The 71,743-nt window shown below is 39.5% G+C and overlaps 1 protein-coding gene across 1 annotated transcript; it reads left to right on the top strand.

Moving 5' to 3' along the window:
* Window positions 1–32,238: 32,238 nt before the first annotated feature.
* On the top strand, window positions 32,239–61,882 carry LOC104608286 (enhancer of mRNA-decapping protein 4-like). Its single transcript, XM_010274227.3, has 12 exons — window positions 32,239–33,283; window positions 53,468–53,517; window positions 53,592–53,748; window positions 54,872–55,090; window positions 55,524–55,652; window positions 55,778–57,385; window positions 57,599–57,946; window positions 58,501–58,620; window positions 58,810–58,980; window positions 59,840–60,004; window positions 60,123–60,248; window positions 61,363–61,882. Exons 1-12 carry the CDS (start codon window positions 32,504–32,506, stop codon window positions 61,669–61,671), a joined length of 4,182 nt encoding a protein of 1,393 aa, XP_010272529.1. The 5' UTR covers window positions 32,239–32,503; the 3' UTR covers window positions 61,672–61,882.
* The last annotated feature ends 9,861 nt before the right edge of the window (window positions 61,883–71,743 follow it).

Genomic DNA, 71,743 nt, shown 5'->3' with positions numbered 1-71,743 from the left:
ACTGAGGACACAGTGTTGCCAGCCTATTGAAAATCTCATCTAGGTGCCACTCTCTGAAGAAGACCCCGAGAAGATAGTCTAGGCCGGATCTCTCCTGGATGATCATCTTTGGGAAGACCTCGTGTAACTACTAAGGGACCAACCAAATGTGTTTTCTTGGTCGGCGACGGACATGCCGGTGATTAACCCCAAGGTCATCAACCAGCGCTTGAACATCGACCCGCACTACTGACCAATTAGGAAGAAGAAGAGGAGCTTCATTGCAGAACAAAGGCAAGCAATCAACAAGGAGGTCCAAAAGCTGCTCGATGTCGGCTTCATCTAGGAAGTAAAGTACTCGAATTGGCTGGCTAACATGGTAACGGTGAAGAAGGAAAACGGGAAGTGGAAAACCTGCATCGACTTCATTGACCTCAACAAGGCTTGTCCCAAAGACAGCTTCCCCCTGCCAAGGATAGACTAGCTCATCGATGCAACGGCGGGGCATGAACTCCTAAGTTTTATGGATGTGTTCTCAGGTTATAATCAGATCCAAATGCATCCCGATGACCAAGAGAACACTGCCTTCATCACAAACTGTGGGATTTACTACTACAAGGCAACGCCATTCGGCCTCAAGAACGTCGGTGCTACTTATCAGCGACTAGTGAACGAGGTATTTAGGGATCAGCTCGGCTGCAACATTGAAGCGCACGTCGATGACATGCTGGTGAAAGCAAGAAGGCCAAGCACCACCTGCCCGACCTCAAAAAAGTCTTTGGCACCCTCAGGAAGTATAGAATGAAGTTGAACTCAACTAAATGTGCCTTCAGGGACGGCTCCGGTAAATTCCTGAGGTTCATGGTCACACAGCGAAGAATTGAACCCAATCCCGAGAAGATCCAGGCTCTCCTCAACATGCAATCGCCCCAGACCTATAAAGAAGTGCAACGCCTCATAAGACGAGTGGCCGACCTCAACAGGTTCATGTCCAAGTCTATAGACTGATGCCTGCCTTTCTTCAAGGCCTTAAAAAAGGTAAAAGACTTCTAGTGGACCAAGGAGTGCGAACGGTCCTTCCAAGAGCTGAAAAAGTACCTAAGTTCACCACCTCTCCTCACAAAGCTGAGCCCTGGGGAGGAGTTGTTGCTTTACCTCTCGGTCGGAGGCAAGGTGGTCAGCTTGGTACTGGTCAAGGAGGAAGACCGGGTGCAAAGGCCATCTACTACACCAGCCCTGGCCCTAATCACCGTGGCAAGGAAACTCAGGTTGTACTTCCAAGCCCACAGCGTTCGGGTGCTTACTGACCAACCCCTCAAGCAAGTGCTATAGAGGCCAGAAGCATCTGGCCGCCTAGTCAAGTGGAGTGTGGAACTGAGCGAATTCGACATCAAATATGCACCTCGGCCCGCCATCAAGGCCTAAGCCTTGGCCGACTTCTTGGCAAAATGCACCTTCACAACCCAAGGTCCAGCCCCAGCACCAAGATATGGACTCTCCACATGGACGGTTCATCCAACAAATAGGGCAGTGGGGCCGGTCTCATCGTCCTCGGCCCAAACAACACGATTATAAAGCATGCCCTCAGGTTTGAGTTCAAGGCCTCCAACAACAAAGCTAAGCTCGAAGCTCTGATCGCTAGACTCCGACTTTCCCTAGACTTTCATGCTCGGCACGTCGAAGCCTTCAGCGATTCCCAAATAGTGGTCAATTAGATCCACGGCTAGTTCGAGACACGAACCCCAACCATGGCATGCTACCTAGAAAAGGTGCAAGAGCTCATCCAACGACTCAATCACTTTGTTATTTAGCAAATTCCCCAAGCCGAAAACACCCAAGCTGATGCATATCGAAGTCAGCTAGCTCATCGTAGACCGATCTTGACCCAACGGTATGGATGGACACATTGGCCCAGCCCAACATAGCATTGACGGCTCTTCTCATCCTCCCCGTTCAACAAGGCCCGTCCTGGATGGACCCCATAGTGTAGTACTTACAAGATGGTACACTACCAGAAAACCGAGTAGAAGACAAGAAACTTGCACACAGGTCGGCCCAATACTGCCTTATCTAGGGACAGCTCTACCACCAGTCACATACTCTCCCCTACCTGAGCACCCCGACACCCAAACTCTGGCTCACAAGGTACTTTGGCAAGGTTACTACTGGCCAACCATGAATCCGGATGCAGCCTAGCTTGTCAAAAAGTGCAACCGCTGTCAGAGGCACTTCAATCTTCATCACCAGCCAGCAGTCCCTGATAACCCTGCATTTTGATGCCTTAAGGGTATCAATTCAAGGGTATTTTCAACCTTAAAAAAGTCAAAATGTGTCATTTTCCCAGTTAAAATCAATTATGTGGTCTTTGAGGGTCTCTATGCAAATTAGGTAGAAAACTTGGAAGTTTTCACGGATGAAATACAATTTTTGGGAAGCTGGTGTGAAGTCCAACTGAAAGATGGGGTGTTTTTGTAAAGAACTGAGAACAGGAGGACGCCTCCTATCTGCTAAACCCAGTTGGCACCCATCCTATTGTATTACCATGCTCCCCTCCTTAGCAAACCCTATGGAGCCTTTTTAACCTAATCTTTTCACTCTTAGCAAACCCTAGCCACCCCAAGGTGTTTAATCTCCACCCTCCACCTCTTTTAATCTCAACCAATCATTTTAGGGCTCTCCTTTATAGCTTTTAAACCCTGGGACGCCACCTATTCTGCTAATCCTCACCATTCAACTCCCCACTATTAAATCTCAGCCACTCCCTCCACCTTATATCCCAACCATTCAATTTAGGGCACCAACTATTCTTTTAATCTTAACCCTTCAACCCTAGATGTTTTAATCTATACCCCCCATTTCTAAGCGCCCAAATCTCAGTCCTACATAATATTGGGCACCCTCTCCTTTTAGTTTTAGTCATAGAATCACCTCAAAACCATCTTAGCCATCCATTAGAAACCCTAAGAAGTCCCTAACTTTGCTAAATCCCAGCTGCCGCCCCCCTCTTTCTCTCTAATTCCAGTTATATCCACCCTTCTCTATAAAAAGGACCCCAGGGGCCCTAGAGAAGGGGTTGGTCAATTCACTTGGTTTAAGACTAAGGTTTCTTGAGGAGTTCAATGGTTGTAGAAGGGGAGGACGCCCAGTTCTTGTCAGGAGGGGTTCCTGCAAACTGCTCAACCAATCTACAACTACTGCCACTAGATCTAATCAACCACTCTTTTATTTTTTTCATTTTCTTTTCTGTTATTTTTATTTCTGCAATCTTTTAGATTTAATTCTTATTTGTTTCTCTCTTTTGCAGATCTGAATTCGTTCCGTTCAAGGCTAAGGTGTTTCGAGGGGTTCGAGGGTTGTAGAAAGGACGGACACTTGGTTCTTGTCAGGAGGGGTTTCTGCAAGCTGTCTAGCCGATCTGCAGCTACCGCCACCGGATCCGGATTCTGGATCGTTTATTTTATTTATTTCTTTTACTTCCTTTGTTGATTCTCATACTTTATTAAATTCTAATTTTTATTTATTGTCTTGTTTAAATTCGAAACATTTAATTTCAGTAATAACAGATTTTATTTTTGTATTTTCTGCCATTCCTGATTGCATTCTCTTGTCCGGATCTAAGTGTATATTAATTTTTCACTTGCTTCCCTGTGAATATGACCCGTTCTCACCCATTTACTATATTAGTAGTTGTTTGAGAAATGATAGAAATTATAAATGTTTAAACTAGTATTCCGGAGTGTTTAACAACACACTTCCGGACACACCATGTTTTTGCCACCGTTGTCAAGGAAGCACGAAGAAAATTTTTTATTTACTTTTTCTGGATCTGTTTCATTTTTTTCTTTTTCGTTTTATCACTTGATCCATTATCTCAGTTTAATTCTTGTTTCTCTTTGATTCTATAGGACAGAATAGCGAAAGGTGGGGTATTGGAGCGTTGCGGGACTACGGGACGGAAGAGAAGAGAAGAGAAATTGGATTGCATTTCAGGTGTAGTCGTTCCATTTTACTTTTGATTTTTTTATTTTTTATTTTCAAACTTTTTTTTAGTTGAATAGTGATTTTTGAATTTTTTATTTTTCTTTTCCTAGATCTGATTTATTTTTTTTAGTATTATTATCTTTTTTTCTCTTCAGTTTTGTTTCTAGATCCATTATTCTTTCTTTATTTTAATTTCTTGTTTGATTTTTTTTTCTTTATTAGGTTTGTGTTTTTCTTTCATTTCAGATTTAAAAACAAAAACAAAAAAAATTATTTAGTTTATTTTATTTTATTTCTTGTAGCATAATTTTCTTTTGTTTATTATATTCTATTTTATTTTCTGATTAATTTTTTAGATTTGTTTTTTATCTTTTATTTCAGACAAAAAAACAATAAAAAACAAATAAAAAGAAATAAAAAATTTATTTTATTTTATTTTTGCAACGTATTTTTCTTTTCGTTTTAATTTTCAGATTTGTGTTTTTCTTTTAATAAGAAAAACGAAAAAAATATTAAAAAAAATTCAGCATTTTGTTTTTTTGTTTATTTTATTTTCGGTTTAATTTTTTTTAGATTTGTATTTTTTTCTTTTATTTTATCTATTTCTTGCATAATTTTCTTTTTAATCATTTTATTTTTAGTTTAATTTTAGATTAGCAATTAATTTGTTAAAATTTATTTTTGGTAGTTGTTAATTCTGTTTAGCACAATTAATTATTGATTTATTTTCTGTTTACAATTATTATTTGTTTCTTTATTTAATTTCCTTTCTTTTAGTTGTTTAATTGAATAATTAACTGCTAACAAGGAAATTGTTGAACTTTTCGAATTTGAGTTTAAATTTCAAATCTGAATTTAAATTTAAATTTAAATTCGAATTTGAATTTGAATTTGAATTTGAATTTCAAATGTTGAAATTTATATTTTAAATTTTCGAATTTAAAAAAAATAAAAAAAAAAGTTAAAATAAAAAATATATATATTCAAATTTAAATTTCAAAATCTAAATTTGAATTTAAACTCCCAAATTTTTAAATTTTGAATTAAAAAAAATATAAAAAAAATTGAGAAAGAAAAAAAAATTGAATATTTCTCTTGAATTCTCGTTCCATTATTTAGTGTATGATATTCTAGAGCATGCATCATATAGGGTTATTTATTTGCTGAAATTATTATTGTTAGTTGTGAATGTGTTAGGTGTTCTCTTTATTATTTTAATTGTTCCTTTTGCTTAGTTGTTTGTTTTATTCTTTTATGTTTAATTGTTGAATTACATCTTAGAAATAATTGTTCATGCATTGTAGTTAGTTGCATTTTGTTGTGTTTATTTTGTTCTTTCCATTAATCCATTTAAGGGTAATCCAACTTAAATAAGATAAGGTGGGGATTTCATCACCCTTCCTTGGCCCAAAAATCACTACTATTCACGTGCGGTTCAACCTAACCCTAATTTAAAATTTGGATAGAAAGATCATTTAGGGAAGCCTCACATTTGGTTCAAAGGTGTGTTGAATTTTAGGAGAACTTGAAATTATTTTCCATAACCGGCGATTGGTGTCTAAGGAAAGAGGTTAAACGACTAAGCCTAAGCGGGTTTTGTGTTTACTTAATTAGGTCCTTGCGAGAGCAAGGAGAGCCTCCAACATCCCCACCTCTTACTTGGCTAACCAAAGGAAGTGGTGTAATTCCAAGTGAACCTAAAATGATTCACATTGGTCAAACCACTAGTTTAGGAAACCCTAGGTCAGCCCCTAGGTCATGTGGTTGATTTGTTTGCCTTTTAAAAAAAAAAGAGAAAAAAATTAAAAATTCAAATTTAAATTTTAGGAATTTAAATTTCAAAATCTGAATTTGAATTTAAATTTAAAAAAAATTAAAATAAAAATCAAATTTGAGTTTAAATTTCAAGATCTAAATTTGAAATTAAAATTCAAAATTTAAATTTCAAATTAAAAAAAATAAGAAGAAAAATGGGGTTAAAATAAAATGAATTCAATGGCTGGAATTTGTGGAATGAGAAACTACTTTCAACCTGAGCCACAAATTGATTGGAACCATGTGTCTCGACAACTGGACAAAATTAATGGTATGGCCCAAAGACTTGACGAAGTCCTTACACGTCATCAACAAAGTGGCCCATACCTAACCTTGTCATCCTATGCATCATGTTCCATCTATGCGAGCCTGGCTCATCATGTCAACCAAGAACATGCGGCCTATAGATTTTTCCAACCCAATGCTAACCCATTCTCTAGCCCATATAACCCTGGGTGGGAAAATCAGCCCAACTTCAACTATAGGGCCCAAGTCCTAGAAAACAATCCTGCCAGATATGCACTCTCAATTGTCTAAAGCCCAGACTCGTTGGGAGTACAATAATTACCCTGGTACTCAAACGGCTCAACCATGTCAAACCTATACACAGTCCCAACAACAATACCAGCCATCTAACTCAATGGCCCAAAATTTTTAGAGGACACAAATACAGAGTTCATTCCAACAGGTGCACCCTAGGAACCAACCAGTTCGACTGTATCAGGCTTACCCACAACCACCTCAAACTTGTACCGTCGATGACAAATTCATGAAGTTTCAGCAGCTGATCCTAAATCAGCAGCAGTCCATCGATAGAATAGAGAGCCGTATAGGACAGCTAGTCGAAGACAAGAAGAGGAGAGGAGTAGGGCAATTACCGAGTCAACCGATTGTGAGTCCTAGAAATCAGCCACCGGATTTTCCTCCACAACAAATTCGACCATTTCCTAAGAACCCTCAGCCTGAAAATACCAAGGCTATTACAACCTTAAGAAGTGAAATGACTTTAGAAGGACCCATGTGAGAAAAAGAAAATTGAAGAAGAAGAAAATGAGCAGCAAGACCCTAAGTTGGGGGGAGAAGAAGAAGGAAAGGAAACTTTAGAAGAAGAGGCTATAGTGAACCAACATGTAGTTCCATTTCCAATTGCTCTCATAGTCGGGCCGGTGCTAAAGAACAAAGAAACACTCAATGAGGAGAGTCGAGAAGTCCATATTAACATCTCTCTCCTCAATGCGATCCAACATGTCCCGGCCTATGCCAAGTTTTTGAAAGAATTGTGTACTCAAATGATGGAACCACAATCGGCCTCATAAAAAATGATGCTCAAGCAGATGTTAGTGCAGCTCTCCTAAATCAACTCCCCCGGAATGTGAAAGGCCTTAGTGTTCCTCTCATAAGTTGTGGCATCATTGGAATCACCTTTGATCGAGTACTAGTGGATCTTAGGGCCAATATAACTCCGGTTTCATCAATTTATGATAAGTTCAGAATTAGCGAGTTAAAATCAACCCCGATAATTCTACAGCTCGTTGATCGGTCAGTCAACACTCCTCGAAATGTTATTAAGGTCAGGGTAGAGGGTTGTCACTTCCCATTGAATTTTATACTAGACATGACCCCAATCGAGGAATTGAACCATATCCTGATAATCTTAAGATGTTCATTCCTAGCAATGACCGTCAACTGTAAATCGGGAGAAATGAACACTTCATTAGGGGAGAAGAAAGTCTGGTTAAACGTTTGCAGTGTCTCTAAGTATCCAAACCTAGGGGAAGATGAGTTCAAGGTAGATATAGTGGATAACTTTTTAAATGACCTGTTTACCCCTTGGTTAGCTCAATTTGAGCCCTGTCTGTCGGAAGAAGAAAGTGAATCAGAGAGTGTAGATGGACAAAGTGCTTAAATGTGTCTGGCTGAAGACGTTAAACTTAGCGCTGGTTGGGAGGCAAACCAACGTAGTTTTCACTTGATTTTTGTCTGTTAGAATTGTTTTTTCTTTTCTTGATTCAAGACCAAGTGACATACCTTGAACTCCTTAGGAAAGCCCTACTTGTTGTTCCCTTTAGCCCAAATCTTCTTTGCATCATTCTAGTCATGCCATTAGGGACAATGGCATTTAAGTTGAGGGTGAGGAAAGAGAAAAAAAAAATTGAAAAAAAAATTGTGAAACTAAGCCTTTAAAGATGGAGAAATTAAAATTTTACTGAAATTTTTAAAATTTTCCATTAAAAGAAATTCCCAAATAGAAAAAGTTAAGGAAACTGATAAAATAGTATTAAATTCTGTAAAAATTAATAGCAAGTGATAGGAGTCAAAATTTGGTCTTGTTTGAATATTTGTCGAAACCGTTTAGAAATTACAAAATACTCCCAAGTTTGTCTCTATCAAGATAGGAAGAGAAAGATTGAGGAATTAAACAAAATTCTTCAAATTGTTAAGAGAAAGTGGACTACCCTGAACAGTGTTGCAAAAGAGAGAGAGAGAGAGAATAAAAGGTCAACGAACACCCTAGACTTCGTAACCGGGTCTCTTCACCTAAGTCAAGTGGTGAGATTCGCGTCAAACAGAAAAGGGAATGCCAAAGGCACTTACCTAACACTTAGTAATCGGGTCTCTTCACCTAAGTCAAGTGTCGAGATTCGCATAAAACGGTGAAAGGTCTAAAAATAAGTTCAGGGGTAGAAATCCACTATCAGAAATAATAAGAAAAATACTTGTTTGATTTTAAAATCAATCTCATCTTATCAAGACAGTTTGCAAATGCAAGGGTAAATAAGAGTTTTAAACCATGTTTCGGTAATATTCAAAATAAGATAGTTTTACCCCTAAAGCCCAATACCGATCTATACAAAGTTTGAGAATGATGAAATTAGGATGCTTGATTAATTCTGTTAGGGATGACCTTGTAATGGGAAAGATCTATATACTCAATGTAATTTTAAGACTGCATTGCTAAGGGACTAACAATATTTAAGTTGGGGGGTGTGATAACCTTGCATTTTGATGCCTTAAGGGCATCAATTCAGGGGTATCTTCAACCTTACAAAAAGTCAAAACGTGTCATTTTCCCAATTAAAATCAATTATGTAATCTCTGAGGGTCTCTGTGCAAAATATGAAGAAAATTGGGAAGTTTTAATGGTTGAAAGGTAGTTTTTGGGAAACTGGTGTAAAGTCCAGCTAAGAGAGGGGGTGTTTTTGTAAAGAACTGAGAACAGGAAGGCACCTCCTATCTGCTAAACCCAGTTGGCACCCAACTTATTGTATTATCATGCTTCCCGCCTTAGCAAACCCTATGGAGCCTTTTTAACCTAATCTTTTCACTCTTAGCAAACCCTAGCCGTCCCTAGGTGTTTAATCTCCATCATTCACCTCTTTTAATCTCAACCACTCATTTTAGGGCTCTCATTTATAGCTTTTAAACCCTAGGGTGCCACATATTCTACTAATCCTCACCATTCAGCTCCCTACCATTAAATCTCAGCCACTCCCTCCATCTTATATCCCAACCATTCAATTTAGGGCACCACCTATTCTTTTAATCTTAACCCTTCAACCCTAGATGTTCTAATCTACACCCTCCATTTCTGGGCACCCAAATCTCAGCCCTACATAATATTGGGCGCCCTCTCCTTTTATTTTCAGCCATAGGATCACCCCAAAACCATCTTAGCCATTCATTAGAAACCTTAGAATGTCCCTAACTTTGCTAAATCACAGCTACCCCCCCCCCCCCTTTCTCTCTAATTCCAGTTATATCCATCATTCTCTATAAAAAGGACCCCGCGGGCCCTAGAGAAGGGGTTGGTCAATTCACCCAGTTTAAGGCTAAGGTTTCTTGAGGAGTTCAAGGGTTGTAGAAGGGGATGACGCATAGTTTTTGTCAGGAGGGGTTCCTACAAGCTGTTCAACCAATCTACAACTACCGACACTGGATCTGATCAACCACTCTTTTATTTTCTTCATTTTCTTTTCTGTTATTTTTATTTCTGCAATCTTTTAGATTTAATTCTTGTTCGTTTCTCTATTTTACAAATCTGAATTTGTTCCGTTCAAGGCTAAGGTATCTCGAGGGGTTCGAGGGTTATAAAAATGACAGACGCTCGGTTCTTGTCAGGAGGGGTTTCTACAAGCTGCCTAGCCGATCTGCAACTACCGCCACCAGATCTAGATTTTGGATCATTTTTTTTATTTATTTCTTTTATTTCCTTTGTTGATTCTCATACTTTATTAAATTTTAATTTTTATTTATTGTCTTGTTTAAAGTCAAAACATTTAATTTCAGCAATAATAGATTTTATTTTCGTATCTTCTGTCATTCCCGATTGCATTCTCTTGTCTGGATCTAAGTATATATTAATTTTTCACTTGCTTCCCTGTGGATATGACCCGTTCTCACCCATTTACTACGTTATAGTTGTTTGAGAAACGATAAAAATTATAAATGTTTGAACTAGTGTTCCGGAGTGTTTAGCGACACGCTTCCGAACACACCAGTCCCCCTGAAGCCGATCACCAGCCTGTGGCCCTTCACGCAATGGGGAATGAACATCCTCAGACCCTTCCCTACCACAGTCGAGAAAAAGAGGTTCCTCCTAATCACTGTGGACTACTTCACCAAGTGGGTAGAAGTCGAGGCCCTAGCACGCATTACCGCACATAATGCCTAGAATTTCTTCTGGCAAGGTATTGTCTATCGCTTTGGTATTCCTCGGGTTCTCATCATCGTCGACAGTACGCAATTCACTGACCAGAAGTTCGAAGCCCTCTGAACTGACCTGAAGATCAACCACCGGACTACCGTCGTACACCAACCTCAGAGTAATGGGCAAACCGAAGTGACCAACTAAACCTTACTGCACGACTTGAAAAACAAACTTGACCAAGCCAAGGAAGGTGGGCCGAGGAGTTGCCCAGTATTCTCTGGGCATACAGGACCACTCCGCGGACAGCTACCGAAGAAACGCCCTTCAGCCTAACCTACAAAGCCGAACCTATGATCCCCGTGGAAATAGGCTTGCCAACTCTTCGGACCAAATTCTACAACGAGGAGCAAAACGACAAAGACCTCCGTGCAGAGTTCAACCTGGTAGAAGAAGCACATGGCCGAGCACATCTCAAGATGGCCACGCAGCAGCAAAGGATGGCCAAGTACTATGACTCCAAAGTCCGAAGAAGAGAGTTCAAAACCGGTGATCTCGTTTTTCGGAAGGTCATAATACCCGCGCCAGGAGAGGGAAAGTTAGAAGCAAACTGGGAAGGACCCTACAGAGTCACCAAAGTGATCGGACCTGGTACCTACAAACTAAAAGACCTCGATGGCAAACCCATATAGAAGAGTTGGAAGACCGGGAACCTCAGAATTGCACAACACACACCGCACAACATGCATTGCACGACACACACCGCTCATCCTATCGCACAGCGCATGCCGCGCAGCACACATCATCCAGCCGAACTCTCAACGGCTAGAATGCCTGCACACCAACTCGGCTGACCCTAAATGGCCAGACCCCGCAATGCATAGCCATAGGCTAGCCCGACAGCACATAGCCGACCAATCCAATTGACTCGGTTGTTAACGGCCAAAGCCCAAAGCGGGGAAGAACGCAACCGCCTCCAAAGGCCAAAGGTCAGCCGCCGAACTAGCTGAAGAACGGCTAGCCCACAAAGAGCAGAAGGCTCTTCGAGACCAAGTGCAACTGAGCATCCCCCAAAGAGATGAAAGCTCGGAAAGCACTTCGGCCAACGAAAGCCAACAAATGAAGACTCTGGCTACCCTTGACCTCAGCGAGGATAAAACCTAGGCTTATAACTCGCTCAACAAAATAAAACAGAAAGAACGAGATTCAACAAGCTCGGATCCAAAACGTACCTTTCCATTAATTATCAAGAGTATGTACAAAGATAAAGGCTCGACATACCGATTGTGAGCATCGGAAAAACTGGCTCACTTCCCACTTGGGCTAGAAATGGAATCGCCACCCATCAGATTGGAAAATGGAGGTGATGGGACCTCCGAAAATGATTTCGAAACTATTTTGGTTCAATAGTGACTCTAGGACCCAAGGCACTAGTTACACTAATCTGGATAAGACTCGGATGGGAGAGGAAAGGGATTATGCACCTCTCTCCCGAATCCAATAGGTGGGGCCTGCATGAAATAACTAACAAATCTGAAGTAATGAAGAGCCTAAATCATGTTACAAAAATAAATGGAAAGAAAGAAAAACACAGCCGATCACTACTTTAGAGAAACCGCATATTAACTACCACTCCTCCTGCTCAACTAATTGGAAGCATATCCTTTAATCGAATCCAACACATCCATAGTAAAAATAATTACAAGAGGAAGTAATTTCAAAAACAAAGTAAAAAGAGATTTAAACAAAGAGAACAAACAAACTGTATTAAGATGAAAAGGGATAGACAATCATGCTAATTTAGAAAAATAAAGGTACTAGACTTACAACTATAGCAGTTATTTCTTTATCAATCTAAGCGGCTAAACTCACTTGAACAAGAAAGAAATTGCATGAACTAAAAGCTATCTCATACGCATTCATCATCAATGAAAAAAACTCGACATTAGGCAGATAACAGACGAGACATTTAAAAAACAAAAAAAAAAAGAAACAACCTATGGCAGGATTAGGGAGGGTACGCAAGTTTTACAGGGACTGATGAAATCAATCCTATCGACTCTTCCCCTACTTCATCCCTTAATCACAAACAGATAAAAAAGACAGAGAAGTAAAAGAGCTAGCTGAGTGGAGTTACCTGATCACACTTATTCCCAAAATGTTGCCTAAAAGTGAAAAAAGAAAATAGCCTGGCTGAGCTCCGGTGAGAGTGGGACTGGCTTACCGGGCGTTCTGTCTCAACACCGACGTTGCATAGGTGTTCTGCCTGAACAGGAGCTTGCTCTGCAATCCCTCAGCCGCTGATTCGCGTGGAGAAGAGAATGAACAGTACTTCCTCTCGTAACCTCCTCCGGATCAAATCTGAAGTATATCGGCCTGAAAAATCGATGCTGTAACTGGGAAGGATTTCCTTGTCTCGGCTTGTTTGTCTTGGACGACGATGACGACTGAGTAATACAGGTCGCAGATTGGTTTTATAGTCGGTGTTCGTGGATAGGAGCTTGATGGAATTACTCAGAAACAGTCGCCTATGGTGGAGGCTTCACTTGATACTGAAAGGGAGCGAATCTGAGTGGCGTCCACTATAGTCAGTTAGACCGATTGTGATTAGAAGTGAGGAATGCAGCAACGGTGGCGAACATTACAGCGGCGAACAAAGGGATTCGATCGATGAGATAACGAGGGAAAATGACGAGAGAATAGAAAATGGGAGAAGATGAGGGAGAAGAGATATCAAATGATGAATACCGTCGCTGCTAGAAGTTGCAGCGACGGTTTGGTTGGAGCGACAGTGGCAGAGGGGAAAGAGAGATTGAGTGGGAAGAGAGATCAGAGGAGGTTGCCGCTATTACCAGCGTTGGAAGTTCCGTTTGCCGCTGGTTCGCTGCCTCAATTCGATGTCGAGAGAAAGGAGGCGATGAACAGTGTTTTGGGCAGACTTCGAAGGGGAGAAGATAAGAAGAGAGAGAGAGAGAGGCCAAAGGGAAAGGAACTACCACTGCCGCTGGTTCGGTTCTGTCGCGGGGAAGACGAAGGTGAACAGTCGATTCTCGGTGGATTAGAGTGGATTGGCCGCAGTCACTCCTGTTCGAACGAAAGAGAAGGTGAACAGTCGATTCCGGGGGTTCCAAGAAGAGGAAGAAGAAGCAGTAGAATAAGAGAAAAAAAAAGAATATATAGAGAGAGCGAGAGATTGGCGGAAGAGGCGGAGACGGGTTCAGATCTACCGCCGCTGTGTGGAGGGTTGAGATGGGTCTAACCGCTGAGAAGGATTCTGTGTGAGTGGGCCAGCGAGATTGGCCGAAACGGAATCTTTTCAGATGGAAGGGTAGATGAGTGTATTTTTCGTTCAGATTTCATAAGGTGTTGGTGGGGGCAGATTGGCCCAGATTGGGAAGATCTAGAGAGGGTTCGATTCGGTTAATATATATGTTCAAAATGGAATCTTTGTGTGATCGATGGGCAAACAAGGTCTGTTTTGGATGAAATTTTACAGGATAGGATTTTTGGGTAGTCTTAGGTGATTAGTAAGGTTAAATGGAGGTTTTAAGGGTAAATGGAAATCTTGGTATGATTAAGGGTAAATGGAGGTTTTAAGGGGTGGAATTTTATAGATGGGTATTTGGAGGTGTATGAGATATGACGAAGGGGTCTGATCAGTCTTAGAGGGTCAAGATCATAGGAATTTGGGTCAATGGGATGTTTCTAAATGGAATCTTAGTTTGATGGAGGGACAAATGAGGGAATCTAGGGTTAAAACTTCATGGGAAAGGGTTTTGGTATGTCTGGAGTTTAAAAGTGTGATCTGACCAATTCGGGTGTGTCAAGATCAGGGTAATCTGGGTTCTGAGTGTTTGGGCTAATGAGGGAGGTCAAAATGGAATCTTTGTTTGATGAGGGGGTAAACAAGAGAATCTTTAGTTGAAATTCTATGGGTCGGTGTTTTGGGATGTCTTGGGTCTGATGGTTGTGTCTGATCTAATGGTTGATGTGTAAGTGAGGGTTGATCGGGGTTATCGAATACGTATCAAGTAGGTTTAACGGTGAATCTAAGGACCCTTGGGGTGAAATTTTGGTTTTCTAGGTTTTTGAGTGTTTCGGAGAGGTCGGAGGGGTCTGATCGAGTGTTTGGGGTGAATTGGAGGCTCAGGTGGTGGACCAAGCAAAAATCGGGTGTTGACATCGATCCACTTACATTATTAACAAAAAAAGAGACAAACATCAACAAAAGTAGAACAAAACCAGATTGACAGCAGCAGCAGACAAACGCCTCAATCTTCGGTAGGGTGGTCCTTTGCCTCTTCGGTCTCCTCGAGCACATCGACAGCGGCCATGTTGTGCTCAACGTGAGGGGTGTCGGGATCATAAGGGTCCAAGCCCTACGTAGCCTCAATAATGTCAAGGAATTGGCGCAAAATCCTGTTCTGGAAGAGACTAAACCCCGTCTCAAAGGAGCGTACAGCGAAGTTGTCCATCTCATGGATGGTATTAGATGGCTCATCGATGTCGTGCTTTAGCTCGGCAACTTCAACTTCTAAAGCAATCGTCCACGCACCCACAACCTCAAGTTTGGGCACTCAAGCTTTCATGCATCTGAGCTTGGTGTGACTAGACTCGTAGAGATGGACAGACAACTGCCCTCTAGCTGAAGGGATGAGAGATCCATCATATGGATGGCCGAACCCTGCAGGTAGGTTGGGTGAAATTTCAAAAATTTCTCTCTCCCATGTGGGAATCACATTCCCTATTTTAGAAAACTGCATTTTCAAAGATCAATCTTGAACCCAAAACATACCAGATTTGAAACCAAAAGGGAGTGGAGGGATATACCTGATACGAAGTAATAATAACCTCCAATGAAGGTGTTCACGCCCAAGGAAAAATCCAAAGACTACTTCCACCGAAGATGACACAGTGCAGGATGAAGCAGAATCAGTAGTATGGTTCTTCAATAAGAACCGAATTCTTTAGCAAGAATCTAATGGAGAGCTAGTGAGCAAGACTTCAGATTACCTTTTCTGCCAAAAGGTAATATCAAGAACTCTTCTTGATCACTCACACAGGTGGAGATCGAACTGGTATGGCGGCAAGAGCAGGAGAGAAGGAGATAGTGCAGTCAAACTGTGTTGTCTCTCTCTGGAATTCAGCAGTCAGTCAGATGATTTCTGATGTGTTTTGAGGGTTCGCTCTGCTCTCCTATTTATAGCCTTAAAGAGAGGTTCTCCTAATCTCATTAGGAGTTTCCTAATCCAAATTTTGTATTTTGATCTAGACTCTCTTTAAGATATAAGGATAATCCCTTATCTTATCTACAAATAAATATCAACCCTCCTAATCTAATTAGGAGTTTCCTGATCCAAATGTTTATTTGGATCTGGACTCTCTGAGTGGATAGGGATAATCTCTTATCCTATCTGCTGATTTAAATCCCAGAACTGCCCCCTTTTAATTAATCTCATTAAGCCAGTTCGAATTGGGCTTTTAGGCCTCACTTACCCTCCAAATTGCTGCCTAGTTGGATATCATTGTATGGCGTGGGACCCAAACATTGATCTACACATCAGCCACATGGGTTCAGCCCAGCCTCTGTTACAAGGCCTGGCCGAATTCACTATAAGAGACAGTGAACCCCTGAGTCCATCACCATGGGCTCTTAATGGGCCCAACATTTACACTAAATGGTCCCTGGATCAAGCCACCTTATAAAAACCCAAGGAATGTGGGCAGATGCAAGATTAGCCCATCAGGTATTACCCTCAATGGTCTTACACTTAACCTCTCAACTCACATGGATCCTACGAATTAAAACCTATTGCAAATATTTTGAAACCATAACTCCTGAATGCTCTTGAACGCTCTCTACATGGCCAATATGACCACATTTTGGAAACCTTTGTAGAAAAGTACGTTCAGCCCAAGCTCCTTAAGCTTCAGTAGAAAAGTAAAACCACATCCTTGATGCCTAGTCATCTCCCACTCACCGAATGACAATTTTGGTCTATTTTTTTCTAGCAAATTACCTAGTTAGGATCATTTTGGAACAAAGAAAATCTAGATTTCCTTTCCAAGAACTAAAAGTTCACCTTTCATTTGCATTCTACATTCTTATTTCTTCTACTATTTCTTTCCTTCTACCTATTTCAGTTTCAGGGTTGTTGTTGAGGGCTGCATTTTAGTGATGTTCTCATGCTTTCTTGAAACAATGGCATGGAGCACCCTTGTAACTACTCATCAACAGCCTAGTACAAAAGGCAGCCACGATGTAGTACTCATGGGGCATAGGATGATAGTTTTAGGGGTACCAATGGCTCCAAGAAGGTAAATGACCTTCATATATTGGATCTTAGAACAGAAGAATGGACCCAACCCAAATGTGAAGGGACCCCACCTTCCCCTCGTGAGAGTCATATGATGACAGACTTGTGATATTTGGAGGTAGTGAAGAAGGGGAAACTAAGTTCGTTCTTCCTAGGTTCGTTCCTCTTTAGTTCTCTTCAAATAGAAAAAGGTGAAACTGGGATAAGAAGAGAGGGTACAAAGTATATAATATATAGACATGGGTATTTTAGTAAAAAAAGGTGTACAATAATTCATAAAAGGGTAAAAAAAGATGATCGGTTAAACATTTTCTATCATGCTCATTAACGGAAGGGAGGTATTTGTTGATTTTTTCGAAAATAGAGGGGAGATTTTTGCTAAAGTGAAACTATAGGGGAGGCTTTTATGATTATCAAAAACTTCAAGGGAGGTTTTTGTATTTTATAATCCGAACTTTCTTTAGATAAATATAGATAAAAAGTAGGGGAGAGGATAAATAGGAATTAGAGATAATTTAGGAGAGAAACTCTTTACTAAATTAGAGGTAATTTTGGAGATAAATAGGAATTAGAGATAATTTAGAAGATAAATAGGAATTAGAGATAATTTTGGAGAAAGTGAGAGATAGTGGGGGAGGTAGTTTAGGAGAAATTTTAGGTGAATAGATTATTTAGGTTATTGGGAAAGTGCATCTCATTGGTTGTTTCAAAAATGCATGAAATTAAAAAAAAAATAAAAAATGAGAAAATTTCTAGACTTACTTGTTTTAATATATACTAGTGGGGACCCATGCACGGGATTTATTAAGTTAAAGATAAACAATAGAAGCATGTAAGAGTATACAATTGCTTTATATAATAATTAATAATCATTTATATTTTATATATTACTTTTAATAAATTTTCACAATACAAAAATAACCATAATTAAATTTAGATAGGATTGTTTATCAAACTTAGGGATGGAAATGGGTTGGATTAGTTTCGCTTTGGTTCAACAATTTCCTAACCCGAATGGGTTGGATTAGTTTCACTTTGGCCATTTGTAAACTTACTAAAATCAAATGACCCGACCATAAATATATATTAATATTTTTATACTTTAAATATATTTTTTTAATACAGGAAAGTGGGAAAATTCCAATATTTCCTAGGCTAAAATATTGTAATTTTTTTAATTTAAATTTAATTTTTTAAGTTTAAATCTTTTGAACCGATCGACCAAACTGACAATTGACCCAAACCGATATAACTTGAGTGACGAACTCCCTAACTTGACCAAGTCGATTTGGTTGGCCAAACAACTTACAAATAAACCAAACCAACCCGTGAACAATAGTTTAATCTCCAATAATTGTTTAAAATTTATAGCAAAAATACACAATAACATAAATTTGAAAAGCTAAATATCAATAGTTTAAACTCCAACAATTATTGAAAATCTTCTATTAAATAAAAAACAAAAATATATTTATACATAATTATTGAAAATATATTTATCACAAAAAAACAATAAATAATTACTGAAATACAATAAATATTTAGTATATATAAATATATAAAAAATATACATTAAGTTTTAAAATTATTTTTAACAAACATTACTTTTTTGAAAGTTATTTTCTATAATTATTAGTTGGTATAAATGAAATTAGTTATTTACAATATTATTTATTTATTAAAATAATATCATAATTTAAATTTTAAAATATTAATTACTTGTTGAATTTAATAACCCATAAAATTATAGTACTATTAATACATAATTTTGTTATTTTTAAATATTTAAAATCTAGTAATGTTAAATATTTAATTGTTTAAAATATTTAGTTATTTAACTAAATATTTAAAATCTTAATCTATGTATTATAATTGAAAGTTATACAATAAATATTTAAAATATATTGTTAATTGATTTAATAATTATTGAAAACTTTCAATTAAATAATAAAACAAAAATAGATTTTTACATAATTATTGAAAATATATTTATCACAGAAAATAATAACTAATTAATGATATACAAAAAATATTAATTTTAGTATATATAAATATATAATAAATATAGATTAAGTTTTTAAAATTATTATCAATAAACATTATTTTTTTTAAGTTAATTTCTAAAATTATTAATTGTTATAAATGAAATTAGTTATTTACAATATTATTTATTTATTGAAATAATATCATTATTTAAATTTTAAAATATTAATTACTTGTTGAATTTAATAATCCATAAAATTATATTACTATTAATACAAAATTTTGTTATTTTAACTATTCAAGATCTTGTTATGTTAAATATTTTGTTATTTAAAATATTTAGTTATTTAACTAAATATTTAAAATCTTAATTTATGTATTATAATTGAAAGTTATTCAGTAAATATTTAAAATATATTATTAATTGATTTAAAATATTAATTTTTATATTTTGTTATTTAAGATATTTAGTTTTTGAAATGTTTAAATAATATTTAATTTTTAATGTTAGATTTTTATTATTTGAATAACATTTAGACTTAATAATCCAAAAAAGCATAATTTATATTGTTTGTACATAATTTCTAATGAATTTTTTTAAAATATATAATTATTAATAATATGAATATTATTAAATCAACTTATTTTTGTCTTTTAATAAATAATTTAAAGTTATTATATAATTTTTTTATAATATTTAAATAATTCTTAATTTTTTTAATTCAAACTTTCTTTAGATAGATGTAGATAAAAAGTGGGGGAGAAGATAAATAAGAATTAGAGATAATTTTTAGGAGAGAAACTGTTTACTAAAATAGAGATAATTTAGGAGAAAGTTGAGGATAGTGGGGGAGGTTGCTTTTGAAGAAATTTTAGGATATTATATTATTTATGACATTGGAACGTGTAGATTTACTAAAATCTACCCTATAATTAGCATTTTATTAAAATACCACTTATAATTTGCAATGGATTTAATCAATCTTCCATTAGATGGCAGTGTTTACACAAATGTTCATTTAAATAAATTTAATTAAAAGAAAATAAAAATAAAAATACAATTTTTGCCCTTAATAAGACACGAGCAACCACTCTATTGGGTATATTTGGTCAATTTTGTTTTTTATACAAAAAAGTGTTAAGGGTATTTTTGGAATAAAAAATCATGGGCCTAATGGCAAAACAAACATTCCTTAATTAAAGATTAATTAAGTAAATAAGTCATAACATATATGGGATGTTTTAATAAAATGAAAATTATAAGGTAGGTTTAAGTAAATATGTAAAACTATAAGGTGTGTAAGAATGGCAATGGGGCGAGGATCATATTCCCCGTCCCCGACCCCGATTCTGAAATTAGCCCCCATCTCCAATCCTCAATGGGGATGGTTTCCCCGTGGGGACTTGAATCCCCAAAATGTTTTCAGATAATAGTATTTTTTTTAAATAAATAAAATTTTTAAATTATAAATAATGTTTTATATATATAATATAATAGTATATTTAATATAAATAACATTTAATATATATATATATAATCGGGGTCGAGGCGGTGCGGGGACCTCAATCCCCATCCCCAACCTCGACCGGGGATTCTTATTAATCCCCATCCCCGCCCTCGCCCTATCAAAACAATCCCATCATCAGCCCCATCGGGTCAGGGAAGTCGGGTCCCCGTCGAGGATGGGGAAAATTAACATCCCTAAAAGTGTGTTATAATAAATGACCCTAATAGAAACACATAAGAATATACAATTGTTTTATATTTTCAACTTTTTAAATAATTAATAATTATTCATATTTGATATACTACTTTTAATAAAATTTTTGCAATACAAAAATAACAATAATTAATTTCAGTTAGGTTTATTTATCAAACTAATGAAACCGACCAACCTGGTTAACTCAACCCAAGTTGGTCGGTTTTCTAGTATTTTAAGTTGGCTTTCATTCAAAAACTTCCCAATTCGACTAAGTTGGATCAGTTTCACTTTGGTCATTGGTAAATCGACCAAAATCGAACTACCTAATCATGGATATATATTAATATTTTATATTTTAAATATAATTTTTAATATGAAAAAGTGGGAAATTTCCCATATTTCTTAGTCTACAATGTTTCATATCATAAATATTAAATATATTTATTAATAATTGCACTATAATTTTTAAAATTAAATTAAATTTTTAAGTTTAAATCTTTTGAATAGACTGACCAAACCAAAAAATCGACCCTAACCAATACAACTTGAGTGGGTCGATTTTCACAAAAGGTTAGTTGGTTTCAGCTGACCAGCTCCCTAACCTACCCAGGTCAATTTGCTTGGCCAAATAGCCTACGACCAAACCAAACCAACTCATGAATACTCATTATTTCAGCTAAATTAATAGTCTTATCTTTGATAATTAACAATAGTTTAATCTCTGATAATTATAGCAAAAATACACAATTATCGAAAACATATTGATAATGAAAAATGCAATAATTACAAAAATTACAAAAATACAATAAGTTCTAAAAATATTTTAACTAAGTCAACAAACAGTATAATCTCAAATAATAGTTTAATCTCTGATAAATATTAATCAATAACTTATAACAAAAATACAATATATACAATAAGTACAATAAAATACATTTAAAAATTTCAATAATAGTAATCTAATCTCTAATAATTTTGAAAGTTTTCTATTAAATAACAAAACAAAATAAATTTTATACATAACCATTGAAAATACATTTATCACAAAAGACAATAAATATTAATTTTAGTATATATAATTATATAATAAATACAGATTAAGAGTTTAAAATTATTATTAATAAATATTAATTTTTTTGAAAGTTATTTTCTCGAATTATTACTTGGTATAAGTGAAATTAATGATTTACAATATTATGTAAAAATATTAAATTGTTATTAATTTCAATATTATGTTATAATTATTTTCTACTTTTTAGAATTTTTTTCAATTTATTACATATTAATTTCAATATTATGTTATAACTATTTTTCTACTTTGAATAAACTTTTTAAATTTATTACATAATTTTGTTATTTTAACTATTTAAAATCAAGTTATGATAAATATTTAGTTATTTAAATATTTAAATAATCTATAAAATATTTAAAATTTTTTGTTATTTAAATTTCATTTATTTAAAGCTATTACATCTTATAAAATATTTAAAAAACATTTAAATTGATAATTTGGAAAAGCATAATTTAAATTGTTAGTACATAATTTTGTGATATATTTTGTATAAATAAAAATTTTTTTTGTGCTTTTAATAAATATTTTAAAGTTATTATATAATTTTATTAGAATATTTAAATAATTCTTAATTTTTTTTTAATCCAAACTTTCTTTATATAGATATAGATAAAAAGAGGGGAGATGATAAATAGAAATTAAAGATAATTTTGGAGATAAATAGGAATTAGAAATAATTTAGAAGATAAATAGGAATTAGAGATAATTTTGGAGAAAGTGGGGAGGTAGTTTAGGATAAATTTTAGGAGAAAAGATTATTTAGGTTATTGGGAAGTGCATCTCATTGGTTGTTTAAAAAGTGACATGTAATAAAAAAAATGAGAAAAGTTCTTGACCGCTTTATATATATGTATATATATATATATAGATAGATAGATAGATAGATAGATAGATAGATAGATAGATAGAGAGAGAGAGAGAGAGAGAGAGAGAGAGAGTGAGTGAGAGAGACTATAACATAATAGTCTAGTAATTTCCTCCTTTTTTAAAATTTTAATTTTTTAATCCACATTATTTTGTTTCCAACAAATCAACTTCCAAAATCCCTTTTGATAATTTTACAAATTTTTATTTTTTTCATTTTTAATTCCACATAATACCATCTAAGTAAGCATGTAGCTCACATTTTGTGAGGTTTTCCTAGCCTAACGAACTCTCTCCACTCTATTTGAATGAAGAACGATAGGTCATGTTATACTTGGATTCCTTATGGGTTATATTTTTTCTGCAACCTGATAAACTATTTCCTTCTTGATGATCCTTATTATTCACCTTTGGAGGAGCTTGAAGTTTGAGAATCCCACGTAAACAGTGACTAGGCATCAACTTGAGAAGCAGATTGAAAATCCCAGCCCAGCGGTTTTGCTTTGTTTTTTTCTGTTCTAGTAGAAATTTTTGGAACAATTCGAGAGCTAGATAAAGTAGGTATTATCGTTCTTTCATTACTTTCCTTCTGTTAATGCTCCATCCTCTATTTTGTTAACCAAAGATTCATACTTGACCACACCAAAACATGGGCGAGATTGTTGTGGTTCTTTTTTGTGGTTCATTCTATTCCAGCGGTAGTTTTGCTTTGTTTATGGTACCGTGAGCATTGGATCGAGCAAATTTTTTAAAAGTGTAGGTACATGTTGATCAGTACAACTACAATAGCGTAGAAGGTGCTAAACTGATGCCATCGAGACCCCCATGATGAGTTCATGACTTGGAACACATCTACGATGAGCTCAAAGCCTACACAGATTTGCAATGAGCTCATAGCCTGAAACGAGCTTGCAATGAGCCTGGGGTCACCATGGACCTACAAAAGACCCAAAGCTAGGGCATTAAAAAAGAATCTGGAGTCGCCAGATATCTGTGATGAGCACAAGGTGATCATGAACCTGCGATGAGCTCATAACCATCGCGTCTGTGATGAGCTCAAAGCCATCACAAACCTGCGATGAGCTCATGGCCATCATAGGTCAGAGATGAACAAAGAAATGCATGATTTAGCAATGTCACTTGTGACAGAATGCCCAATAAGATTAGTATTGACACCATTCGTGCCTTGTCAGTTTAAGAGACTTGCAAAAGAAAGTAGCATACGTGTATTATGAGAATCCTTAGATGAAAGGAAACCTCATCGTATAGAGATCTCATAAGACACATAGCGAAACCCTAGTGGTGTCCCTTGACAACTGACACTGAAACAAATATTCCCTTTCCTAGTGGGAATAAAACACTTTTGGTTCATTCCTTTCAGGACCTCGGGATTTCTCCCTATAAAAGGAGGCCTAACTCATAATGAGAACATAATTCTGTCAATCACAACCTTTAGCTTACCCTTTGCCCTTAGCCTTCTTTCGTCTTTCAAAGAGACCCTCGTATATAGCTTTACCACACCACTCACAAAAGGTATGCTATTAGTTCTCTGACATTCGTTTACTTCTATTAATGCTCCCCTATTTTGTTAACGATACTCATACTTGGACATGCCAAACCAAGGGGGAGAGTGTTGCAATTGTTTTCTCTTTTCATTTTTATTGTTTTCTTTAGAGAGGAAAATGAAACTAATTTGGAAGTTGTTGGGACATCAAGAGTTTAGTCTTAGTCATCTTTGGGTGATCAAACTCTTGGCATTCGTAAGGAGGCATAAGAACGACAAAACTCTCAGTCACTAGTCCTTTTTTCAATCTCAAACATAGGTATGTATTTCACACCATTTCAAATATCTACGAGTTATTTTTGGTGTTCATTATTGTCGACGACTTTGTTAGACACCATTTAGGAGTGAACGGAATCGAAACAAGGGTGAATATCTCACCCCCCAAGTTTTTGTATTTCCCCACTATGTTGAACGACACTGTTGGCTTCATTTAGGTTATGAAGACAATTATTTTGGGTTAGATTCTAGATAGTCCGACCCGAATTCAACCCATAACCACATAAATAAACCATTTTAATAACAAACCAGTCTAGTTTCATCCTTTTGAACCGATCCAAACCAGCATAACTATTAATAACCAGTAAGGTTTTGTCTTTTAACTAATAACTATAAATAACCAATTATTACTATTAATTTCTCAAAATAATTAATGATATTTAATTTAAAACCAGTCTAAACCAATTGCATTAATAAATTATCATAATTACATTAATTAATAAATAATCATTACTTATCAATTCAAGCTATTAATAGCCAATTATTACTATTAATTTCTAAGGACAGTTAATGATATTTAATTTATTAGTAAATTACATGACACATCAGTTTCATTCATTTTTATATAAATTAATCATTAATAGTGATTTATAATTATTGAGTAACTGTAATTCATGAAAGTCACAAACACTGTTCAAAAATGATTTATTACAATTTCAAATAATTATTGAACATTGAATATTATTTTTTAGTTATTTGATAAAATTAATTTTCACTAATTAAATAATTATAATATTTTTAATTATTATTTATATTTTTACTTATTTGATTTTTTTTTTTTAGTAATTGTTGTTGTTGTTGTTGTTGTTGTTGTTATTATTATTATTATTATTATTATTATTATTATTATTGTTATTATTATTATTATTATTATTATTTTTACTACTACTACTACTATTATTATTGTACTTTTATTTTTTAGTTTTAGTTATTTTTAATATTTTTAGTTATGCAGTAATTATAACTTTTAGTAATTAATATTTTTAATTATTTCATATTAATATTACTTAAAATATTAAAACAAATTGATTATTTGAAGTTTGAAAAGTTTAGTATAAATTAGTTTAATTTCAGAAAATTACTAAATTTTAAACATTTTTGTATAATTAATGAATAATTACTAATAAATTACTTATTTTGATATTTATGAAAATTACAAACATTTTCAAGAAATAGTTTATTGATATTTGAATAAATTAATCATTATTTTTATTTTAAATTATAATTTTCAATAATTTTAATATTTCAGTGATTAATATTTTCACTTATTTTATATTAATATTTTTATTGTTACTGAAAATATTAAGATAAGATTGTTATTGGAATTTTGAAAATTTTAGTATTGTATTTTGAAAAATGTTTGTATAATTAATGAATAATAACTGATATGTTACTGAATTATCCACTAAAAATGAATTTTGCATGAACCCCACTGTAAGTACATGTAGATTAATATTGTAGAGATTGTGATAAGGATCACAAATTGTAAGTACACAAATCAAAATTGTGACAAGGATTGCAATGACATAAAGGAAACAGCCATAACACCTATTGTAAGTACATGCGGTTCTCTTTTGCCATAATCACGATAAAGATACTGAAATAGAACCACGATGAACATAAAACAATGTCATCAAGCCTGAGACAAACCCAATATATCACTAAATACCTCGCGATGAACATGAGGTGATAGCCACGCTATAACGAACAGTGGATAGACCCTGATACCAGTAACACTTACCTGTGGGAGGGAGGTTAGCATCCTCCTTGGTCATAGTAGGATGTAACAAGGTGCCCCGGAGACGACCGGGTGAACACTCAAACATGACAATTAGATCCAAAACCTTGTCCTTGACATGTGTCCACGAGGAAACCCATGATGGGATGTAGACAACACATGTCAGGCGAGAATATTCAAGGAAAAGGGAAATTTGTCCTTAGAGGATCCTATCAGACACGCGATGAAACCCTAATGATGCTCCTATGATAATTGACATAAAGTCGATGATTCCCTTTCCTAATGGGAATCAAACCCTTTTTGGAATCCTTCCCCTTAAGGTCTTGGGATCTCCCCTATAAAAGGGGATTGCAAAGTACGATTGGAACACTCCCTTCAATCTCGACTCTCATTGCCACTTAGCCTTGTTGAAATGCCCTCGTACACACCCTTGCCTTGCACAACAACCCTAGTTTTTACCCCTCTCTGTCCTTCAAGGAGACCACCCTTTTTAGCCTCACCACCATACTTACATTAGAATCTCTGTTACATCATTGATCACGGAGAATGGCCGCTCAAAGAATCAACCTTTCCCCTATTCCCAAAGAACAATATGGTGATCCTGAGAACATTAGTACAGGAATTGAGGACCAGGGTATTCAAGAAACAACCAAACAAGTAGACATCAAAATCCTTTCTCACAAGGTCTATAGTTTCGAGGCTCGTTTTGATTGATTAGAACAGTTGCAAACTGAGATGAGGAACAACCTACAACTATTGCTACAGAGGTCAGCCATGCCTAAACATCCTCATTTTGTCCTCGCTGATCCCCTTGTGCCAACACCCCTAGCCGTCCCAGTTCCTTGACCAAGCGACATTCATTGGAAACCGACCACCCATCTATGTCCAACATAGCCCAAAGGACCCAACACTCTACCACCAAGCAAACCCACATGATAGTTTGCAACTCAAGAATAGCTGACACACTTGTTTGCCAAATAGAAATCAAGGAATACATACGAGGCCTAATAGAGGAAAGCTAGAACAAGACACAACCTGCCCTCATGCTCCAGAAGCCTTATTCCAACCGCATCTTGTACAAGTCATATCCCACCAGTTACGCCCCGCCATAGCAATGGCCTCAATTTGATGACTAGAGAGGAAGCCATAGGAGCATGTCAACAAGTCCGAAGATGCACTTGAAGCGTTCGCGTTGGATAAAGATCTGAAAGTCTGGGAGTTCTCTAAGTCCTTGATTGGACTGGCATATTCTTGGTTCCTTAATTTGATAGTCGTGAGTATTGATTCTTGGGTGGAAATTTCAAAGAAGTTCCTGTCTAAGTGGTTCACCCTTGAACAGAGACTAACAATGGCAAACCTCTGCAATACGGTATGGCACACTGGGGAAGATCTCCTGGCCTATGTCATGCACTTCCAAAAGATAATCCATTTAGTCTTCAAGGAATATGCAATTGAGAAAAACTTCGTGGAGTAATGCGTACAAGGAATGCACCTGGCCTACATAATCGAAATCGAGAATGTTGAATTAGAGACATTCTGCCAACTCTAGAAGTGTGCTGAGAGGACAACATAGATAGTAACAGCCCCCGTAACAACAACTGCCACACAAAATCCGCCATACACTAACTTGGAGGTTTATGCAGTAGATTATAGGCCTCACGGCACAAGGGTGAAGTGATTATGATCATGATCAACTCATTACCACCGCCTCAACCAATGTTTGCATGCAGCAAGAGTGAAGTGATTATTATCATGAACAAGCTGGTAAAGGACCGTGTTATCAACCTACCACCACCACCGACCAGGATCGATCCTAAAAAAGATAGGCATAGTCCCCGATGGTGCAATTACCACCAGTCTCCAAACCACGACCTCTTGAACTGCTTCTCTCTTTGATGACTCCTTGCGCAAAAGGTCAAGCTGGATGACTACATCAAAAGAAAGCATGCCCAAGTAGAGACCAACCCCCTCCCTATGCACTCGCAAGAAGGGAGCATCAATGTTGTTGGGATGTCAGGGCATGGTAGTGCGAACATGCTGATCCAGTGATTCAAGAAAATCACTGACCTTCAACAATTCTTTAGTAAACAGGGCATGAAAAACACAGTTTGAAGACTCACGATCAGCTTACTTGTAGAAGCTTTTAGGAAGCCACTAGAGCCGCATTGCGCAGACAAACTTAACATTGAATTCACAATGGAGGACATGATCACAACTAACCTACACCATAATCGTCCCCTATACATAACGACAAAAATAGGTGGATACGAAAAGCAATGGTCACTGATTGACCAAGGGAGTTCCATAAACCTGATATCTGCACACACCCTGAAGTTGATGAAATAATAGTGGTTTCGTCAAAGGCCTACTCATGGAGGTCACAAACTTCAATGGTAATGCGTCCACCACGGAGGGCTCCCTTGTGTTTCCAGTAGCCATTGGGCCCTTCTTCAACAAACAAGAGTTCCAAGTGATTTCAGGAAAGACCACCTATCATGCTCTACTAGGGCGTCTGCTAATACATAGGTTGGTGATAGTCCCGTCCACTTACCATCAATGCATTAAGGCCAAATACAAAGGCAGGACCATCATGATCCCAGCTACCGGTGTCCTGTTTGAAAGATCAAAGCCCACCTACAAGACACAATCTAATACATAGAGCTTGCCAAAGATGGGGAGACCAAGGTAGTGAAAGTGGAAGCACTATGATTACTAGAGCAACCGAGTGAGCCTTCGAGGGTGGCAGAAAGAAAGAAATGGACCAGGTGTGTGTAGATGATCGGCGAGGACGGGAAAACTTATTACACAATAGTCGAGGAATATGAAGAAGAGGATGCCCCGATTGTGAAGAAGTCAACTCTGGAGGTATGAAGGTCGGGTGCATCGGGTGTTGGAGTCGCTATGTGGACAGTAGGAGAGATATATTTGCCTTTCCCTCCTTTTTTTCCTGTTTTTGTACCAATCTTTTGGGTTCTGAGTGTTTGGGAAAATAAATTGCCTTTTGGGCTTCTTATTTCAGAGGAATTTTCTTCCCTACCTTTCAGTTGTGAAACTTTTATGGACAGCTGACATATTTTTAGTATAGCTATTAGCTAGACTATCTTCATAGAAGTTAGTTTCTTCATGTGGTTTCTCATGTTAGCACCTCCTTTCTCCAGCTTGTTGAACAAGATTCCGAAGGACAATGCAATTCAGAATGTAATAAAAAAATCTGTTCAAGGAAATTAATGAATGGTTTTGAGTATTTCAAGGAGTAACAATTTTGAGATAAAAGTTACATACTTGAAATGCGTCTCCTCATTTTCCAATTGTGAAATAAAATATCAAATCATCCCTCAAATTGCTCTATCAGTCTTTATGCATTTTCTTAGCACTTCCATGCAATGACCTTAACTTTAGCTCTTGAGCCTTGAGGTCCTATACATTTTCTTGTGACATAACTGAACCTTAACTTTAGCTCTATCAGTCTTTTTAAAGCAAACAGTGTTGTTGAGCCACCTCCGGTTCCTAAGGTAAGCACAAAAGCATGATCTCCAACTATTAAGGTCATGGGTTCAATCATCAGGTTAAGGCCAAGATATTTGCATATAGTAAATAGGCCCCCTTATAATTTTTACTGTTTACACAAACTACTTCGGTTATATACTATATTCTTTTGAGTTGATTATATTTATATATAATAATTAACATTAATAATCTAATATCCACTAATTAATAATTTAAGGCTGTGTTTGGTTGCAGTACAATTTTATTTGCATTAGTATAAATGTACGAGACTGCAAATAAAAAAAAATGCAAATTCTGGTTTCATTTTATTTTGTGTTTTATTTATACATTAGTATAAATGTATGCAGTACAATTTACTTCATTTGTACTACAATCAAACAAAATAAGCTAAAATTTGAAACAAAAATAGCTCAGAATTTACACTCGAATCATTTGCACTGCTATAGTTTTGATTGGTCAAACAATTTTCATTTGGCGTTGATGTCTGTATACGACTTGACCAAACAATTTTCATTTTTCATTTGGAATCCGCAAAATTGTAGTTATCATATTTTTTTCCTCCTTATTGCTTTGAGTTGTTTCCTCGGGAAATTTTTGCAGACTATTGATATTAATGTGGCTTTTTCTTAGATCAGATTCCCCCTCCAAACTTCGTTATTTAACTTATTCCTATTTAAGTATATTGTTCTGTATGCAGCATTGTGAAAGTTGGAGTTTGGTTGTTTCAGTTCTTCCACTCGATACGCTATCTCTGTTTTTATTTATTTTTTTATTTTTTGGTGGTAGTCCTCGAGACAGCTGAGACTAAACCCTAAGGCTGTATCTCAAGCATCTACACCTATTAACTAATCTAACGAGGGTTCTCAGAGAGATCTTTGAAAGAGTCCTAGATGGCAGTGATTAAACAGATTTAAATCCTTATTCCAAGTGAATACCTTTAAGGGCTAAGTTGAACATATATGGATAGAAATTCTCTTAATAAATTACACACACAAGGCTGAATAGGAGTTCCAAAATTTAATAGCTTGTAGGAGATTAAGTCAGATTATTCTTTATTTCTTTCACCTTAGTGCTGAAGTTGATGGCACATTGATTATAGATAAAGTTCAGTGAATTCATTGCAAAACACATTGGGGAGATGGAAGGCATCTTGTTGGAAGCTGAAACAGGGGCTTTTCTTAGGAAACACCAGGGGTTTTGGTTTTTATACTATTGATCAACGCCAAGTTCTACGCCTTCCTAGAGGACTCTGGTATGTTTTCTTCCCTTTTAGATGCAGTGGTTATTCTTTGTAGTTTTGATTAACAAAGTCAAGTAATTTTAATCACCCCAAAACTCTTCCCTTTTACTTCTTATATCCTATCATATTAATGTTAATAATATGCTCCTACCAGTCTTGTATGTTGAGATTATTCTTTCTACATGGTGGTCGTAGTTTTTATTATCTAATGAATGGTTTTACCCATGAAAATGCTGTGTTGCATGTAGGTAATAAGGTATGTTGTGGAAAAGGATATCAAAAATAATGTTGTATTTGTCTCAAGAAATTATTATTCATTTGACATAATAAGGCGCAGATTCCGTGTTGGATCCCTGAAATGGCTTGCTAGATTGCCTCCAGATCAGTTTAATAAGCTCCAACGCAAGGTAGGAATTCCCAATTTTATTTCTTATTTTCCATACCTTGCCAGTTCTTGGTAATAGTTTTATTCTATCTTGATGAGATTTAACATCGATATTTTAGATGATGTACAAATTTCAGGTTCGACATGGTCCTGGCTTTTATGATTGTAGTTTAATAATGGAAACTGGTGAAGATGGTGGCAGAACTACTGCTGTTGTTCATTTATTTGAGGATGATCAAGGCTTGGCTGTTGGGCAGTTTGCAGCCTTTTACTAAGGAAAAACTTGCATAGAGGCTCTGGCACAATCTTGGAGTGTTGGGATGGCCAAGGCTTCCCTGTCTGTGTAAAGGCTCTTGAAATTGCAAGAATGGAAGATAAATCCAAGCTTGAGAAACCAGTTAAGATTAAGGTCAATCCAGAAAATTCTTGAAAGAGTTCTGAAATTACAGATAAAGTGGAACTTAATGGAAAATCTTTGAATTCAAAAGATACTACCATTAGTAAACAATCATCTCAAGGAATTTTCAATGTAAACTGGTTTCAGAAGCTTAGAGAGAAGTGGTTGTGGATATTCTAATTTTCTAGACTTTCTGACCGTTGAATTCACAATGCAGAGAGAAATATAATCCTTAGTGGTAAATGGAAGTCAATGAAAAGCTCTCCTTGATAATTTAATGACCGTGTTATAATGGTAAATGCTTTGGAGTCTGGGCCTCCTTGGAATTGGTAGGAAGTAGGAACCGAAAAGAGCTGCATGGGAAGATCCTATTAGCATTAATGTTTTGGTCAGGGTCATTGGCATATTGGGATTTTATTACCTAAATTATTGAAATTTGCTTTATTTCCTTAAATTATTCTATACTCAAGTCATGCGTCCCTGGCTAGTTTCTTTTGAAGCAAAAAGTGTTGTTTGTGATGTTCCAACCAAACTCTCTCTTACGAGAAATTGACGATATGTAGTATAACAATCCTGAGTATCTTACGCTAAAGCGAGTGAAAGGTGATGGGATCTGCTCCTCACAAATGGGCGCCTCACATGCACATCCCAATCCAATGCATGATAGGATGTGCGTGTGCGGCGCCTGTGAGGCGCCAGGTGTGAGGAGCAGATCCGGTGTCGAGTGAAAGGGGCTTATTTTTGTTAACAGAGGCCTTTTTTTCAAAAAATTGCTATCACTGTTTCGTTCGTTCCGATTCGGCGATTCCTTCCAGTCTTCCACTCTCTCTTCCCTTTTCCATCTACAGTTCTACACCATCTCTTTGTTCTTACTCTTATTGTCCAGTTAGTGATCAGGGCTTTAGGTTTGGGGTTTGATGCCTCGAGTTCTTCAGATCTCAACCTGCCCGACTACAGCGCACGATAATTTATAGGTTTTAAGTTTTCTTTATTCTTTTTGTCTCCGGTTTGCTTCATATCGATTTGTGTGCTCTCCCATGGCTTCTTCCGGGAATCCTAATCAGCCTGGACCATTTGAAATGCAGAAGTTCTTCAAACCCTCCAATCCTACGCCGCCAAATCCCAACAATATTAACACATCACCATTTCCACCATCTTCTTATCCTCCACCTCCTTCTTCTTATCCTCCGCCCACCGGCCCTTTCTCCTATCCACCTCAAACCACCCTATTCCATCACCATTATCTCCCTTATGGACAAGACCAACTTTCTAACGTGCACCAGCAGAGGCCCATCTCTTATCCCACTCCCCCTTTGCAGCCTCCTCCTCACCTCCCTTCTCCAAACCCTAATCCTGGAGCAAGACTGATGGCTCTACTAAGCACTAACACACCAGCTAATATGGAATTGCCTCCTCAAGCGATACCTTCGCCCTCAACAGTGTCTGCATCGTCTGGCACTTCTGAATTCCCGATGCACATCAACCCTCCGATCTTGCCGGTTATGCTGTCGGCTCCGCCCGTCAACCCGGCGATCCCCCCACCCACCCCTATGCGGTTGCCAAGCAGCAAGCTACCGAAGGGGCGGCATTTGACCGGCGACCATGTGGTGTATGACGTGGACGTAAGGTTGCAGGGCGAGGTTCAGCCTCAGCTCGAGGTCACTCCGATCACCAAGTACGTTTCAGATCCCGGACTCGTTTTGGGCCGTCAGATTGCTGTTAATAGGACGTACATATGTTATGGACTAAAGTTGGGGGCTATACGGGTCCTCAACATAAATACAGCCTTGAGATCTTTGCTTCGAGGTCACACTCAGGTTCATTGTTCTTACGAACTTCTTATCTTCTGCTCTTTATGAGTTGAATTCGAGTCCAAGATATTAATTTGGATTAGCTTCCTCTTCATTACGTTGCTTATGTTTCAGTGTGGTTTCTACGCTATTATTGATGGGAATTGAAGAGTTGTGTTGTTGTTGTTCTCTTAAATTGTTAGCCCCGAGGAGTGATGATTCTATTGTTTTTTTTTTTTTCTTTTTTTTTGATTAGTGAGTGATGATTCTATTGGTTGTCATGTACTTGTGATAATTTTTACTCGATTACTTATGGTTCACCATTCAACTTGATCCCAATGTCAGTAATTACACAAATTGCTTTTGAATTTACTAATTACAAAGAAAAGTCAATTTTATCTCACAGGAAAGAGTGTGATGGAATATTATTGCTTGCATAGTTACTTAACAAAAACAACTGAATTTCATTTTTCTCGCCCAGGTGCTTAGGAAACAACTCCATATCTTTTTGTAATGCAGTTGTTAGATGCTATATGTTTTCATTATCATCTCATGTAAGAATTAGTAGGCACATGTACTTAAATTGCAATAGAGTTTCATTTTTGTTCACATTTGTCTTTTAGGACATACATCATCTTCATGTCAACTTAGAACATCACCACTAAATTGAATACCGGACACTATTCATTAACTATATGGTTCAGATTTTTGTTGCTGTTTTCTTTATATATGTATTTATTTTTATAGGTCTGAGGTTCTTTTCCAATTGATCCAATATACGGACATGATCCTCATGGTATACATATAAGGTTTCTTTGATAACCAATGAATTACAATCTAAGGTTCACAGTTCACATTGATTCTATTGAAACCCGCAAAAAACATAAACCTGAGATCTTGAAGAGTGCTAGTCCTCCATACCCAAGGTTTGTAGTATCAATACACCCGATACACCAGAACATGTATATTGGGTGTTTTGGATGAATCAATTTTTTTTAGTTTCATATTTTTACAGTGGGGTTATAATAATATTATTTAACATTTAAAAACACTATTTTTTTTCAAAAGCCTTAAAATTAACATATTGTGACCTGCTGGAACGATACAATACGAGGCGTATTGTAACGACACTTTACCTTTCATAATCTTTGAAAACTTCTACTCCTGAAGGTTTCCAACCTTTTATTTCCATTTTTCTTATGAACTATTACTTGGACTGATTACCCACTACCTCTCTGATAAATCCCATGGTCCTGATTTGTATAACTAAGAGATGATTGTTTTTTTTTTCTAATAATACATAGAAATTTCATCAACGAAATTGATATTACATAACATTAGGTGAAAAGCTTTCACCACAAGTAGGTCAAGGTAATACTCTGAGAGCTGAAGTCTTAGCTCTATGATGGGGTGGAGATGAAGACTGCGAAGAAACAAAATCTTTTTTTTTTTTTTTTCTTGAGGAATCTGGGATTAGGGATTGGTTAGCCTTAAAAATTTGAGAATAGAAGAAACAAAGTCTTAGCTCTACTGTGCTTGTTTTAGAAGAATATGTAGGGTGGTTCCTGAGTTGGATTGGTGGCGCCATTACCACTAGAAGAAATTTAAATTGGAAATGTTTGAAGGCTGAAGGTGCTAGAAGATATGTGGCTGAAAGAAAAGAGAATGGCAAAGGGAGGTTCTTAGTCCTGTCAGAGTACTTTGGGACTGGATGGTACGGAATTTGTTTGTTTTCTGGAGGGTTGGAGAAGTTCAGGGTGGGGAGAATTGTTTTTGGTGCTTTAGGATTTTCTCTCAAACATAGGGTTAAGAAACAAGGCAGACTTGGCACCCAATCTTAAAGGAAGTTAACCAAGATAAAAAAATGGCTGTTGAGGAGCAATTGTTCATTGTAGGTGACAATGAGCTGAACTTAAGTGAGTCTAACACAAGGTTTCAAGGGTGTCCAACAGAATGAATCGACCCCCACCCCCAAAGAGCCTTTATTATATTATGTGTATTTGCATACTAATGGTCTTGGCAAAATGTTGGTTGTTCAAGGAAAGGAAAGTTGGGAGAATGCCTTGGTCATCTTGGCTAAGCATGAAGTGGGGGATTGGAGTGGTAGGGGATTCCATCAGTAGACACTAGACACTTTAAGTTAAAAGGGGCCATTAATAATCACTCCCTTTTGTCTTTAGTAATCCTCGAAAAGAAAGTTTGAATGATGCTTGGTGAGAATCCTGCAAAAGTTTTGATGAATATAGGTGTGGTTGTTCACCCCAAGGCATTTAATATGGGGTTGGCATGTAAAGAAAGAGAACATGTGTCTACTCTTATTGCATAGGTTTTAATAATTTTGAGGGTGAGCTCAAATTAGGGTTCAAGAAATTGAATAGTCATGTGGTTATTGGTGGTCCGGGTTGGGTATTAAGTTTGGAGTCAATGGCTCAAACCCAAGCACATGATAAATTAAAATCTCATGTGGGAGATAATTTAGACAGTATGCTTGGACTTAAGCTTAGAACAAGTAGCTTTGGGCCCACAAGTTTTGGTTCAAGGGTCGATATGGATTGTTTGGAGGTGATGTCATTTGGTAGACCTAAAAACCATGTGATACATGGGAAGGAAGTTTTGGGAGTTGGAAATTTTGGTCTTTCTTCGTCCCTTTCAACTTAGGTTGAGGGAGGGGGTGTTGAGGTGAATGAAAATAAGGCAGTGGTCAAGTTTGTTGAATCTACAATGCTGGATAAAGATGGCTTTCTTTGGTGGATAATGAAATATACCTATGGAAAGAAGATCGAGTCTCCAAAAGAAAAAGATGGTGGTTCGGCTGATGAGGCTTGTAATGTTTTGATGAGCATTGACCAATGTTTTAAAAGCGAAAGGCGCAAGGCGCAAGGTGAGGAGCACGCCTTTTTGAGGCAAGCCGCACATCTTTTTGAAAAATCAGAAAAAATGAGAAAATTGATGGATATAATTAAAAAAATATATACCTAAGCTTCAAATTAAATTAAATGATTAACAAACAACCTATTAATATGTCAAATAACAACAAAAATCTGAAATAATCAAATAAAAACATCTCAAGTTCTCAAATACTCAACAATCAACATTAAGTTCAAGACTTCAAGCAAGTTGCAAGCCATTAATGCAATACAATCACATAGAGTTAGAGTCATGCCATAGGCAATTTTCTTTCAAATAAGGAGATAGACAATTTTCTTTTAAAAAAAGACAGATTATAGACATAGAGTCATAGACAGTTTTCTTACAAAAAAAGAAGAGTTATAGACAGTTTTCTACCCAAAAAATGAGTAAGACAATTTTCTACAAAAAAAAAATCATAGACAATTTTCTATATAAAAAAAAGAGTCTAGGGTTTCAACCATTCTTCAAGACTCAATAAGCATCCTCTTCATCTTCACTTGGAATTTCAACTTCATCTTCATTGTCACCTGACTTGTAGTCATCAAAATCCTCTTCCATTTCTTCTTCAACTTCAACGCCAACTTCTTCCTCCTCTTCTTCATCTTTCAATTGAAGCTGTCTTGGTCTTTTTTCACTAGCTTTTGTTGCTCTTACTTTAGAAGTTGAAGCTCTAGACCTTGTACCTTAGTGGCTCTTCGACTCCCGAAGCATGAGCAACATCTCCCCATGTTAGTGTATCACCATTAAACACCAAATCAGCTTTTGCACCATCTTCATCACGTTCTACGTCCCCCATTAACCATTCATTACTCTCATCTACATCTTTTAATGAAACAGGCTCAATGGTTCTACGTGAGTCAAAACTTTCTTTAAGCATCTGGTTGAACTTAACAAATACCAAGTCATGTAATCGCTTCTGATCCAACCGATTTCTTTTCTTAGTATGAATATGTTAATTCAAAAAATTAAATAAGTGTGAATTATCAAAAAAAATTAAATAAGTGTAAATTTAAGATAGTTTATCCAAAAAATGGAAGTATTCTAGTGTAGTAGTTTGGCATACATGCTCAAATACGCTCCAATTTCTCTCACATTTTGATGCACTACATGTCAAACTTAGAACTTTCACTGCAATCTTTTGTAGATTTGGGGTAGAAGCACCAAATATGGTGCACCAATCAGCTAAAAAGTATAAATGTTAACTGAATTACTGATTAGGCTAACTAAAAATATTAAGAATATAAGATATTATATTAAATCAATGTTATTATTTACCTAGTGCTTTAATCTTCCTCTTGGAAATAGCCATATCAAAACCAAAAATTCCTTCTGCATTCTTGTGCCTGGTTATTTCATCAGTGATTACACTTCTCTTGTTATTGTCCTTTTCAAGCATCTCAATTTTAAAAAGCTGTCATAACCTCTTCATCAAACACAATTCTCTCTTGATCATAATAAAATTGTGATAACTAGCAAGGTTCAAAATATTGATACGCTCAATACGCCGGTATGGGCGTATCGAGCGAATCGATACTCCTTTTGGTGTTTTTTTTTTTTAAATTTTTTTGCCAACTGGTTCAGGGGAGCCGTTTTAGGTCTTCGCCACACCCTGAACTGGTCAGACCACTGATACACCCACTGTAGGGGCGTATCGGTGGGGTGCCGGAACGATACGTATCGGCCCACACTCTGAACTGGTCAGCCCACCGATACACCCACTGTAGGGGTGTATCGGTGGGGTGCTGGAACGATACGGGCCGATACGTGTTGATACTTTGAACCTTAGTAACTAGCTGCATGCAATGGTTGGTGGAGTTGGCATTCCAACCTCTTATCAATAATTTTAATAATGTCTTCATATTTTTCTTTCCTTCCACCAAATGCTTTGTCAATGGCCTCCTTTTCCCTGTCCATAGCCTCATAAATATAACCCATAGAAAGCTTGTTTTCACGGTCCACCAACCTTAATACACAAACAAGAGGACCACACACTTTAAGAGTAAAGATGGCATTATTCCAAAATGTGGGCATCATGACTATCTCCCCTACTCTTTTCCCTTTTGCTTCTTTTATCCATTTGCTATCATTCCATTCCTTTGAGTTAAACAAATCTCTCAAATTCTTCATTTGCTTGTATATACTCTGCAATGTGAGAAAGGAAGTAGCAAAATGGGTTTTTGTTGGCCTAATCAATTCTCTCTGATTTGTAAATTTCCTTATTAGGTTCAATAAACTTGGATTATAGATATACCCCGTAAGTGCAATTTTCCTCTCAATTGTTCTCTTCATAGTAGGCACAACCTCCCAATGTCTTTTAATATCAAGTCCAAACAATGGGCAGCACATGGTGTCCATGTCAGATGAGGATGCTTTGCCATCAAAAACTTCCCTAGTAATACAAGAAAACAATTCAAGAAAAAAGAACTTAAGAAATATGACTTTAACATGTCATAAGACTAGAGAAAAGTTAAATGGAAATAATAACAAAGTATAAAACTCACCGGCTAAGACACAATTTGATGCATTGTCAGTAATAACTTGGAGAACATTTTTCTCACCAATTCTCTCCACCATCTTGTCAAGCAATATAAATAACCTCTTAGCTTTTTTTACATCACTTGAAGCATCAATGCCCTCTATAAACATTGTCCCAGCATGACTATGGACCACAAAATTTATGAGGGTCCTATCCTTTCTATTCGTCCACCCATCAGACATAAGAAAGCAGCCCCATTTTTCCCAAGACTTCTTATGGTGTCGAAGCAATGTTTCGTATAATCAACCTCCTTCTTCAAGAAAGGAACTCACAACTCATGGTAACTTGTGATTTTTAATCCCAGACCAAATTGCCCTATTGCCTCTACCATTGCTTCAAAACTTTTCAAGCGTATGGTATTTAAGGGAATACCGGTTTGATAAAACCATCTAGCAATGCGTATGCATACTTGCTCTTCTTTATTATACACATCACTAATAATGGTTTGCTTCATCTTTTTTGGTTCTCTTCTCAAATTCACACTTTGGTTGGCAAAATTTCCTATTGGCAAATAACAAAATGCAATTTGCTACTATCAATACTCGTATTTGTGAACTTATTAGACTTCGGAAATAAATAAACTATTCTACTTGATAACAACACAAATAAATAAACTATTCTACTTGATAATGAGAAAAACTGAACTGTTTTAATGAGAAGAACTGAAAAAAAAGGGGCAGAGCCCCTGTTTTTGGGTAAGAAGCATGACTGCAAGTCTGCAAGTATTTGAAGAAAGAAGAATGGGCAGTTTTAATGAGAAAAACTGAAAAACAATGGGGCGGATCCCTTGTTTTTATGAGAAAAACTGAGAAAAAGGGGTGGAGCCCCTGTTTTTGTACAAGAAACAAGTCTGCAAGTCTGCAAGTATCTGTAGAAAGAAGAAGAAGAAGAAGAAGAAGAAGAATGGAGCTCCACCCCTGATTTAACATTCAAAACAATAAGAGAAAGGGTGGAGCCCTGTTGAAGAAGAAGAAGAAGAAGAAGAAGAAGAAGAACCTCAACAAAAAAAAATAAAAATGATCCAAAATTCGGATCTAGTGGCGGTAGCTGTCCGGGAAGACAAAATACACGCTTTCTCCCTCTGTTCAGCCCTCGAACCCCTCGAGACAGCTTAGCCTTGAACTGGACGAATTCAGATCTGCAAAACACACAAACAAACAAAAATTAAATCTAAAAGATTGTTAGAATAAAAATAACATAAAAGAAAATAAAGAAAACGAAAGGGATGGCTAATCAAATCCAATGGCGGTTGTTGCAGATTGGCTAGATTGCTTGCAGGAACCCCTCTTGACAAGATCTGGGTGTCCTTCCCTTCTACAACCCTTGAACTCCTCAAGAAACCTTAGCCTTGTGAATTAAGTGAATTGACCAACCCCTTCTCCAGGGCCCTTGGGGTCCTTTTTATAGAGAAGGGTGGACAAAACTGGGATTAGAGAGAAAGAGAGGGGCAACTAGTGGGTTTATGCAGAAAATGGGCGCCTTTAGGGTTTAGGAATGGAGGGTTAGGATTAAACTAGAGGGATCCTACGGCTAGAGTGAAAAGGAGAGGGCACCTATAAGTATGGAGGGTTGGGATTTAAGCTCCTAGGATTGAATGGTGGAGATTAGGGGTTAGGTGGCGCCCTAGGGTTAGAATGCTAAAGAGATGGCGCCTTGGAATGGACGGTGGAGATTGCAAGGTGATGATCTAAGGGTATGAGAGGTTGCTAAGGCTTGGATGGTTGAGATTAGATGTTAGGGAGGAGTGGAAGGTGAAGATTTAGCAGTTAGGGGTGGCTAGGGTTTGTTAGAGGTGAAAAGATTGAGTGGGGAGGCGCCCTACGGTTTGCTAAGGAGAGGGGGGTATGCTAATACAGTAGGTGGGGCGCCTTTCTGGGTTTAGCAGATAGGAGGCGCCCTCCTGTGCTTAGTTTTTCACAGAAACACCCCCTCTCTCAGTTGGAATTCTCACTAGCTTCCCAAAATCTGTAGAAAACTCTGTAAATTTCCCAGTTTTTACCCAGAATTTGCACAGGGACCCTCAAAGGTTACAACATTGAATTTAACCGGAAAAAGGGTATAGATTAGTTAGTCTAAGGTCTAAAATACCCCTAAAATGATGCCCTTAAGGCATCAAAATACAGAGTTATCATTACCTCCCAACTTAACCATTGCTAGCCCCTTAACAATGCAGCCTTAAAATTACACCGAGTAAAGAGATCATTCCCATTGCAAGATCATCCCTGACAAAATTAGCCAAGTATCCTGATTCTAGAATTCTCAAACTTTGTATAGATCAGTATTGGGTTTAAGGGGTAAAACCATCCTGCTTTGAACATTACAAAAACTTGGCTTAAAAATCTTTGGGTTTAAGGGGTAAAACTATCCTGCTTTGAACATTACAAAAACTTGGCTTAAAAATTTTATATACCATTCCATTTGCAGACTATCTCGATAAGTTGAGATTGATTTTTAAAATCAGGCGGGTATTCTTCTTATCATTTCTGACAGTGGATTTCTACCCCTGAACTTGATATGCACACACATTTTTATTGCTACTTTGCACCGTTTGACACGAATCTCGACACTTGACTTAGGTGAAGAGACCCAATTACTAAGTGTTAAGTGTCTTTGGCATTCCCTTTCCCGTTTGACGCGAATCTCGACACTTAACTTAGGTGAAGAGACCTGGTTACTAAGTTTAGGGTGTCCATTGACCTTTTATTCTCTCTCTCTCTCTCTCTCTCTCTTTTTGCTGTGTGTAAAATTCAGCATTGTTCGGGGTAGTCCACTATCTCTATTAATTTGAAGAATTTTTTGTTTGATTTCTCAATCTTTCTCTTCTTATCTTTACAGGGGCAAACTTGGGAGTATATTCAATTTCTAAACGGTTTCGACAACATTCAAACAAGACCAATTTAACTCTTGTCACTTGCTACCAATCTCTACAAAATTCAATATTCTTTTATCAGTTTCCTCAACTTTTTCAATTCGGGAATCTCTTTTAATGGAAAAAATTTTAAAATTTTCAATGAAAATTTTAGTTCTGCATTTCTAAAGGCTTCTCTCGTGTTATTGTTATTTTTATTATTATTATTTTTTTCTTTTCTTTTCCTTACCCCCCAACTTAAATGCCATTGTCCCCAATGGCATGACTATAATGATACAAAGGGACTTGGGCCAAAGGGAACAATCAAGAGGATTTTTCCCAAGGGGTTCAAGGTCTGCCAACTGGTCTTGAATAAAAAAAAAAACAAAAATTCTAATCCTAAAAGCAATTGAAAACCACGTTGGGTTGCCTCCCAACTAGCGCTAAGTTTAATGTCTTCAGCCAGACGCATTCACTCACCTCTCACATCTACACTTTCAGACTCGCTTTCTTCTTTACACAGACAGGGCTCAGATTGGGCTAACCAAAGGGTAGACAGGGCTCAGATTGGGCTAACCAAAGGGTAGACAGGGCATCTACAAGGTCGTCCACTACATCTACCTTGAACTCATCTTCCCTTAGGTTTGGATACTTAGTGGCACTAAATACATTTAATCGGACTTTCTGCTCTCCAAATGAAATGTCCATTTCTCCCGATTTATAGTTGATGTTTGCATTGGCAGTTGATAGAAACGGATGTCCTAAGATTATTGGGTTATGGTTCAGTTCCTCGGTTGGGGTCATGTCTAGGACGATAAAATCCAATGGGAAGTAACAATCCTCTACTCTGAAAATGACGTCCTCAATAACACCTCGAGGAGTCTTAACTGACTGATCGAGTTGCAGAATTACCGGGGTAGGTTTTAACTCGCCGATCCTGAACCTTTCATAAATAATAGAGGGGAGCAGATTTACACTGGCCCCAAGATCCAATAGGACTCGATCGAAAATGATTCCAGAGATGACACAACTTATTAGAGGAGCACCAGGGTCTTCCATTTTCTGGGGGAGTTGGTTTAGGAGAACCACACTAACATCTGCCGAGAGAATCACTTTTTGTGGGGCTGATCGTGGTTCTCTCTTTTGAGTACATAGCTCTTTCAAGAACTTGGCGTAGGCCAGGAAATGTTGGATCGCGTCGAGGAGAGGGATGTTAATATGGACTTGCTTGAATAACTCCTTGATCTCCTCGTTGCGAGTCTATTTCGTCTTTCGCAACAGCCCGACTATGAGTGCAGTTGGAAAGGGAACTACAGGTCGGTTCACTATAGGTTCTTCTTCTAAATTTTCCTTTCCTTTTTCTCCCCCCCGAACTTACGGTCTTCTTGCTCATTTTCTTCTTCATTGATGTTTTCAAATTTCTTTTTCTCATACGGGTCCTCTAAAATCCTCCCACTCCTTAAGGTCGTAATAGCCTTGGCATTTTCAAACTAAGGGTTCTTAGGAGGTGGTTGAACTTGTTGTGGAGGAAAACTCGGTGGCTAATTTCTAGGATTCGCAACCGGTTGACTCAGTAGTTGTCCTACTTCTCTCATCGCATTGGCTTCGGCTAGCTGTCCTATTTGGCTGTCTAATCTAGCGATGGACTGCTACTGAGTTAGAATTAGCTGCTGAAGCTGCATGAATTTGTCATCAACTGTATTGGTTTGAGGAGGTTGTGGGTAAACTTGATCAGGTTGGACCGGCTGGTTCCTAGGGTAAGTCTGTTGGAATTGGCTCTGCACTTGTGGCCTCTGAAATTGCTGGGCCATGGAGTTAGATGGATGGTACTGCTGGGACTGTGTTAGGTTGATGTGTCCTCCAAGAAAAGTTAGGGTGATTTCTTCACCTAGGGTTGTAAGTATTTGAAAATGGGTTATTATTAGCCCTCGAGAAACTCTGGGCTGCCTGAACCTCTGTTATTGGATAAACGGCGGAAGCTAGGCCGCCGTTGGACAATCATCAACTTGGTGGGCTAGGCTGGCACAAATGGAACAAACTTCAGGATAAGGTGTAGATGGGCCCGGTTGCTAGTTATAGGTGAAGAATTGATCAAGCTTTTGGGCTAGAAGATCCACCTTGTCTAGTTTTCTAGTGATTGCATTCAGGTCCATTCTTGCCTCGGGCTCTATACTGTTCCCGACTTTGTAGAGCTCTGCCCTCTTTGAGGGTCCCATCGACCTCTCATAGGAATATAATGATGCATTGTTGATGGAATTTTTACTCAATGTTTTGAAAAGAGCATACACTTCATCCTCACTTTTACTCATAAATGCCCCCCCACAGGATGCATCTACCATTTGCCTATATTGATTAGTCAAACCTTCATAGAAGGCTTGGACAATTTGCCACTTGGATAGGCCATGGTGTGGGCACTTTCTCAACAACTCTTTCATTCTCTCCCAAGACTCGTGAATTTGTTCACCCAGTGTTTGGGTGAATCCAGTGATGGATCTTCTCATGGTGTTGGTTCGTCCTATAGGGTAGAACTTTCCAAGGAATTCTTGCTGCATTTTTGCCCAAGTTCTAATAGGTCTCCCTATAGTTCCCAACCAGTGCTTGGCTTTGTCTTTCAAGGAGAAGGGGAAAAGAGTTAATCTAAGGGCATCATCATTAAAGTTTTGGATCCTTACAGTGGAACAGATTTCCAGAAACTCATCTATGTGTTTGTATGGGTCCTCACTCGGGTTCCCATAGAAAGAGGGGAGCATCTGGATTGTGCTTGATTTAATCTCATACTGCAAGGCTTGGGTATCTGGCAATTGTATGCAAGATGAAGGGTTATACTGGGTTGGAGTGAAATACTCTTTCAGCTTTTTGGGCTGCTCATCATCGTTCCTGGCCATTTGGTTGCGTTGCTGGTGATGGAGGTATCTCTCTATCCCGGCCATTAGTCAGTTTAAGGTCTAAATTACCCCTAAAATGATGCCCTTAAGGCATCAAAATACAGAGTTATCAGAAACCCATCCATGCCATTCTTCCTTGTTTTCTACCTTTTGTCAGGTATAACTCGTGCTCTAGAAACATGGTTAGGTTCTGGGAACACATGTGGGTGGGGGACGCACCACTTAAAGACCAACTTCCTTCCCTTCCCTTTCTAGGTACAAAAACTTGATTGCCTCGTCATCTATTGGTCCAGGGTTTGAGCTTAATTAGGATTTGGGTTTTAGACGAGGTCTCAGAGATTCGGAGTTGGAGTTGGTATGGTCCTTGGTTTAGGTACTTCAAAAGGTCTTCTTAGAACCGACAAGGGGGATTCTTGGATTTGGACACTTTCCTCTTCTGGCTCTTTCAGTTGTGCCTCTTTTTTCAATGCCTAACTCAACCCTCTCTTTCTCTTGCCATTCCCTTTCCTTCTAAAGAAGTGTGGGGAAGACTGGTCCCACCTAGGGTCTGTGCTCTTTGCCGAGAAATAGCTTTGGAACGAATTAATACTTGTGATCAACTTCAAAGAAAGAAGCCTTTTTGGTGCTTGTCCCCGAACTGGTGTACCCTTTGCAAAGCCAATGGTGAATCTTTCTCTCACTTATATCCTGCCCTTTTATTTCATCTATTTGGGAGTGGTTTCTCTCTTTATTTGGTTGCAGATGGACTCCCCTGTCAAGCATTTGAAGCCTCTTCATTTATTCAGTTGGTAGCTGGATCAAAAAGAGGGGAAAAATCTTGTGGAGGTGCACTAGAGCAGCGGTTTGTTGGACAATTTGGGAGGAAAGGAACCAAAGGCTATTCGCTGAAAAAGAAAGAAACATGGACACAATTATAGAAGTGATTACTTTGAGGGTAGCATGGTGGGTAAAGACAATGGACCTATTTGATGATGCTCCAATAGAGACCAGAGTAAACAATTGGTAGGAAATAACAGTCTTAGTGCCAAGTAGAATCAATGTCCATCCTTTGTGGCACCCCTTGATGGAAGGTTTTATCAAACTCAACTTTGATGGGAGCATTGAAGGAAATCCAGGGCTATCAGGGGTTGGTGGTATTTTTAGATTGGAGGCAAGTTCAGTGATAGCTCTTTTTTTAGGTCCAATTGGAGTTGGGGATTCATTGAAAGTAGAGATTTTGGCTCTGTTGGAGGGAGTGAAAAGCGCTAAGGAGCTGTGATGAGAATGAAAATTGTCATATCTTTATCCCTTAATATTCAGTCTTTTATACTTATTTAGTGCTTAATTGGACTCACTATTCTTATATTTCGATTTAGGGCACGAAAGGAAGCATTAGGTGAAAAATAAGGCTAATCGGGTAATTTTGCACAGTTTCGGCGCCGCGTGGTAATTTGGGCATAACTCTCCCATCCAGACTCCGATTGAGATGATTCAAGATGCATTGGAAAGATAAGGAAAATCTCTACAACTTTCATGTTCTGAGTTTTGATAGATTCAGATTGCATCGAGGTCAAAATCGGGCCCGAAGTCTGCAAATTCGCAGAAAAGCCCAATTCCCAGAGAGCCCCAGATTGTAGCAAAGCCCAATTTGCAGAGAAGCCCTAGTTTGCTGGAGAAGACCAGCTCAATTCAGCATGCAGTAGTAGGGCCCACTCATCATTCTTAATAGAATTCGACTAAGAGTCTTAATCAGATCTGATTTTTATTGTAATCTTATAGAAAGAAAAGAGTTAGAGTCCAACTTAGTTAAGAGTTTCTATTTAGAGATAAGGATAAGATTAGATCTGAATTAGGAAATAGGACTTTCTATTTTTGAGAAAGAGAACTCCTAAGAGGAGCTGAAAAATGCTCCCTCCTAAGGCTATGTAAAAAGGGGGGCGGACTAGCAAGGAGGCATCACTCAATCTTGGAGACAAGAATTCAGCAAGAAGGGAGAAAAGAAGCAGAATATGCCCCCCCCCCCCCCCCTTCATCTGGAAGCTACGATTTCTACATGAAGTGTGTGCAAGCTTTTGATTTTTGGTTGAAAGGTTAGGGAAGCTTTGATTCTTAAACATTGTGAGATCTAATTGATTTTTATTTTAGTTCATTGTTTATGGGTATTCATATGTTTTCTGCGATTTCCTGTGAGGATTATTTTTATTGATTAAGCAAGAAGGATCCCTTACTCATTCAATGAGAATAATCTATGGCCGATTGAACGTCCAATTTCGTATATGATTGGTAGGTTTAATCATGGTGGCAACTAACATAAATTGATTATGGACAAGTTTATGTTAGGAGGATATATATCCTCCTAACATAAATCGAAAACTTGTCCATAATCAATTTATTAGCAGCTCGTGATGCAGGGAAGAACTTCTCGAGAAACAACTTTTTCATCTCATTCCATGTAGTTATAGAACTGGAGGGTAAGTAGTAAAGCCAATCCTTAGCTTTGTCAGCTAGTGAGAAAGGAACAACACGCAACTTGATCTGCTCTTCGGTAACACCTTGAGGTTTCATGCTCAAGTAGATTACATGAAATTCTTTTAAGTGTTTATGGGGATCTTCACCTAAAAGTCTACGGAAAGTAGGGAGTAAGTGAATAAGACTGGATTTCAATTTAAAAGGTACCGTTAGATCTGTATATTTGATTAGGTGCATTTTATGCTCATCCTACTTTCGAATTGCTGGTTTAGTAGGTGCATTTTATGTTCCGTCCTGTTTTTGAATTGCTGGCTAGTAGGTGCATTTTATGCTCCATCCTACTAGGTTATCTCAATTGTATGGTAAAAATATTTACCCTATTTACTTAAACCTGAATTTAGGACTAGCTCAAAAGGAAATGGCTTCAGATAAGTCGTGCATTCCCTAATCGCACCTCATTACGAGGTTCACAAGAATTTTTCTAGAATATTTCTTCAATTGATTTCAAGAGTTGAGTTTTTTTTTTTTTTTTTGAACTGAAATGAATACTACTTATCTAAAATCCTGAATCAAATCCTATATCCCCCCCCACACACACACACTTAAAACTTACATTGTGCCCAATGTAAGGTGAAATACAAAGGAAAGGTGGAAATAACTAAACTATAAATGCAAAAACAAGAAAACTTCCCTGTTTTTAATCATCATAAACCGGATCCTCTAACTTTTGCAGTTGCAACTTCCGGTGTTTTCCCCTTTCATCCATCATGGGTGGGTTCAAATTTGGAATAGGGGCCTGTAAAACAACGAGTAAAGGTCTCTCATTAGAAATTGGTAATGTAATATAAGGAACGTTACCTAACTGTTGTAACTTCGGAGTTTCTTGCAATTTAGAATTCAAGGTTGACTCCTCTTTCTTGGATTTTGCAAATCGGCTAGGAAAAGGTGGAGTTGTTACTATGGCTTGGGGCTGTTCACCGCTTGGATCTTGAGTTTGGGGTGGTGGTGCTTCCTTTTCTATTTCTTCTTCAATTTCATTCTTAGGCACTTCCTTGCTAAGCCTATTCAGCTCCTTTCCTCTTCTTAGAGTAATTGCACTAGCATTCTGCTTAGGGTTGACTATGGTCTGGGAGGGTAGCTTTCTTGATCCTTGGGATTTCAGTCGACTCACAACAGTTGCCAATCGGCTCACTTGATTCTCCAGGTTTTGGATGCTTGTCCTTGTCTCCTGTTAAAATTGTTGGGTGTTAGTTGCAAGTGCTTTAACAATTTCATCTAAACACATACCTTGTTTGGAAGATGAATATTGTGGAGCCGGTTGTCTAGCTTGATATTGTTGGAAGCCGAAGGGCTTGGCTCCATAGCTAAGATTAGGATGATCCCTCCATCCTGCATTGTAAGTATTTGAATAGGGATCGTATCTCCTTTGTGGGAATCCTCCAACAGCATTGGCTTGTTCATAGGGTTCATCTTGAAGTGTAGGACACATGTTGGTTGGATGACTCGTAGTGGAACAAATGCCACAAGTCTTTACTTGTTGTACATGACCTACCACCAATTTCTCCACAAGAGAGGTGAGGGTATCTAATCGTTGATCGATGGAAGAAGTATTTACCTCATTGACTCCTCGGAATGGACTCTTGTCTGTTGCCAAACTGTTGTGCATTAGCGGCCATGTTTGTAATTAGTTCCCTTGCTTGAGTAGGAGTTTTATTCACCAACACACCTCCACTTGCAGCATCGATCATACTCCTATCCATTGGCAATAATCCTTCATAAAAGTATTGGATAAGGAGTTGATCCGGAATTTGATGTTGAGGACAGCTTGCACATAGTTGTTTGAATCTCTCCCAATACTCATAGAGAGTCTCTCCAGTGAATTGTCTTATCCCCACAGATTTCCTTCCTGATATTAGCAGCTCGTGATGCAGGGAAGAACTTCTCGAGAAACAACTTCTTCATCTCATTCCATGTAGTGATAGAACTGGAGGGTAAGTAGTAAAGCCAATCCTTAGCTTTGTCAGCTAGTGAGAAAGGAACGACACACAACTTGAGGTTTCATGCTCAAGCATATTACATGAAATTCTTTTAAGTGTTTATCCTCTTCACCTAAAAGTCCACGGAAAGTAGGGAGTAAGTGGATAAGACTGGATTTCAATTCAAAAGGTACCGTTAGATCTAAATATTCGATGCAGAGTGATTGCTGATTTAGATCCGGTGCAGCTAGCTCTCTAAGAGTTCTTTCGTCGATGTTGGCCATGACTTGTTCTTCAGAGTTGTTAGATGGCTCGACGAGGTTTGTTGCCGATTTCACCCCGGGAGATGGGAGCGATGCCGGTTGGTTACGATATTGCTTGTTTTCTTTCCTCAACTGGCGAACTGTGTTTTCGATCTCGGGATCGTATTGGAGTTCACTTACACGAGAAGAACGGGGCATAAACCAAGCAAAAGGAAATAAATCTTATTAAAGACACCAATCCCCGGCAATGGCGCCAAAATTTGGTGGGTGTCGAATCCAACCAAAAATAAAAATACTGCTCGAATTAAATATTTTTGTAGATAGTGATGAGCAAGGTCGTCTCCACAGGGATTGGGTGGATTTATTTTCAAGAGAAAAGAAAATAGAGGGGTTGTTATAAAAGCAAGGAAAATAAAATAAAATAAAACAAAGCAAGGATTAAATCGATGGGAGATAACTTCTGGTTGAAGGGACAAGTTCAGCCTTGATTCTTATCATTGATCATCGATGCAAGGATAAATTCATATGTTTATGATTAGATTGGTTATAGCCATTAACAATAACAGCCAGCCTCTACTCGTTTTCTCGGCAACCAAAACAAACTCTTTGATTGCTTCTCTTATTAATAGATAGTCCTAAACAAGCTCTTAGGATTTAATCTATTAATAGCATTAAGAGGGGAGATGCCCAATTCTGGTCAGTGATCTCACAAGCTCGGACCGTTTAAACCAGATCATATATCCTCCTAACATAAATAAAAAACTTGTCCATAATCAATTTATGTTAGTTGCCACCATGATTAAACCTACCAATCATATACGAAATTGGAGGTTCAATCGGCCATAGATTATTCTCATTGAATGAGTAAGGGATCCTTCTTGCTTAATCAATAAAAATAATCCTCACAGGAAATCGCAGAAAACATATGAATATCCATAAACAATGAACTAAAATAAAAATCATTTAGATCTCATAATGTTTAAGAATCAAAGCTTCCCTAACCTTTCAACCAAAAATCAAAAGCTTACCCACACTTCATGTAGAAATCGCAGCTTCCAGATGGGGGGGGGGGGGGGGCGGGGGCGTATTTTGCTTCTTTTCTCCCTTCTTGGTGAATTATTGTCTCCAAGATTGAGTGATGCCTCCTTGCTAGTCCGCCCCCCTTTTTACATAGCCTTAGGAGGGAGCAGTTTTCAGCTCCTCTTAGGAGTTCTCTTTCTCAAAAATAGAAAGTCCTATTTCCTAATTCAGATCTAATCTTATCCTTATCTCTAAATAGAAACTCTTGACTAAGTTGGACTCTAACTCTTTTCTTTCTTTAAGATTACAATAAAAATCAGATTTGATTAAGACTCTTAGCCGAATTCTATTAAGAATGATGAGTGGGCCCTAGTACTGCATGCTGAATTGGGCTGGTCTTCTCCAGCGAACTAGGGCTTCTCTGTGAATTGGGCTTTGCTGCGATCTGGGGCTCTCTGCGAATTGGGCTTCTCTACGAATTTGCAGAGACTTCGGGCCCGATTTTGACCTCGATGCAGTCCGAATCTATCAAAACTCAGAACATGAAAGTTGTAGAGCTTTTCCTTATCTTTCCAATGCGTCTTGAATCATCTCAATCGGAGTCCGGATGGGAGAGTTATGCCGAAATTACCACGCGGCGCCGAAACTGTGCAAAATTACCCGATTAGCATTGTTTTTCACTTAATGCCTCATTTCGTGCCCTAAATCGAAATATAAGAATAGTGAATCCAATTAGGCACTAAATAAGTATAAAAGACTGAATATTAAGGGATAAAGATGTGATAATTTTCATTCTCATCAAGCTGAATATAAACAGGTTGGTTATTGAAGGAGATTTGCAAATGGTGATTGGCTGGATAGAGAAGACAAATGATGGGTTATGGACATGCATTAATGAACGAAGGCAATTCAAGTGGTTAACTCAAGGAATGGATGTGTGCGTCTAGTGGGTTAAAAGATGTGCCAATTCATTTGCATATGCTTTGGGCTGCACTGTAATTTTCCTTTTGGGGGTGATGTAAGAGGGTTTACCTCAGCCCACCTTTGTATTGAAATCCTTTTCTTAATTAATGAAGGTTTTCTGTTACTGATCAATATATATATATATACATACCTATATTTAAAGTTTGGAGGCCTGGAAGACCAACATGGCATTGCCTTGGCTGTCTAGAGCAGTGCCTGGGGTGTCGACTGTGCTGGGCCCAGGTTGTGCCTCTTACAATAAATGCTAAGCTTGGCCAGGCCCAGCCCAGCCCATCCCATGATCACCCCTGAGCCCGATTAGGAAGACCCAAAATAATCCAAGGAGTGGAACCTAAATCTTCTATGTTTACAACTTTGAATTCAAAATGAGCTAGAGAATCAATCCATGATAGGGATCATAAATCCTGATCAACTTGTTTCTAGACCTTACTCTACTATCTTTGGAGATATACCTATTTCTTTCTTTCCAAATTGTCAAACAAACTGCAAATGGAATCACATTCCATAGGACTTTTGCCTTCTCTCCTCTGATTCTTGGCCATTTAAAGAAAAATTTTCCTTGTAACAATGAAACTGTCTTTTAAGGTTAAATAGAGAAAAAATGTTATTATCAAGTGATGAGTTTGTGAAGGGCCATTGCTTGGTATAATTGTAAAATCTTGGCTGACAAGTGTGAGAATGTGGGTTCGAATTTGAGTGCATACTTTGTGCTAAAAAATGCCAAAGGTTTGGTCATATCCAATCCACCCTTCCCAAGACCCCAGGACCAACTTTGGGTAATAGTTTGCAAGAAATAAGAGAGAAACAGAAAGTTGAGGGAAAATTCTTAAGGATTCTAGTGAACTAAGACCTGATATGGCACATCATTTTAAGATCGTGATAGTGATGGCATTGTGAGGACTGAGGAGTGATTGGAGAGGGACTGTAAAAAAGCATTTGGAGGGGACTATTGTTTTTGAGATTCTGAGTTGGATGGTGTGTGTTTTGGTATTGGTATCATGCAGAGAAGCCAATGAGTTGCTTGGTATTGGTATCATGGTTAAGTGCTATGAGCAAGTGCATTTCCTTTTTCATTTGCAAGACAGTTGTTTATGGCATCATATTATCTGCCCCATTTCTCCTAGGCATCTGTTTTCATTATTAATACTGTTTTTGACAGTGATAAAAGGTGCGCCTAGGCGCACGGGTGAGGTGCATTTCAGGGTAGGCGCCTTGCCCAGGTCCTAGGCGCAGCCCTTTCAAAAGGCGCACGCTTGGTGTTCCTTGCACCTCAGCCCAGGCATGCGCTGCCTTTTGAACCTTTCATGAACCCCCTATTTTGTAATGTTGTTCATTCATTCATCTTAATAAAATATCTTCTTAAAAAGCAATAAAAACTATAAAGTCATTATTTTTTGTGTGAGAACTAAGAATTTAAGACCAAACGTGGACTTGTTTGGGCTTGCCTCGAGGGGCGTGGCACAAAGGTGACTTGTAGAATCAGGAATGTAATACGTTTTACATCACATTAGCTACTTGAAGTAATGCAATTGAGAAAAAAAGAGATTGTGGGTTTTATATGCTTGAAAATGATTTATATATTTGATTTTATTTTTAAATTCTCATTTGAATATGCTTTACATGTTATATTTATGTATTTATTAGATAATAGGTTTTTAAAACATTTATTTTAAAATTAAAGTTTATATTTTTATGCGCCTTGGTTAAAAAGGTGCGCGCCTCGCCTTGTGCCTTGCACCTCAGGTGCAAATTGACCCCTGTGCCTTTTTTGTGCCTTGCACTTTTAAAACAATTTTTTTTGATGTAATCTATGTGATCTGTGACCTATAGAATGATACTGCAACAGTTATATTCATATGCTTTATGATTCTTCATCTCAACTTGTTTTACTATTTGATTGAGGGTTCTAGTTATCACTCTTAGTTCCGGGATGGTTTGACAGTTTACTGACTAAAACCCTGATCTTCCTTACCTTTTCATTTTAATAATATTTTTGAATATGGGGGTTCTTCCATGTAACGTTCCTTTTGATTCTTTGGTTAGTTAAAGATTCATGTTTTGTGCTCCTAGTTGAACCTGGTAATGTTATTGTAGGAAATGGTTTCTTTGCATGGTCCTGCTAATTTCAACTGCAACATTCTCGTCTCCTCACCTGCTTTTACATAATTGATTTATGTAATGCTGACATGTGCACAAGAGCACAAATTTTCTCTGTACTCATAGAGAACACTGTTAATATTTTGTGTTCTGCAACATTGTAGAAATGCTTTTTTTCTCAGTCCTAATTTTCTTGAAGGCCTGAACCTTTTCATTGATAATTTTCTGCTTTCCTTTCCATCAGAGGGTTTCAGACATGGCTTTTTTTGCTGAGGATGTTCATCTTTTGGCCAGGTTGCTCCTTGTTTGTGCTCTTCATTTCCTTGATCTGGTTGTTATTGGAGATATTCTTACTTGCTTTTCTGCAGTGCGAGCATAGATGGGAGAGTTTTTGTATGGAAGATTAATGAAGGTCCAGATGAAGAAGATAAGCCACAAATTACAGGAAAAATTGTTATTGCCATTCAAATACTTGGAGAGGGGGAATCAGTACATCCACGAATCTGTTGGCACTGTCACAAACAAGTAAAAGTTTGACTCATAATGTGAATTTTCTAGAAAAGATTTGTAATCTTAATTTGAATCTTCTACAGGCATGGAATTACTGGGAGTATGCACTTGTTATCATTGTTTTAAAATACAGGAATGAGGCAAAGTGCTAGGATTTTCTGATGCGAGGTATAAACCTCATGGCATAAAGCTTAAGTCTCATGAGATCTCATTATTTAAGGAAAAAATTTCAACTAAAATTAGAAAAAGTGTAGAGCTATACAAAAAGGACTGTGTTTCTATCTATGATCCCATTAAACCATATACAGATTTTTCTATACTATTACTTATTAAAAAAATTCCATTTTACATGCTTCTTTTTTGATAGATCCATTCACATACTTTTTAACTATTAATGATATGGAGTATTAGTATTCATGCAGTATTCAGTGTTGTGTTGAGTGCATATCACGTTTGGTACTTGTACACTAGGCATGTATAGGTATCTAGGTATCATAGATTTCTATATGAGAAAAATATACATATTCATCATTTAAACAAGGACTACAGAGTAGTAAGAGTTTTCTTGCAAGCTCTTTTAGAATATTAGGAAGTTCTTGATGTAAATAAACACAAGCTGCAAACCTTTGAATTCATCTTTAAGTAGTTTTTATTATAAGAACCATATTCAACTAATATATATGTAAAGATGCAAACATGGTTGATGTGCATTAAGCTTTTAGGTGTGAGCCTCCTAGCTGATCTTTAAGTATGTTTTCCTTGAGTTTTGTCTCAAGGTGAGCCTGAAGGCAAGGTTTTAAATATTGATACAGGCTGATATGCCGGTAGGTGCACCATTGGGTGCTTTTATTTTATTTTTATTTTTTTTAAACCAGTTCAGGGGGGTTGGTTTAAGGCCCGTCTACCCCCTGAACCAGGTCAGATCCCAAAACACATACTGTAGGGGCATATCGGTGGGTCACTGATACAATACAAATTGGCCAATACGCTCCGATATGTTGCAGAGTTTTAATCCTTGCCTGAAGGCATAAGCCTCAGATGCTTTTTAGAACATCTTGTTAGTATATCCATATTTTTATTGAAGCTTCAAGTAACTTATAAATCCCCTAACAAGTTATCTCTGCACAATGTTGCACAGGAAGTTCTAGTAGTTGGTATTGGAAAGCGTGTGCTGAAAATTGATATGACCAAAGTTGGAAAAGGGGAAATATTTTCAGCGGAGGAACCTCTTAGATGCCCCATTGACAAACTGATTGATGGAGTACAGTTGGTTGGTAAACATGATGGAGAGGTGACTGAGTTATCAATGTGCCAGTGGATGACTACTCGTTTGGCTTCAGCATCAATGGATGGCACGGTTTGTATTTGTCCTAATCATTTTTCTGTTCTTAGATATCCCCCATTCCCTCTTTTTGTATGATGAATGACCCAAGTCAATGTCTAGAAACTGTATGACTGCTTGTAGATTGTGGAAGTGTTATTCTACAAAAAGTAGTTAACCAATGCTTGGTAGAGAGTTTTGTTGAATCTATTTGTTAACTCATTCGGTGAGTTAACTTATCTAACAATTTTTTTTGTTGGTAAATTGGGATCAATCCTGCAACCCATCGATTTCTATGCAGAATGGGAATAATTATTAATAATTTGTGTTAAGACAAGTTTAAAAAATTCCAGATATCTAAATTTCATTACCTGGTGGACTTTCTGTGAACTTATTATTTCCTGTATTTGAGAGTCAATGAAATATGTTTTTTATTGTTTACTTTGTTCTAACCCATCTTCTGCAACAGGTAAAGATATGGGAAGACCGTAAGACGGTACCCCTTGTGGTACTAAGGCCACATGATGGTCAACCAGTTGACTCGGTTACATTCTTAACTGCACCTCACCGCCCAGATCACATTATTCTCATCACAGCGGTACATGTTCAATTGGTCATTTTTTATTGACAGGGCATATGTTAAATAAAAAAAAAGCAGTGCTTTTCCAAATATTGATTCTGAAACTGGGCATGGACTCCTTTTTTTTCTATTTTTGTTTGCAGGGACCATTGAACCGGGAAGTGAAAATATGGGTCTCAGCAAGTGAAGAAGGGTGGCTGCTGCCTAGTGATTCGGAATCATGGAAGTGTACTCAGATTTTAGATCTAAAGAGTTCTGAGGAACCTCGACTTGAGGAAGCTTTCTTTAATCAAGTAGTAGCATTGCCTCGTGCAGGCCTTCTTTTACTTGCAAATGCTAAGAAGAATGCTATATATGCTGTACATATAGAATATGGTCCATACCCAGCAGTGACCTGCATGGATTATATTGCTGAATTTACTGTTACCATGCCTATTCTCAGTCTGACTGGAACAGGTGATTGCTTACCTGATGGAGAACATGTTGTTCAGGTTTACTGTGTCCAGACACAGGCTATTCAGCAGTATGCTTTGGACTTGTCTCAGTGCTTACCACCACCTTTGGAGAATATGGGGCTAGAGAAGACAGAACCCAGTGTTTCTTGTGCTTTAGAAGCAACTGCCTCAGATGGGTTTTCACTGGAACCATCTCTTGGAAGCACTCCTGTTGAGGTGCCTTTAGGAAGTGCATCACCCAAACCTGCTAGACATCCTGTGATTCCAGATTCTTCTGAGGCTTCAAGCTTGCATGAACTGACTTCTTCAGGTGTGGAATTTAAGTCAACTTCGTTGCTAACCGCAACTTCTGAAGCTGATAATTATCATATTGCTTCACCACCACTTCCTTTGAGTCCCAGGTTGTCTGGAAAAATGCTGGGTTTTAGAAGTCCATCAAATAACCTCGAGCCTGGTACCCCACTTGGTGATCATGGTAGTGACCAACCAGTTCTTGATTATTTGGTTGATAGGAGAGTGGATAGTGTTCACTCAAATTTGTCTGGTGTTACTTCCCCAGATGATAACTCCCGAAAGGATGAAAAAAATGTTGCACAAAATGATATTTTGATGGTGCCTAATCCTCCTACGGTGTTCAAACATCCAACTCATTTAATAACTCCTTCAGAGATACTATCAATGACAGTTTCATCTTCTGAGAGTGTTCAGGTCTGTCAGAGTGTAAAAAGGGACGAGTTAAAGGTTCAAGATGTGATTGTCAACAATGAGGTAGAGAGTGTAGAGGTGGAGGTTAAAGTTGTAGGTGAGACTGGATCCAGTCAGAATGATGATTTTGATTCCCAGAGAGTACCCCGTATTCTTGTTGCAGAGAAAAAGGAGAAATCCTTTTGCTCCCAGGCATCAGATCTTAGTGTTGAGATGGCTAGGGAATGTTGTGCATTGTCCACTGAGATTTTTAGCATGGAAGGGACTCAGCAAGTTGATGATGCTAGTGTTTCTGAAACATTAGACCGAGGCCCAAATGCCAGTGAGCAGGAAATCCAAGATTCTTCCAAGGATGTGGATGGAAAAGTTGCTGAGTCGACTATGGATACAACAGTTCCACAGTCCCCAGTTCCAGCTACAAAAGGCAAGAAGCAGAAGGGGAAAAACTCTCAAGTCTCTGGTCCATCTTCCCCTTCTCCAAGCTCTTTCAATTCTACAGATTCTACAAATGAACCTGGTAGCAGTTCAAGTATTCCTTCTACGGATGCAGCTTTTTCTCAGATTCTAGCTATTCAGGAGATGCTGAATCAGGTGATTTCTTTGATGGCATGTTAAGCATAATTGGTGTACCTGGATTTAAAATATAAAAGCATTTTTCTCCCTCAGGTTGTCTGTGGCTTTATGTTAAACACAACATTTGGACCTAAGTTTGTGCCTTAACAAGTTTCTTGCACATGCTTTATTTGTATAATTTGGAGGAATTTAATGTTCTATCTTCCCCCTGACATCTCTTTGCATTCACAGCTAACGACCATGCAGAAACAGCTGTCAGTGATGGTGGCTGTCCCAGTTACAAAAGAAGGCAGAAGACTTGAGGCGGCCCTTGGCAGGAGCATGGAAAAAGTTGTTAAAGCCAATACTGATGCTTTGTGGGCTCGTTTCCAAGAGGAGAATGTCAAACATGAGAAATCAGAAAGGGAGCGTCTGCAGCAGACAACCAGTTTGATATCCAACTCAATGAACAAGGACTTCCCATTCCTTCTGGAGAGAACGCTAAAGAAGGAAATAGCTTCAGTAGGGCCAACTGTAGCTCGTGCTATTACTCCAGTTGTGGAGAAAGCAATTTCTTCTGCAATAGTGGAGTCATTCCAGGTATTTACTCTCAAAGGAAATAGCTTTTCTACCCAGTTCTGTGAAAGCAGTAATCCACTGGACCTGTCTGATTGTGTGAGGTTCTTCTGAAGTGGTTTGTTTGAATATGGATATTATGAATTTTAGCTTTTGTATCAATTCAAAGTTGATAGAAATTAAACTCTCCTGATTAAATAGTTCTTGTTATTTTGATGACTTGAATAACTGCAATGACTTTGTTTCATTTTGAGAATACTATATGTTATTGTAACAGAAACAAGTAATACATAGATGTTATGATATGCACGCACATTTATTCTTTGGGCAACAAACCTACATAATTATTCTATATATCACCTGTAAGGCTATAAGCCTATAATCTGATATTAAACCATGTGGTCAGTTGGCTGAAAGCTTGGTCAACATGAGCACAAGGGTTTCTGTATTTTGGCTGTCCAATGGCAAAAACATAATGAATTGCTTGGTTGCTAGCTGGCCTTACCTCTGTGCTCACGTGCAATACTGCAATGTGCACATGTAGTCTTGTTGGAATCTCATAGATGTTTGTTGTGCAGAGAGGGGTAGGAGACAAGGCAGTGAGTCAGTTGGAAAAGTCCGTTAATTCTAAACTTGAAGCTACTGTGGCTAGACAAATTCAAGCACAGTTTCAGACATCAGGGAAACAAACTCTTCAGGTAGGTTCAAATTCATAAAAAGTATTTTCCATGATTATACTGGGATACAGTTACTGTTTAACACTTATATGCATTTCTAATCAGTTCCTTGTGTGGTAGAAAAAGGAGTTGGTTTGTCCTGGAGAAAAAGTAAACTGGTATTTCATGCATGTTTATCAACTCTTATTTATATATATTCTTTGAATGTAGGATGCATTAAGGTCTAGTTTGGAAGCTTCTGTTATTCCAGCTTTTGAGATGTCATGCAAAACCATGTTTGAGCAAGTTGATGCTGCATTCCAGAAAGGGATGGCTGAACATACAACTGCAGTTCAGCAGCAGTTTGAATCTGCACATTCTTCATTGGCGCTTGCTTTGAGGGTATGTTGTATTATGAAGTTCTACATGGTACTCTGTAGGAAATGGGAAATGAGTAATCTTTGTTTTTGGTATTCCACAACCCCATCATTGTTGTTTTTACGCATCTATATTAATGCTGATGCTGTCTTAGACAATCTAGTACCAGCCATTTCCAGGCTAACTTCTTAACAGTTCTTTTGTTGTAATTTTGAATTGGTCTTCTGTTATTTGTGGTTGTAAGCTTCCACTGAGAATTAGGGGCTTTGCTAGGAAGTTAAACTTAGCATAAGAAATGCCTTTTTTCCTAGTTGGTCTTTGGAACCATGTTGTATTCCGTTTTGACTTCACATAAGCACTATATAGACATTTTTTACTAGAGCTTATGTAAAAACACATTTGATTGGGCAGTTTGAACTTCAAAGGGTTATTACCACTTTTTACATTGGGTTATGTGCATGGGTGTGTTGGGGGGGAACATCAAAAGGATGCTTCCAGTGTTTGGGGGTATATTTACTTCAGCTTTCCTATCACCTATTTGTCTAATGGCATTATAATAAAATATTGTGTTGTATGTTTTGTGCCAAAACATCTTACTTTCCTGATTTCCAATTTAACGATTTAAGTTGAAATGTTGAGACTTGAATCACTGTCCCAAACATCCACCTAGCAAATAAATAATAAAGGCAGCCCAGGAGCTCTGACCAATGTGGGGTCTGGTTAGATCTGATGAGATTAAGATGTGAAATTTCCAAGAATCTAAATGTCAGATGTTACATGAATAGAGACCAATAAAAATACTATTTAAATGAGTTTCATAATATTCAAGCATTGTCTACGTGGGATGTTTACTCCATTTTATACTGTTTATGGTATTTTGCAGGATGCCATTAATTCAGCTTCATCAATCACCCAAACTCTAACTGGTGAATTTGCTGATAGCCAGCGCAAACTCCTAGCTCTTGCAGCTGCAGGGGCTAACTCAAAAGCTGTAAATCCCTTGGTTACACAATTAAGCAATGGACCGTTGGGTGGTCTCCATGATATGGTACTTCATGCCCTCTTTTGTGAAATAGATCTTTACTTATAAGGTATTAAAGATATTTGAAGGGTATTTTGTGGCATTTCCTACTTTTAAGTTTGAACATGCAATGCCTGTAAAACAGGTAGAGGTGCCTCTGGATCCAACCAAAGACATCTCAAGGTTGCTATCAGAACGCAAATATGAAGAAGCATTCACTGCAGCATTACAAAGAAGTGATGTCTCCATCGTATCCTGGTTATGTTCTCAGGTGTGCTTTATGTCCACTCCACAAGTATGTTACATACTTATGTTTCCTTTGATTGACATGAGTGCACACGCATACACATCCCAGTTGGTGGCTTTCAGCCATTGATTTGAGAATGCTCTTTTGGTTTTTGTTTCACCATGGGCTGGACTGGACAGAATTTTTTTTGTCCCTGGGCTTGTTTCTGAGATAGCTCTATGCTGTTTGATAAAAGAAAAAAAAAGTCTCAAAATCAACATTTATAGAGCTTTGAAGAGGATGATTTTTGACTTGGGCTATGAAGTATTGGTTAAATGTCCATTATTCAGTGAATAGCAGTGGCTTAGCAACTTGGCTTTGGATAAAAACCACATAATGCAACTCTTCATTTGCATCATCCTTGCACATCATCCATACTTCACCTTTCTTTTCATGTGCATGTTTGCATGCAATTATTTATTTATAAAAACAAACAATTAGGTAATTTTGTAGCATTAGAGAATTCAAAGTACAAAGTAGTTCCAACACATGCATTTTTTAGTAGCGACAAGGGAGTATGGTGGGGACAAAATTAATCGTAAAAAGTTCCTTACAGTCCCATTTTTGTTTTCTTGGATTGAGTATCACGAGGAAGAGATTGAGAATGTTCAAGGCCATAATAATGTATTGGATAGTTATGGGATGCACTTTTGGAGTAACCATTATAGATTATGCATCTACAAATCAAATTAAAGGCAATGCTTTGTATAACAGCTGTAGGATAGCTGCATCTTAACAGTTAGCACAAGATGTTGCCATGGGGGAGTGACAATTGGTAATCTCCAAATTGCTAGAACAAGGCTTGGACGTGTCAATCCATTGTGTTTTCATTTAGTATCATCTCCTAGGATTAATAAAATATCTAATTACCATTCATGTTTTGGTGGATCTTGTTTTGATTATTACAACTTCTAGTACCTCTACACCATGTTTTCCTTGAACATTTTACATCGCATGGTAAAACATCTTGACAAAACACCATTGAAGTTTCCATATGAAACAGCCTTCCAATATTACTAGGTGGTTAAATCTAATGCAGCTTTTAGGTTCTAATATTACAATCTTAGTTTTTATTGTTTTCCCCTTTGCTGTTCATCAGGTTGATTTCAAGGGTATTTTGTCAATGATGCCTCGTCCTTTGAGCCAAGGAGTTTTGCTTTCCCTTCTTCAGCAGTTGGCCTGTGATATCGGCAAAGAAACATCCCGGAAGTTGTCATGGATGACAGATGTGGTTATTGTCATTAACCCAACGGACTCGATGATTGCAATGCACGTAAGACCCATCTTTGAGCAGGTCTATCAGATATTGGCCCATCACTGCACCATCCCAACTGTCAATGCTGCTGATGCTGCAAGCATTAGAATTGTCATGCACATCATAAACTCCATGTTGATGAGCTGTAAATGATGCCCGTCTTTTCTATAATGTGTGCAGAATTGGCATTCAACTTTTGGTGTGTAGTTGGGGACTGTAGGAGGGTTTGTACAGAGTACTAGGAATTTCTGTGGGTTACTTGCTGCATAGAGTTAGGAATGTGATTATGTAAAAGTAGATCATCCCCCCCCTTATAAAGTTTCGCTTTGGCTTCAAATGCATTTTCAGTAACTTAATTTTCTCATATAGACTGACCTTTCGAATATCTGTAGGTTTCTGTCAGATTGTTCTGTACATCTGTAGAATATAGGTTTATCATGCACGTCGATATAACATTGTGTCAGGCTGGGTGGGCATGCTCTATCATATATCATCCAGGTACGAATCACATTCATGTTCCAGATGTGTGCGTTGGTAGTTTGGCATGAGAAGGTAACAGTTTTTTTTTTTTACCCTTGCGATTTATGATTTTTTTTCTTTCTTCATCTTCTTGGGCCATTAAAGTGGCCGTCCTCGGACTCGAACTTTTACCATGACACCAAGTAATGGTCCCTATATTAGTTTGTTTGAGTTGATTTATGGTTTAAGGTTTGGCAGAAATTTAGTTGAGTTAGAGTTTCTTTGTACTATATGTGCAGTTTTACAGAGAAATGGACCGATTCAGGCTCCTGCTGCATATATTGTATAGGGTACATGTTCAGGCTCGGGCCAATATCTATTCCATGTTTGTGGGGCTGCGTGTTTATACATTGGATGTGCTGGGCTTGGGTTTTAATAAGCCTATTTTTATATCCGATTTTTGAGGTTTAGGTCAAGGCGAAAACACGAAGCGGAAGCTTCTTTGTTAACTAATGAATACATATTGATGCCACTGCCAGTAGAGCATTTATTAGAAAAAAGTGCTTTTTTTCTCACTATCGCCGCGCCGCTTTAATTTCTCAGTGGGGTCCACCAATTTGGTGAGACCCCAGATCTCATATTTTGAGAAGGGTATTCTCATCACATCCCAGTATATTGCCCATAAAAACATGAAAAAATAAGAATATTCGCCTCACGAACTAAACGGACCATAATAGAAAACCAACCATAATTCTATTAAAGTGCATGCATAAAAGAAGGTTGTAGTAGTAGTGGCAGTAGAGGAATAGAAGCAGCAAAAGATAGAAGAGACTTTTGGTAATGCACTTAAAAATCATCCGTTTCGCCATTCCTTTCTTGGGTGGCTACCTAACTCTTCCGGTGGAACGGGCTTCAACTTGGCTGGCTGGATTCATACTTGAATCAGGCCTAGCTGGTCCATTAAGTCTCTCTTGATTGCTGGCTTTGCTCATTTTCCCGTGTTGTCGTTGGTTTAGGTGAAGAACTTATAGGTAGTTTGCTGTATTTTGGATTTAAATGAGGGATGAGTTTCATATATAACTGATAGACGACGATTTGACCCGACCTATAAAATGGTGACATGTGAACATTGATTCAGCACGAGCAACAGCTCAGCATTGTAGCCTAGTGCGACCAAGTGACGGGCCCATAAAGCAGCTCGCTACATCGTAGCTCACAAAAGGAGCTCGCCACAACGCGAGCTCCGGGTTCCCCGAGCTACCTTTGAAGGGATACTCTGAGGCAATTTTAGCTCGCGAGCTAGGGGAACTAGCTTGCCCAAGCTCCTAAGCAGACAAGTCATCCCAAGGACCAATTCTGTTAAAGGTAATCCTAAAGTATTCCGAGCTCATTACAGAGTAGCTCGGGAATGGGCTGCATGGGCACTCCTCAGGAAGCTTCTACCAGACAGGAACACCCCGATCTGCCTATAGATACCCCGAGGTGAAGACACCTTGGGCCAGACAGCTCGGCTTAGCTTGCCACAGGCAGCTCGCCGCTTGCGAGATAGCCCGACACAGGGTAACTCGCGGAAAGGTAGTTCGGCATATCGTAGGAAAACCTCCCGCTCGACCACCGTACCCGACAAATCTAGGGACAACAACCATATCCCTTGTCAGACAGCGTCGTGCCTGCCACCTTTAGAGGGTGCCTCACACCTGACAAGCACGTACCCTGCGATGACGGCCCTGCGCGTGCCACCTTAGCCCCTGCAAGTAACGGCTGCAGCAGGCTGACAATGGCGGTTATACCTGCCCTGTCAGAGGCCAGTGGGCCTGATGCAACGGATTTATGTTATAAGGAGCTTATTATCAAGGGAGAGAGGTATGATCTTCTACTCACGCGCTATCTGCACTCTTAACCTTCATCTTCTCCTTGCTTCTCCTATAGAATACTAACTTAAGCATCGGAGTGTTCCCGCCGGGCAAGCCCCCGGGGATTCTTCTTCTTCTCCATCTCAGGTACCTTCTAGGAGCCACGTAAGTGCCAGCTAGGAGTGACCGGATTGTGCACCATCATTTGGCGCCGTCTATGGGAACCGTTTCTAAAAGCCTTCCTCTAAACCCTCACCGTTCTTCCTTCTCTGAAAACTCGGCACTCATGGCTTCCTCAAGCAACGTTGGACGAAGTCCCTAGGTTCCCACGGTCTGCATTGGACAGTTCACCATTCCCCTCTCGGTGGATGGAGTCCCCAGCCTGAACATGCCGTGAGCAACGACGCCTGTGGGTGTTCCCCTGCCTTCCTCAGTCGAAACGACCTTTGTTGAACCAACTGTCATTCCTCTGGTGACTAGCCAGAGCCAGCTCGACGATCTGATGCTGTGCATGCGAGCCATACTAGCAGCTCCAGCAACACCAGATTTACCAACAGCAAGTGCTGCACCATGTCTCCCAGTACCACTACCAGCAGCAATTCCCTCAGCTGCCTCAACCTCAACCTCAGCTTCAGCAGCCGCAACTCCCTCCTCGGCACCCAGCCTCACAGCGAGCTAGGTCTTGCCGCCAGGACGAACGCCCTTCTCGCCAAGAAGAAGCCTCCCAAAACCCTCCTAAGAGCCAGGCCTCCTCCCACGGCAGACAAGAAAGACCGGCCACCCCGGTCTCGTCGTGGGCGGTCAGGTCGGGAGGACCCCAGTTCGCCAGATCTACATCACCTTGGCAGTCGAAGTTTGAAGCCCTGCTCCTGGAGAACCGGTTTGAGATCCTGGTCGCAGACTCCAAGCAAGATCCCTCTGTCCGCAACCATCACCAGTCGCCCGACCTACTTCCAGCACAAACCATCCCTGACAGCACGAAGGTGAGCAACACGAATCTGGAGCCCGCCAAGAAGCAGAGACGCTGCCGCCGAGCTCACCGATCTACCACCCATAACCTGCCCGAGCTCGGAGGTAGAGAAGCGGTAAGCTCGGGCGAAGCTAAGGCTCCCCTCCTTTCAGTTCCATCCCTCTATCTCCTGAGCTCCTGGCCGTCCCAATGCCTAAAGACTTCAAGCTCCCCCCTCTTGACAAGTATGACGGGTCGTTTGACCCAAATGACCACGTAGATGCCTTCCAGTCGCAGATGCACCTGGCGAGAGTCAGTGAGTCGTGCATGTGCGTGGCCTTCTCCACCACTTTCAGAGGAGTAGCCCGTACATGGTACCGGAACCTGGCACTTGGCTCGATAAGAAGTTGGGCACAGTTCGCGCAAGCCTTCACGTCCCACTTCGTCACCAGCAAGCGGCGCCTGCGAACTGAAGAAAGCCTCCTCAACATAGTGCAGAGAGAGGGAGAGTCCATCCGGGGCTATATCAAGCGGTTCAATGATGCGTGCATGCAGATACCGCGCCTGGACCCCGCCGTGCGCCTTGCAGCAGCCAAGAAAGGCGTGACGCATAAAGAGTTCAAATGGCACATGGTCGTCAACCAACCAACGACCATAACCGAATTCCTTAAGCTCTCAGATAGGTTTATAGCCACGGAGGAAGAGATCAACTAGAAGGGCGAGGGCACGCCCTAGAAGAGGAAAAGAGAAGGAGAGCCTTCCAGCCAAGGGGACAACCGAAAGAAAAAAGATGCAGCTCGGGGGGCAAAGCCGGGTCAGTCGTTCCGAGCTCCTGTAGCGGACAGAACTGATTACACCCCACTGAACGCGAAGCGGGCCGAAATCTTGATGGCGATCAAGGACGCCCTGTATGTGAAGTGGCCACCCCATTTGAGGGGAAATCCCAACGAGAGAAATAAGAACTTGTACTGTAGTTTTCATAGAGATCACGGTCACAATACCGAAAGTTGTAAAAACCTCTGCGACGAGATTGAGGGGCTCATCCGTCGCGGATATTTAAGGAACTTTGTACAAAATAACAATAATAATAATAATAAAACAGGTTGGCAAGGGAAGCACGGTAAGGATGCTCCCGAGTCCAGCAGCAGGCCGGCCGAACAATCATAGAGGCACCCTCTGGAAGAGAGGCCGGTTCGGGGCACCATCCACGTGATAGTGGGAGGCTCGATCGTCGCGGGTTGTACTTCAGCGGCAGCTCGGTCGTCAGTTCGTGAAGTTGCTCGGGAAGAATAGAATCCTCCAAAGCGGCCGAAGACAGAAGAGCCAATTTTCTTCACAGAAGACGATGCGTGAGGGGTCCACTACCCTCACGACAACGCGCTTGTGATAAAGCTGAGGATCAATGACTTCGAGGTCAGGCGCGTACTCGTTGACTCGGGCAGCTCGGCAGATATTCTCTTCAAAGCCGCGTTCGACCAGCTTCAGTTGTAGGGAAGTGACTTGAGTCCGCGAACACTCCTTTGGTGGGCTTCAGCGGAGAAGAAGTCCGGCCCCTTGGGAAAGTAACAGTACCTGTGGAAGTCGGCACATGGTCCTGCGTAGTTAGACTCAACCACGACTTCCTGGTGGTCGCGATCCCCTCTCCATACAATGCCATAATAGGTCGGCCGATCACCCATGTCCTACGGGCGGTGGTCTCCACTTATCATTTGGCAATGAAGTTCCCTACAGACTTCGGTGTGGGTGTAGCGCGGGGCGACCAGCTTGAGTCCCGCAAGTGCTATGTCACCGCCCTAAAGGGAAAGACCAAGGTGGCCGACGACATCGAACTGGAGCGGCCTACAGAGCAAGGCGGAGAATGAGCTGCACCCACGGAAGAAACAGTCGTTGTTCCGACCTCAGCCGCAGACCTAGCTCGGACGCTTTAGATCGGAGCTTCCGTCTAGGAACCTCTACGATCTGAACTGGTAAGTTTCTTACTTCAAAATTTAGATATTTTTGCATGGTCTGCGGCAGAGATGCCCGATATAGACCCTGACCTTATAACTCACAAGCTGAATACTGATCCTGTAGTTAGGCCCATTAGACAGAAGAAACGCAACCTAGCCCCGGAGCGGTGGAAAGCGGTCGACGGAGGAGGTCGGGAAGCTCCTTGTAGCTGACTTCGTAAGAGAAGTCCATTACCCGAGCTGGGTAGCCAACCCCGTTCTGGTAAAGAAGGCTAACGGCAAGTGGCACATGTGCGTCGACTACACTGACCTAAACCGAGCCTGCCCGAAAGACTGCTTCCCGCTCCCCAGAATTGACCGTTTGGTGGATGCGACCTCAGGGCACGAGTTGCTGAGTTTCTTAGACGCCTATTCGGGCTATAACCAAATCAAGATGGACCCGGTGGACGAAGAAAAGACTGCCTTCATCACGGAGTTTGGTCTATATTGTTACAAGGTTATGCCCTTCGGGTTGAAAAACGCAGGGGAAACCTTTCAAAGGCTTGTAAATAAGTTGTTTGCGCCATTAATTGGTAGAAAAGTAGAATGCTATGTAGACGACATGGTCGTCAAAACTCAATTTTCGCATGAATTAATACAAGACTTGCATTCTGTTTTTGAAATTTTGCGTAAGTTTAATATGAGATTGAACCCAAACAAGTGTATATTCGGTGTGACCTCGGGTAAATTCCTAGGATACATCGTTAACCAGCGCGGCATTGAGGCCAACCCGGATAAGATTAAGGCCATCTTAGATATGAGACCACCCTAGAAGTTGAAGGAGGTTTAGAGGCTGAATGGCCGCATAGCTGCCCTGAGCCTTTTCATGTCCAAGTCGGCGGATTACTGTCTGCCATTCTTTAAGGCAATAAAGAGCAAAGGGTTTGGATGGACCCAAGACTGCCAGTTCGCGTTTGACGAGCTCAAGAGATACCTCGCTAGCGTGCCGATCTTAACCCGGCCCGAGGAGGGCGATGTTTTAGAACTGTACCTCTTGGCGAGCGACGAAGTGGTCAGTTCGGTACTAATAAAGGAAGTAGATTGGGTCCAATGACCCATCTATTATGTTAGTAAAGTATTGCAGGGAGCAGAGACGAGATATCTAGAGATAGAAAAGCTAGCACGCACTGGTAATTGTAGCTTGGGAGCTCTGCCCGTACTTCCAGACTCACACTATTATCGTCCTCACCGACAAACCTCTGAGGCAAGTCTTACTTAAGGCCGAGGTCTCTGGTCGGTTGACGAAATGGGCCGTTGAGCTCAGCGAGTATGACCTCCAGTACAACCCGCGAACTGCCATTAAGGCCCAAGCCTTAGCAGATTTCATCGCCGAATGCACATTCAGTTCCGAAATTCCCAGGACGGTTGAGCACGAGGTCCCTAGTTCGGGCGAGCCCGAAGCTCCCAGGCCGGTTGAGTCTGAGCCTCGTGAGGTAGCAGCCAGTGTGGCATCTCTCCTAGTTTGGCCAAGCGCGAGCTGGGATGAGGAGCCCTGGATCCTTCACGTAGATGGCTCCTCGAACCAACAGGGCAGCGAAGCCGGAATAGTCCTGCACAACCCAAGTGGCACGAAACTGGAGTACGCGCTACGCTTCGAGTTCGCGACATCTAACAATGAAGCGGAGTACGAGGCATTGATAGTTGGACTAGCCTTAGCCAGAGAAGTAAAAGCCAAGCATATCGTTATCTGCAGCGACTCCCAGCTCGTGGTCAACCAGGTCACTGGCGAGTACGAAGCTCGCGAGCCAACCGTGGTCTTCTACTTAGCCAAAGTCAGAGAGGCTCTGCTCAACTTCCAGTCACACTTCATCAGACAAATCCCTAGGTTGCAGAATGCTGAGGCCGACGCCCTATCCAGGTTAGCCAGCACTAGCGACATCACCATGAGAACCGTGTACATAGAGGACTTGCCTCGACCTAGCATTCTCGGAGGGGCAGAGGAGGTTTGTCCCGTCGTTCAAGCAGACTGAGCTGGATTGACCCGCTCGCGAGCTTCTTGCTACACGGGACCCTCCCCGCAGATCGCAATGCAGCCAGAAGGGTGCAATGCTAGGCAACCAAATACGTCATGATAAACGAACGGCTATACCGGAGATCCTACACGCTCCCCTACCTGCGTTGCTTGCGACCTACCGAAGCCGAGCTCGTACTCCGCGACACTCATGAGGGTCTGTGCGGCGGACACTTGGGGGGCAGGGCCCTCGCCCAAAAGGCACTTCGACAGGGGTATTATTGGCCAACAATGAAGGCAGATGCCATTGAACTCATTAAAAAATGTGACAAATTCCAGAAGCACACCAATATTCACCACCAACCTGCTGCCGACTTCAAGTATCTCACCAGCCCGTGGCCTTTTGCACAATGGGGCATCAATCTACTCAGGCCATTCCAGCCAGCAATGGGTGGGAGGAAGTTCTTAGTAGTAGCAGTGGATTACTTCACCAAGTGGGTAGAAGCGGAACCCCTTGTAACGATCACAGCCCGGAACGTCCAAAACTTCTTTTGGAAGAACATCGTGTGCCGCTTCGGGTTACCTCGGGTACTGATTTCTGACAACGACAAGCAGTTCGAGGACATCAAATTCCAAGACTGGTGCCAAGGCATGGGAATCCGACAGAATTTTACTTCAATCGCACACCCTCAAGCAAACGGTCAGGCAGAAGTCACGAACAGAGCCATCCTCCGCGGACTGAAGGCATGGTTGGACCGAGCTAAAGGGTTGTGGGCAGATGAGCTACCTAGTGTTCTATGGGCCTACCGGAACACGGAGAAGACCGCCACGGGAGAAACCCCCTTTAACCTCACCTATGGCATCGAAGCAGTTATCCCGGTTGAGATTAAAGTACCTACGTTGCGACTAGAAGCATACAGTGATCAGACGAACGAAGATGAGCTGCGTACCAATCTCGATCTACTCGACGAAGTAAGGGACCTCGCATACATCAGTACCGCAACCTACCAGCAGAGAGTAGCTCGGTACTATAATGCCAGGGTCAAGAAGCGGAACCTCCGCGTTGGCGACCTGGTCCTTCGTAAAGTTATGGTACCTGAGCCCGGTGCTGGCAAGCTTGGGTCCAACTGGGAAGGACCTTATCAAGTGAAACGAGTGCTCGGGGAAGGAACGTACGAGCTCGAGACCCTCGAAGGAAAACAAGTACCTCGGGCTTGGAATATTGTCAACTTAAGACAATACTATCTGTAACAACCGAGTAGGCCACGAGCCGCTCCCCGAGCTTAAGGGCTAAAGTGTTGAGCTAACATGACCTCGGCGCAACAAGACCCAGTCGTCTCCATGACGTGGGCAAACTGCAAGGGTAGACCACAAGTCGCCCCCTGGCTTACGGCCTAAGGCACCGAGCTAACCAACACCTCGGCATCAAGAAGGACTTAGCCAGTTCGACGATGGGGGTAAAGTATGACTGACAAGATGGCGTAAAGGGAAACGAGGCCCAAAGGGCCCTCCTATTTATAGCCCCCACGTCTTTGAATCGACGGCCCGGATCAAAGCAAATCCAGCGGCTCGCAGGCGCACTGACCGCACGCCTTCTGAAAACTGAAGGTGATTGGCGGCACGTCTTCCACTATTAAGGCAATGACGACTGCACGATGCTCGAAATTAAGAGCCACTTCAGCACGTTTTGGGAATCCGAAAAGTCAGGAAATCTCTTGATTCTCTCGCGGATGCATTTAATGTGAGTAGTCAATCAAGTTTGAATTTTGGTCAAATCAGTCCATCACGCTTCATGGACTCCTCGCACTAAGGCAATGCTCTCAGCTCAAGGAGTGGGGGGCAATTGATGGAGGACGATTTGACCCAACCTATAAAACGGTGACACGTGGACACTGACTCAGCACGAGCAACAACTCAACATTGTAGCCTAGTGCAACCAAGTGACGAGCCCATAATGCAGCTCGCTACATCGTAACTCACAAAAGGAGAAGCTCGCCATAACGCGAGCTTTGGGTTCCCCAAGCTACCTTTGAAGGGATACTCCGAGGCAACTTTAGCTCGCGAGCTAGGGGAACTAGCTTGCCCAAGCTCCTAAGCAGACAAGTCATCCTAAGGACCAATTCTGTTAAAGGTAATCCTGAAGTATTCTGAGCTCGGTACCGAGTAGCTTGGGAATGGGCCGCATGGGCACTCCTCAGGAAGCTTCTACCAGACAGGAACACACCGATCCGCCTATAGATTCCCCGAGGTGAAGACACCTCGGGCCAGACAGCTCGGCTTAGCTTGCCACAGGCAGATCGCCGCTTGCGAGATAGCCCGACACAGGGTAACTCGCAGAAGGGTAGTTTGGCATATCACAGGAAAACCTCCTGCCCGACTACCGTACCTGACAAATCTGGGGACAGCAGCCATATCCCTCGTTAGACAGCGTCGTGCCTGCCACCTTTAGAGGGTGCCTCACACCTGACAGGCACGTACCCTGCTATGTTGGCCCTGCGCGTGCCACCTCAGCCCCTGCCAGTAACGGCTCGGCAGGCTGACAGTGGCGGTTATACCTGCCCTGTCAGAGGCCAGTGGGCCTGATGCAATGGATTTCTGTTATAAGGAGCTTATTATCAAGGGAGAAAGGTATGATCTTCTACTCACGCGCTATCTGCACTCTTAGCCTTCATCTTCTCCTTGCTTCTCCTACAGAATACTAACTTAAACATCGGAGTGTTCCCGCCGGGCAAGCCCCCGGGGATTCTTCTTCTTCTCCATCTCAGGTACCTTCCAGGAGCCACGTAAGTGCCAGCTAGGAGTGACCGGATTGTGCACCATCAATAACCAAATAGCAAATTGAGTGGCATTGACCGAATAGTTGGGACAAGTCATCTGGAGTTCTTTCATCTGTCCATCCATGGTCCATTACTACATTCTAACAGGTGGAATCTACTTTTACAGCTTTAAGGCTTTAACTCACTTCATACTCTTATGTCTATTAATTATACAGGCTAAATTATTGATTGCAGCCTTGTACATTGAA

Source organism: Nelumbo nucifera, chromosome 1 (genome assembly GCF_055504915.1).
Source record: "Nelumbo nucifera cultivar China Antique chromosome 1, China Antique-T2T, whole genome shotgun sequence".
Lineage (NCBI taxonomy): Eukaryota > Viridiplantae > Streptophyta > Magnoliopsida > Proteales > Nelumbonaceae > Nelumbo > Nelumbo nucifera.
The sequence above is the reverse complement of the archived record's forward strand: the minus strand, read 5'-3'. Positions and strand labels throughout refer to the sequence as shown.

Excerpts from the sequence above, each read along its gene's own strand:
- LOC104608286 (XM_010274227.3), top strand. The coding sequence starts at position 32,504 with ATGGCTTCTTCCGGGAATCCTAATCAGCCTGGACCATTTGAAATGCAG. Across the intron at positions 55,091-55,523 it reads CAGCATCAATGGATGGCACG|GTAAAGATATGGGAAGACCG; the intron begins GTTTGTATTTGT and ends CTTCTGCAACAG. Across the intron at positions 58,981-59,839 it reads CATTGGCGCTTGCTTTGAGG|GATGCCATTAATTCAGCTTC; the intron begins GTATGTTGTATT and ends GGTATTTTGCAG.